The sequence below is a fragment of the Serinus canaria genome, chromosome 1A (genome assembly GCF_022539315.1).
Source record: "Serinus canaria isolate serCan28SL12 chromosome 1A, serCan2020, whole genome shotgun sequence".
Lineage (NCBI taxonomy): Eukaryota > Metazoa > Chordata > Aves > Passeriformes > Fringillidae > Serinus > Serinus canaria.
This window is the reverse complement of record NC_066314.1, coordinates 33,494,119-33,566,207: the sequence shown is the minus strand read 5'-3', so window position 1 is coordinate 33,566,207 and position 72,089 is coordinate 33,494,119. Positions and strand designations below refer to the sequence as shown.

The following is a 72,089-nucleotide window of genomic DNA, read 5'->3' as shown; positions in this document are numbered from 1 at the left end:
GAAAACCTACACTCACTGATTTAGCCATGTTTGATATCTTACACTAATACAGCGATTCAGTGTGTAATTTCATTAATTCTGTTTTTTATAGGCTTCTTGACTCAGTTGCCAGTAGGCTGGTACAGTGATGACATGTGTGACCTAAGGTGGGAATGACTCACACTGACATTTTCAGTAATGGTCCCTGCAGTGCTGGGGGTACCATCCCATTGAGCCTATTTGCTGAGCAAATGGGATTCCCAAGAGACAGCAACCTGGACTGCAGTGGCTGTGGGAATAATTAAATTACTTTTTGCAGAATTGTCAAATTTGCTAATTTACATAGTATAAATTCCAAATTTTGTGCCAGAGCTTACCTGGGAAGACTAATTTACTTTTGTTTAAGGTGGAATTTGGAGTTTCCCAGCTGGAGGTTTGTGTCACAATGTTTCATTGGAGGATGAAAATAAGAAGGGAACCTTTTTCTCACATTCCTTCATTCCAAGTTGCTTATACATTAGGGTTAGGCATTTATTATTACACTCAAATTTCTCTTGAGAGAAACAGTAAGGTAGATATATTAAAGTGAAGGCAACAAGGCTGTGAGACCATAGCCACAACAAGAAGGTTTTGGCTTGGGAGTTTGTGTTTCATCTGTCCACTTTCCTGTTAATGCAAAAGTTGCAGAAAACCAAACCAGATTCACTAATTCATGAAATTAAGTATTTCTGTTGGCTAAAAAATGTCCACTTCTTTTTGGATTCCTCAGGCAAATGGCCTGGCCTCATGTTCTCCACTTTTGGACACAGAACTTCCCAGCTAGTATTTTAGTATTTTGCTTCAGCTCTATGCTCTTCAGAAACATGAGCAGGGCATGCCATGTGAGGCTAACCAATTTTCCCATTGCAGACTCTACAGCTCTGAGAGGGGTGTTTCTGCTGCAAAAAATGTCAAGTGAAACCACAGGCTGCTCCTGAGTCTTGTGTATACAGTAGGCTGTGGGCTTAAAGCCACTCCTGGGCCAGTGCTGACTTCATATTATGAGCATAACTGCCCCAAGTAAGTGTATAACTCTTTATCCAGGAAGCTTCTACCACAAAAGTAAAGAAAATATATATATACTGGTAGGTCCAGCAGGTCTCACCAATCTGTGTAACAGATTTGTTTCATCAGCTTTTGACTGAAACATGGCACCACAGAGTTTAGAAGACCAATTTGAAGCAGACGTGTGGTCCTATAAGACTTTTATCCCAAAAGTAAAACCAGTATTTACTGATAATTTATACCAAGGCAGCAGATGTGTAGGTGAGTGAGGAATCTCTTGACCACTTTGCCATAGTGCTGGAGACTGAACAGGTTCTAAAACAGGTTCTAAAACAGCCTTGATTTTTCACAAAAATTATGTATGGCTATGATACAGTTCAATGTGTGAAGCAGCAGAAAAATGGCCTTGGGATAGAAGACATCTCTACAGCACTCAGAAGGTGAGAGGGAGGGTAAAGAGCCATGCCAGTGCACAGTGGTAGATTTTGACACAAAGGAGAAAGGAAATCTGCTGATTGACGCAGTGGGAATGGGAACCTCCTTTATGTGGCACAGAGAGAATGCTTAGATTGACATATCTTGAGCCAATATTAACAAGAAGACTGCATTGCTGAAAGCCAGAAAAAGGGTGTTGAAGCAGAACAAGAATGAAAATGAATAGACAATAAACACCTGACTGTTAATTTTTAAGATTGCAGATTAAAACAGTGTTGTGTTTGGTAGCTGTGGATTTGTATATTCTGTAGAATTTACAAGACTTGGTGACAAGTGGGGGGTGACAACTCCTAGACAGTTGACAAAAAGAGATACCTGACTTGCAGGCCTGAGGAAAGGTTGGTAGCCTGGATCCAGGAGGAAGCAAGATTCTGTTTGACACTACTGAATTGAAGCTGGTGCTGGTCATTCAGAGAAACCACAGGGACAAGTCATGAGCGTGAAGAAGACCCTCAGCCCAAACAGATACATGTAGGGCAAGAGAAGTGTCAGAAAAGTCAAGATATTGACCAAAAATGCCAGTTAACTGTTGAATGAGTTTGGGATACTATCTATGAATCTGATCAGGGAGAAGTCTGGTAAGACTGAGAACATTTACTCCAGTGGAGAACAAGAAACAAAAGACATTTTTATCATTTGGAAAGGTGGACGTTTTCAAGCCTGTGGTTTTGTATGTGGATAGGATCATCTCTTTTCAGGGTTTTTCATGATGAGCTGAGGCCAGGCTTATCAACCCTCACTGAATGTAACTGATATGGCATGAAAAAACATGAAAAGTATGACTAAAGACATATCAGATAAAGAGACTCTAAGAATGGATTAAAAGCGTCAGCTGAGGGGAATGAAAATGAAAGCTAAATCAGGAAGGATAAAGTCATTGAATTTCAGAACAGTGAAATCAGATTTCACACTTGTTAATTCCAGAGAAGGGTCAGTCTAAAACTGCACATTTAGCCCAAGGCACAAGGACCCTGCTAGATCTTGGATTGAGTTCTTCTAAATTGTAGCTCTACATGCAAACTGTAGAGCTGTTCTTTCCAATTTAACACCAAATACTAAATTATATTTAGTGGAAGTTTTTGGTGTGGTATAAAAGCATTCTGTGTTTCTTTGAGACTTGGTAAAGTGCCAAGCAAATCACTCGTGCACCAGCCTTCACAAAGTTCTTTTTGCATTTCTGTACCAAGTGCTGGAAAAGAGACCACTGAATTCTTCCTATCAACTGTTCTGTGGCCTCCAGCAGCTTTGGGGGCCAATGGAGAGCTATCTCCTCTGCTTACAGACCATCCTGCCTTCACTCCTTTAGTAGTGAAGCACCTTCTATTTCACCTGCTGAGGCCAGACCTCCCTGATGGGCTGTCGTGTACAGCATGACCTTCTGAGAGTACTCTCACCTAGTTCATGTTCCCCAATGACTTTGTCAGATGTCTCCTCCTTCCTCCCAAATCAAAATAAAAGTCTGCTCTTCAAGTTAGTTAAACACTGAGAAGTAACACCTTTTGATGAGGAAAGCAAAGAGCCTGCAGCTGAGGCACACTTTGGGGGGATCCATCACTGCCCAAACAGGTTACAGCTTTGAGCAGTTCTTGTCCATTACTATTACTGGAACAAAGCACAGTCAGGAATTTGAAAGTGCATCCAAGGATCTGCTGCTTGTGGAGTCTGATATGAGTCTGGGCTATCCATACATGCCCATATGTGCATGGATATTCAAATGATGACTTTGTGGATTTAGTCCAACAGCTATGCTATATAAGGCTCCTACCATAAAAATCTCTGTTGCGTACAGTTTCTGTGACACTGTTGAGAAGAAATCCACTTTCTTGGAAAGCTTTTTCCCCTTTGCGTGAGGAGGGCAGATGCTGTGGGAGCTGCAGTGCCAGATCTGTGTGACTAAATTAAAAATACTATGGCAACAATTAACACCATGCCTTTCCATAAACCCCTTTATGAATCTGTTCTATGTAACATACAACTATAGCAACATGCAGCCATAAATTCCTGACTTATCAGGAGTCAAGCTAGGGGAACTGTTTCTTCTATGGTTTTCCATACAGTCAGTATGCAGAAAAAGGCTATGAAGAGGGACACACTCCAGGTCATCTGGAGGGGAAAGGCTTGCAGTGCCACACATCAAGGAAGAAGTCTGCTGGGCTGTCTCACAGCCTCCTCATCCTGCCACAGCTGCTCACCATATGCTGCCCTTGATGGCAAAGAGCCCTTTGATGACTGATCTAACCCAGGCCAGGGGACACTGAGATGTTACACATAATCGCTGGGAACTTGTGGAAGATGATGGAGTCATTTGTCATTAAACAAATCCCAAATGTCCTCCCATACTAGTCATTGTGAAGAAAATTAACTCTACTTCAGCCAAAACCAGCTCTTGTGGTCACAGCCTCACACTAGCCCCAGCGAGGATGCAGAAGCCCCACCACATTCCAGGCCCCTGGCACACTTCTGGGGAGAGGGTGCCATGGTATGAGTGCAATGGCTCTACACCACTCAGCTCTGCACACCCAGCCCATCCCTCACTGCCTCAGGCTGTGTGTGGGATGTGTAAACAGATTGAAAAGGTCACGTTGGAAAGATATCTAAAACATGAGCAAGTACACCCAAGAAAAAAGTATTTTTTCTTTCTCTTCACTACTGTCAGCTTGCTCAAAGTGTTGCCAGTGCCTTTGCTGCACAAGGTTTTGCTCTCCTAGCCCACAACACAAGGCCCTTTGAAGAAAACGTGCAGTGTTCCCTCGTACCTCTGCACTACAGGAGCAATTTCCTCCAAACAAAAACAAATTGCTCAGCAGAGATGTGGGACTATATAGCACCATGTGTCTTGTTTCTATACTGACTTCTGCAATTCCACAGAAAGCTCACACATGTGATTATTCATTAATCATCACATACCACACAGTCTGGCACCAAGAACCACTCAGAATTGAATGGCAAGCCCTCAAATCTCCTTACATCAGCCAGCCTGGGCACAAACTGCATACAAGCCATCTGGATTCAGCCTTTGAGGAGGGCAAAGAGCTCAGCCTGTCTGGTGGCTGCAAGGTTCAGTAACTTCTGACTCCATCCTGGATGGGCACAACTCCTGATTATGAAAGATCAGCTTGAGGAAAGCTTGTCATATGAGGAAAAAAGTTTGTGTATGCACTCAATGGAGAACAAAAAGTTGAACACACTGAATTCTCCTCTCTTCTGGATGGTGAACACACAGACATAGGAAAGAATTTTACATAGGAATAACCATCAAATATGGATGCTACTACTTCTGATCACCTTCCTTTTTCTCTTTGAAAGGAGGAAACCCATAATTTCCATCACCAACATTATTCATTGCATGTATCTCAGTCAGAAATCTCCAGCCACAGCTGAAGACCTACAGAATAAAGTTTCAGCTAATATAATATTTAATACTTATTGATACCTTATACTACGTATTATTAATGGCACCAATCACTTCAGTTTAACTCAAATAAAGCAAACCCCATTGGCCTTGGGGACTATGCTTCACACATTAATGTGAGACTGCAAGTAAGAAATGATGATGTTCTTGTTCTTATGCACAGCTTAGAACACTACAGAGTAAAACAGACCTTTTGCAAGCTCCTTCAGAATTGACTGTTCACTAGAAACATTCCCACCCATAAGCCTGTGCAGAGTATCAAGCCCATAAGCCTGTAGAGCTTATTGTGACAGAAGACAGTGTCTGCAAATATGTTGAAAATAATTTTTTGCTGTATGATTGTTTCACACCTGTCATGAGTTGTGGTAGGACAGCAGTCAGTCCAGATACTGTTATTAAAAAAACAAACAAAAAAATAAAATAATATAATATTTCTCATTTGTCAGACTGTGTTTGCTTAGTTTCATTTTATATTTCTAGCCCACAGAAGGCTTACAGGAAATTTCAGCTGGTAAAATGTAAATTTACCGTAATTGTGTAGTAGTACCAGATGCAGCTGACCACAAGTTATGTGTTTTAGAAAAAAAAGCGTTTGCACTAACAGGGTAATAAATGACAGGAAACAAAATTGCCTGATGCTAGCACAGGTTTTTGAGCCTGTGAATCTCAGAAAAAATTGTGTACCGTAACTCCGAAGGACACCATGCATTCTGCTGAAATTCCCACAAGGAGGAAGACATATGGTAGAAAAAGTTAAAACTGCAGAGAAAAATTAAGCTTTTGTTTTGTTACCCTATACATGCCTCTCTTAGGGCTGGTGGGACTACTGGCACAGAGAGCTGAAAGTTCAACCAGGGGCATTCCTTCTTTCCGGTAGGGCAAAGAGGTGTTTTTCCGTGTGAGGCCTCATAGAAAAACCACAAGCTGAGCTCTTAGAGCTAAAAAAGCTCTATTTTCTAACTTCAGACTCAGACACCAACACTGGGTGCAAGTATTACCGAGAGCTCCTCTTTGCTCTTTGGGAGAAGCTTAGGCTTCTTGTCCCTGAAGCTGCAGATCTCATTGCTCTGCTGTGGAAACACTGCCAGTGCCAGAGCTGGCTGGTGTCCTCCTCCAAGGGGCAGAGGACAAGCAGCACTGTGAGTCATCATGATTCTGCTTTCATGAATCCCTCTTTCAGCCTTAATCACACTGCCCTTGGCCTCTCTGATGGCTCTTTGTGCTGTTTTTTCCCCTCCTCATATCATCTTCTGTGTTTAAAGCTATCTGTCTTCATACACCAAATCACCTATTACTCATCCTTAAAACTCACTAGTTTGCTTACTTCAGCAGTCTTGGCTTCAGGACCTCAACAAAAAACACTTAGGAATTTCATGATAACAATATTTATGAAGGCAAATACTATTAATTCAGTTTGCAGTGTAAAAAAGACCCCAACAAACCCACACCACACAAATACCCATCTAAGTTACTCCCAAATGAAATTGATAATAGATGTCACAAGACTGACCCAAGCAACTGCATTTGGGGACCAGCCTGTCCCTGCCCTTCCACACCCATTTTTGAAGGGAGAGGAATTTGTGTGGTTAAGTGCAACAGGAGACAACCAGGAAATTCAGTCACTGTCCTGCAGGATATAAGCCTCTTCAACTGATTTCCGAACTAATCACAGAGGGAAGGAGTGTGAAAGGTTTAATCTCAGGTTCTTGGTCAGGCAGAACACCTGATCCAACTGGATGACACCAGCAAGCATGGAGATGAGGGATTCTGGGACAAACTACTACGAAGTTTTCAGCCAAAGGCACCCACACGATGCCAGCAGCTGCCTCATGCTGCCCCACTGCAGCCTATGAAAAACTAAACTCTGAGAAAATCCCAGTATTCTGTTTTGGTTACTTGTAAAGTCCCAGCAATTCATCCCATCACCTTTGGGAAAACAGGATTTCTTAACAATCATATCCTCACCTTTCCAGGTGACATCCAATTCACCTGCTTACCAAATTTTTGAAGCATTGGAGCATTTTTCCACTGGCTTTGTGGAAAACACAGCCATGATAAGGTGAGGAACAACAGCAGGCTTGACCGTGGGGAAACATGAAGATGAATGACATGGTGGTTTTAAGGAGTTGACATCAGAGGCATCTGTGCATATGACAGAAGGGACATTAGGGCCTGCAGGAGCTCAGAACACACCAGACAAAGTGCAAGGGCAGGTGACAATTTTTTTACCTCGATAATTTTAAGTTCTTCCTCAGGAAAACATACCAAAAAATTCTATAAAGATGGGACTAACTACAGCTACCACCTGATCACAGGAGCAAGCTTTGGTGGCCAAAGGGGATGAGAAATGCTAAGGGTGACATTTTTTCCTGCTTTGAAAGTGAGCTCAACATTCCTGTCTCCTGAAGATATCTAATAGTAAATATATAAAATCCCCATAATGTAAAAGATAAAAGACTCCCCAAACCCTTTTGAGACAGCTCTTATACACATAGAGAATTGGAATGCAATTACTTTGTTTTTGACCATTTTTCAAATGAGCAACTGAGCTTATTCCTTGCTGTTTACTGGGATGTGGTAGTGCATTGCACCATGTAATATAATGTGTATACACACATAATAGTTATATTTCATTGTAGCAAAGCAGTTCAGCTGCAAATGAGGAATAATTTTTCAAGCACAGGAGGAAACTTCCTGTGTTCTTTGGCTGCTTTGGATGGGCAAGTGAACCGCAGAAGGAAAACCTCATCCAGTATCCTCAAGTAGAGTTTCAAGTTACAATACAGGAACTTGTTTGTCAAACAGAGAAAAAAAACCCCAAGACTTTGTCTCCAGTAACCTCTGTGACAGCAAGTGTATGTGCTAATTAACCACAAAAAGGCATCTACAACAGCTACTTAGGTTTGCTGAACTTTATATAAAAGTTTGATATCTCTGTTAAATGTACCAGGGACCAATCCAGTACCTCCAGATTTCAGTGAACAGCATTCCCTTTACTTCTGTAAACTTTGAATCATGGTCAGAGTGAAGATGCAACAGGGACTTTAAGATAGTAAAATGGAAAAGAAATGGACTCCTTATGTTTAAATGTAAAAGTTTTGTTATTTGTGTCACAAACATAGGATATCATAAACTCCATGCCTAGACTCAGAAATTGCTTCTCTCCACTCAAGTAAAGCATTACCTTTTTGGCCTATGTTTTATTTTCATGTTAGAGTATCATTTTGATGAGAGAAATATCTATCATAGTGAACCAAATGTAAAAAAACCTTAACAGCACAAACAGACAAATAAAGACTTCAAGTCTATTTCTCAGATTATTGCCAGTGTTTCATAATACTTTTTCAATAATTTCCCATGATGCCTCCCTTGCAGAGAAATGTGTAAAGTATGCAAACCCCACTTTTTTCAGGCGCTCAGCTCCTTCAGCCTCCTTTAAAGCCAATTTAAAACTCCTCAGCTGATTTTGCAGCATGCAAAACCACAACAAACTAATAGGAAATTGTCTAAAAGTCGTTGTGGATGACTATGGGCTCAATCAACTCTTGCATAAGTCAGGCAATTTCAACAGGAAAGGTAAGCATTTGAAGCCTACCTTTTTTTAGAGAAAGGTGTGAAGATTCTTGCAGAGAGTATAATAGGTTCATAGTTCATCCCTGAAAGAGGAAGTGTTTGCCTGCCTTATTCAGGGAACCTAAAAGTGTGGCTGATTTTACTGCCAATTCTTTCAAGGTGAACCACAATAACATTCCACAGACTTTTGACCATTCTTTACCAGATGTTAAATCTTGAGTACCTCACACATGGGATTTTCTTTAATAGACATGCTTGAGGAAATAAAAACTTCTCATTCAGATGCTGCAGTTTGATTTGCCAGGTTTCATAACATTTTACAGGAGACGGTAAGGGCTATTACCTCTGTCTTTAGCAGGAGATTTGGAAAGAGAAAAGTATAAAATAATTGGCAAAAGGCATAGAGGAAAACACAGAAGAGGTCATGAGGCTTGATGATGTTACCACCATCAAAACAAATGCTGATAGTGTTTTTATTAGCCTTCTTCAGTTTTTTCCTTCATTTACATTTCTATATTAATGAAAACCAGACTCTCTACCGGAATAGCAAAAGAAAATTAATTGCCCAGGATACAGATGTGTAATACCATTGAACAAATTTGCTTCATATTATTTTTAATAAACTCAATTTCAAATAAAGTGAAGAACCTTCCATGAAGAAAATCTATTGATTCCCATCCCCTTGCCATGGACAGGGACGTATTTCACTAGATCAGGTTGCTCAAACCTCTATCCAATCTGGTCTTAGGAACTTTCAGGGATGGAGTACCCCTGATTTGGCTGGGCAACCTGTTCCAGTGCCTCCCCACATTCATAGCAAGGAATTTTTCCCTAATAACTAATATAAGAAGTCTGCTATTTTTCAGTTTGAAGCCATTCCACCTTTTCCTGTCACTACAGCCCCTGTAACAAGCCTCTCTCCATCTTTCTTGTGGGCTCCCTTCAGGCACTGGAAGGCCACAATTAGGTCACCCCAAAACCTTCTCTTTTTCAGGCTGACCAATCCAAACTCTCTCAGCCTTCCCTCACAGGAGAGGTGCTCCATCCCCTTTATCATCTTGGTGGCCTCCTCTGGTCTCTCTCCAACAGGCTGATGTCCTTCCTGTGCTGGGGAGCCCAGAGCTGATGCAGCCCTGCAGGTGGGCTCTCACCAGAGCAGAGCAGAGGGGCACAATCCCCTCCCTGGCCCTGCTGCCCACACAGCTTTGGATGCAGCCCAGGACACCATGAGGTTAATTGAAAGAAACCCCTAAACACCAACAAAAAAACCCAAAACAATAACCCCCCCTCCCCTCCCCCTCCCCCCAGTCCAGCTTTCTTGCTCCCTCTTTAGGAGAGAAAAGGAAAGCTGGAAAAGTATCCCACCTGCTACTTTCATTTTAAGCTCTCTGGCTCCTCCAGAAGGAATATAAGTGAAGAGATGCCTTCCTGCTGCCAGGTGTAATCTATTTCCTTCTGTAAAATTCCACAAAACTCTGGGGGACATTTTTCTCATATGATTCTATACGGGGCATCTTAGGGAAGAAGAACATAGATTAAAATCTGCATTTGAACTGCTAAAGACAAGAAGAGCAGAGGCAAATTGATCTAGCAATGTGTGAAAAAGCTTTGAAGGAACAGTTTCAAAGCCATTGTGGTGTCTTGCAAGTTCAAAGCCTGGGTGTGCAGAGAGGGCCAAGCAAAGGCAGGTTGAAAATGAGTAACCATACTTTCCTTCAGAAACCCAACATTTGTGCAAAACCCAACATTTGTGGGATGAAGAATATTTCCTTCTGCAACTTCCCCATGTTGCTACTCTGTGTTTTGTCAGATGCTTTCACTTCTGTTCTAACAATAGTGGAGGAATAAGCCAGAAGCTGAATCAAGCTGAGGACACAAAAGCAGGGGCTTTGCTTTCCATGGCAATTCTTCTAGGTTGGGACTTCTTATTTCTTCTTTACTGTAAAGTAAAACCCGCTGAAAAGTGTGAAAACCTTCTGGTTTTCCTTGGGTAGAGGAGGAGCTTTCTTTGTAGAGCTGCCCAGGAGCAGAAAGAACATGCTCTTAACATGAAATGGGGTGCTTGCTTCCTGTGGTTACGTATTTCTCTTTGTTGAGAAGCCCAGCAAAGTCATTTATACCTCTGTGGCTGCACCAGGTCATGTTTGACCGAGGTGTTTCCTTGAAAACTGCTTTGTTTCAGCTTACTCATCATCTGTTTCACTGAAAACTAGCTCCTGCTTTATCATCATAATAAAATTATTCTCCATAAATTCAAAAGCGTTGGACCAAAATTGCCCCCCAGGTTAGAAGATGCAGAAATCATCTTTGCAGAATGACAGTAGTTTACTGCGAAATGCAAAACCACCTAGATAGTTCCTGCTGTTGTCTCCATCACCACCTTTATTGCCACTATTTTTAGATTACTGTCCCTGAATTCTCCTGTTTTAATAGGGACAGGATGTGCCCTGTAGGCAGCGCAGCTTGCTAACATTTTGTACAACCTTTTATCTGCAGGCCTCTTGTGTGCAAGAGGTGCAGTCTTTGCCTGAATATTCCTTTCTGACTCTGATGGTGTTATTGCACCAAGAATCAAAAATCATGTAAAGTCAGCTGAAATGAATGGCTATTTGTGCTTCCGAGTGGATATGCTGGATGTGTGAGCACTGGGTCTTCACAGGCAAGGTTGCAATAGCAAAAAGGCTCTCAGTACATTCATGATTATGTGGGGAAATACTTTTGGACTCACTCAGTTACACAGATGACTGTTTTAGTGTGGCCCTGCAGCCTTGTATATACAGTATTGCCACTCCTACAAACAGGTCACAGACTTCACAGTGAGTTTACAAAGCCTCAGGCCTTGCTTTAACTGAATTTATCTTGACATGTCTGAATCTTCATTTTCACTTGCTTATGCAATTTTATTTCTGATTGTGGGGTAACACACACCACAAGTTTTTATTTCCCTCAGTTTTCAATGACAATTGAGGTTCAACACACTTTGAGCCTCTGAATCTCAAGGCATGAACTGGGACAGTGCAGACTTGCCCATGGAAAGAAAAGATTGTGTTTGAGACCATCTGGGGAACTTGAAGAGGTGCATCCCAGAGTCTCAAGTGAACTGGCAGATTTAACACCTAAGTTGCTTTTCGCTGTATTTGAAAAGTCATGGCAGTCAGGTAAAGTCCATACTCAGTGAAAAAGGGAAACATCACATCCATGCTTTTGAGAGGGTGAAAATAGTAACCCTGGGAAATATCAGCCAGCCATCCCCACGTCCGTGCCCAGAAACATCATGGAGCAGATACTCCTGGAAGGTATGTCAAGGCATATAGGTGATAAGGAGGCAATCAAACACAGCCAAAGTGGCTTCACCAGGAGCAAACCATGTTGTCAGTGAACAAGGAAAGAGCTACTAATGCCATCTACATGGTCTTCTGTAAAGCCCTTGGCATGGTCTCACACAATATTCTTGCTGTTAAACTGGAGATATTTGGGTTTGAGGAATGAACTATTTGATGGATGAGAAATTGTTTGGACCATCACACCCAAAGAGCTGCAATCAATGGCTCAGTGTCCAAATGGAGACCAAAGATGGTCTTCCTCAGGACAGTATTTTGGGATGGTCACTGTTCAATATCTTTATTTATGACAGAAACAGTGGCATTGAGAACAGCACCAGCAAGTCTGTAGGTGACACCATGAGGAAGAAAAAGCCATTGACACCAGCATTGTATTTCTCTCTGCAACAGACTTGGGTGGATAACTTGCCACATCCCTCCCCACTCCCCAGAGTGCAACCATCAATATTAGGACCCAAGGGGCAGCAGAGGGCTGAGCCCAGCACCTAAGAAAGAGGTAATAGCCTGGATGTGTGTGTGGGGGGATTTTAAGTGCGTAGTTTCTCATTGCATCTTTTTCTCTGTAACAGAATTCTTTATTTACTTTTTCTCTCTTCTCCCATAATAATGATATCCGTGCTAACACTGATGCCCTGATTACACTGTTCAGATTTCAATTATGTTAACAATAAGTGCCGTCTTTACACGTGAAATGAATTTCCTATTTTCCCATAGCAAGTTGTCAAGCATGACGAGATCTGCTGCAGCCCAGGACTACTGCTGGAGCCTGCACTAATTCCTTTTAGCTCAGGGGAACCACTAGTCAGGGCATAGCCTAAAAGGAACATGATGGAGTGCACTAATACTGCCTATTACAGATAATGCAGTGTTGAGGAACACCCCCAGTGCAGGTCTCTCGGTGTGAAGCCGCCGTGCCAGCAGTGGGCTGAGCTCTGGGAGCAGGAGCCCGAGCTGAGACAAGAGGCTGTGAGCTACCAACACTTTGCAGAGCAAAGGGCATGGGAACCTGTGGTGCAGCCAGGGGATGGGACACTCGGAGGCACAGCAGGAGCTGAGGACCTCAGACTTTGTTTCCCTGAGACTCTGCGGGGTATAGAAGCCCAGTGGTTCCTCTGTTTGGGGCCCCTCCTATCTCAACATGTTATTTTATCATTTACTTATTGCACCTTGATTAAATTATTTTAAGGAGCTGGATGTCTGAGACTCTGCTATGGGAAACCTGTGGTCAAGCTGGTAAGGACACCTGGTGTGGCTGTGTGAGGGTAGGGGGGGAGGTGTAGCTCTTGTTCCAGCTCAGGTGGTGTGAGACTGACAGAGTGGCCTCTGGATGGTTTGACAGGGAAATTTCCTTAGCTTGGAGAATGACAAATATTTCTTAAATACTTCTATTTGATGTAGAAGTCCTTAAATCCTTTGAAAATGGTGGACTAATTTGTGGGTGAGGTATAACCTGGACATGGAAAATAAGTTTGGACTAGGAAGAAGCTAAATGGTAAACTTTCTTGGTGTTTATTGGTAGAACTAGTGGGTGGATGGAGGTTAGAAATCATGTCTGTCAGTAAGTAGTATTTAGGTAGTGAAGACACCAAACCCATGGCAAACTCAACTATGAGCTGTTGAAAGCAAGTGGCTGATGTGCTTTCCCATATGACTCAAACTCATTATTACCCATATGACTCAAATCATTATTACCTGATTCTGAATAAGAGGAAAAGGAGATTATTTGGTCGATATTTCTCCCTTTTTCACCAAAACCCCCTGCTGAGTTGCGAGCTGCTCTGTGCAGCTCTCCCCTCCCATTGATCTGTGGGGCAGGGCTAGGGGCTTTGGTAGCCACAGCCCCACACCACACAATAGGCAAACACAATTTCTGAGGAAGGAGGGAGACACCAGGGGACTGACCAGAAGCCTCCCTGGTGGGGCCCAAGCAGTGAGATGATGTGCTGGATGAGTAACCATCCCCTTATCCCCTGATCTCAGCATGGCTGACTCTGGCCTGGCTCTTTCTGGCCCAGTGCAAAGCTGACACCAGGAAAAGCCATTGGCATCCCCTTCCTTCCCCGAAAAAATCCATCCTGCCAGAGCCCAGCACTGCTTCCAGTTCTTTTATTTGCTGCTGCAGCACTGAGACCATTTGACACACACATGAAAATAAACTAAAAAGTCCTCAAAACGTCTCTGTAAAGTTAAAAATTAATCAGAACAGAAAGCCAAGCACAGGACAATAGTAACCAAATAGAAGTACTAGAAAAACACATTTCAGAGCTGCCTGTGCCACTCCCCAAAACAGAATCCAGCCCTGGTTGGCTGCAGCAGAACTGGTGACAAGGGTCTTGTCATGTTGGAGTTTGCTCCATTTGCTTAGTAGTGAGAAAACTACAAATAGTTTTATGGGCTATGGTCATCACTTATCATGAGATCTGGAGTGTCCAGCACGATGTAAATCAGCAGTTCATCAGAGGCCTTGAGCCAAGAGCATTGGAAATGGAGCTGCTTGCATTGTCTGACTGGAGGGCAGCACAACCTACAGGTATCCTTACTCTGTGTCTGTGAATGAGGGGACAGCACAGAAGCAGAGGGTGGCAGGGAAGTTGGCAGATTTCTAGTGGACATCTCACAGATCCTGTTGGAATCCCCTCTGTGTCCTGCAAATTTGCAGAAGTTGAAAAACTTCTTCAAATAATTTTAACTTGAAATTTTGAAGCACTTCTGCCAAAACTGCTTGTTTCTGTTTGTCTATTTCCAAAAAACTAATCTGGGAGAACTTTTATTCTTGAACTATGTCCTATCTTGGAAGATCTGGAAACAAGTGTACAGGAGAAATCCTGCTGCTGTCTTTTGAGCTGCAACCAGGAGAAATCTGCTTAACTGGTCTGTGAGGATGGTGCATCTGCAGTCCTGCCACCTGCAAGAGCTCTGAGAAGATGCATGTATGGCTGGCTTAGGGCTGGAAGGACCAAGAGATTGCCGAACACTTGGTGGGGAGAAAGGCTCATTAGAGCTTTTATCTACTAAAATGGAAGTCTCCTAAAGGGAGACTTTCTTGATCATTTGTAATCCACAGTTTCTTGATGTGTTTATGCCATGTGTATAGTTTTTCTAGCTCTCAGAGCAGCAGGAGTGAGGAATCATGCCACATAATGCACCCAGTACTTGGGTTCATTTGACAGAGAAGCACAAAAGGTGTCGGAAAGGTTTTTTTAACACCGACAGAGCCAGGGCTTTTTTCCCTTCTAACATTTCTTTGGAAGTGATTAAATAGTTTTTGGTGAACTAAGAAAAAATAATCACCCTGGATTGTACTCCTAGCATGAAATACCCGAGAATCTAACAGGGTTATAAACCATTAAAAAAATCTTCCACTGGGGAGAGTCCAGCCAAGTCAGCCATGCAAACATTAGATAGTATGACCTGCTCTGCCTTATGCATAGCACATATTTTGCACATGATTTTCCTGCATTTTTAAATGTAAAGAGAATTTAATCATATTACTTCACTGGGAGTTGGAACTTCATGGCAACCAATCTGTTTGCAATTCAAACTGATTTTTTACTTTAAATAAAAAGAAAATAAGGATGGAAGAGGTAGGGGGGAATTCAGGTTTAAACTATTTGTCTGAGTAATTTATAGTTTTAGGATGCTTCAGCTCTGTTGCAACATGGATAAGAAATAACTTTAATGAATAAAGGACAAATGATAAAATAAATACAAATATTACAATATAAAATATAGTACCATAACACAGGCCACAAATACTATGTTGGCTTCTCATCTTTGAGCCTTGTGATAGCCTTTTTCTGGGGAGGCAATTGGGAAAAGACTATTGTAGGTCCCCAAGTAGGATGAAAACAATCTGGAAATTGGTTACTGATATCAGAAAGTACTTATCTCTGCCTGGAGATAAATGCAGTGCAAATGATGGTCTCTCTACAGCAAGAACTATGGCTGAACATAACTGGAAACTTGAATAAATCTGGAAACATAAACTGGAAACTTGAATAAATCTTTCAGTCCAGTCAACATAACTGTTGACTGGACTGAAAGATTTATTCAAGTCAAACCCCTCCATACCTTAATAAAACCAGAGATAAGTTTCTTTCTTGGAAATCTGCAATATTGTTCTTCAGTGTAAAACTTTTCAGAAATGTTGAGGAATGTTTTCTATATCCCAACAAGCTGTAAATGAGGCTTTGTTTCTAGGGTGAGCTCCAATCATCTCCCTGACCACTATGAAATAGCTAGAGGGTATGAGCAGAAGTTGGCTTAAAAAGTCCAGGCTATTTCCTCTGCCCAGAATTTAATCTTGTTTCATTCAGGATATAAATACTAAATTTTTTTGGTCAAACGTTAAAGTTTGGTGTTTTATAGATTGCTTTAAAACCATTTTTGCATATTCTTCAGTATTTCATTCCGGTACAGGGTGAGTTTACCATCAAGAACAGTACTGCTAAAATGTTTGATGAAGCAACATGTGCACTCAGTTATCTAAAGAAATGTGGTGTTCATGCATAATACTTCCAAAATAGAAGTGCTTTACATAAACCAAAATACTGGCAATCCTGGAGCACTTTTGTCTGATTTAAAATGTGTGGCTAATTCCCCCTGGGTGAAATGCTGTTTAGAGCTGAGATTGCTGCTCAATGAAATACAGAAATTACAGCACAGTATGGAAGCAAAATGTTAGATTTGCTGTTAAGCAAATTTTATGCAACATTTTTAGCTTTAAGGTCTTGCTAACGCTCTTCTCTCTATGATATAAAACATCTTTCAGAGGTGACCTTTTGCTTCGGCAAATGCTGCCCAGCTGAAATCAACTTTCAGCTTACTAAAACCTAAATATTGATTTTCCATCCAGCCATTGAGAAAAATACATCGGGGAGTTTTTAGACATTCATCTGGACAGATACGATGAGTGGGATTCATTACATTGTGTTTTAGGAGATTAAAAGATTGCTAATGTTCAAAACCTTCTTGAAATTTCTGTCTTGAAAAGCAAGACTAAAGACTAGGGACCTCCAACCCCATCTCCTAGTGGGAGAAGAATTTCTGCACCAGATTTTGTGGGGTGTGACAGACTCAAACTAGTAGTCCTTACAACCCCTCTACTCTGCAGTGAGGTGTCTGAGGGTTCTGTGCCACCAGATCCTCTGAATTTATCCTTGTCTCTCTCCACATCCCACCCAGCACATGCAACCACCCTATGACACAAACAGCCCTGTGTAGATTGAACCAGTGAGGTAATTGGACTACATGATTGTTGTAGGTCCCTTTCTACTTTTTAACCTGTCAGCTAAGCACTCTTGCCATAAATGTGTGTGGTGTTTGTACATACATGTGCACATATTTACACACACACCTGCAGTAAGAGCCACATGCACAAACATCACAGCACACTAGGCATATTTCTAAAAGAAACTTAACACAGCCACAAAATTCCTAGCCCAGCTATTTCTGTGTTTTTTAGCAAGGCTGAGGTGACTCCATCCTACCCTTACTCTGCCTCTACCCCTGTGGCTGCCAGCTCACTCGCTGGGTAAAGATGTTAGGCCTGGCTTTCACAGTGGCACTATACCCTCAACAGGTCTCCTCTGGGTGGATGTAACTTGGAAGGAACTCAAGGAAAGCAAGCACTGGAGGGAGTAATTTTTTCCCTGCAATTTGGGGTGGTGGGTGAGTGAGCTGCATCATGACCCAGAGATGTGGAGAGGAGAAGGAGGTGGTTGTGGGGGTATAGACTGATCCCTTTGGGCCCTGTAGTGAGGAGGGAGTGGCTGCCTTCTACGTTCTCTCATAACAGGAGAAGATTGAGGTGTTTCATGTCCTGGAAGGGTGTCAAGATCTGTAATAGAAACTCATTGTCTTAAGGTTTGTCCCATTTGAATTACACCAGTTGTTAAGTGTTCCAGTCCTGTTTGACACGTTCATTAATGATCCAGACATGGGGATTGAGTGTACCTTCAGTAAATTTGTGGATGACCCTAGGTTTGGTGGGACTGTTGATCTGCTGGAGAGTAGGAAAGCTCTGCAGAGAGACCTGGACAGACCCCATCAATGGGCTGAGGATGACTCCATGAGGCTCAATAAGGCCAAGTGCTGGATCCTACCTTTGGATCACAGCAACAACCTGCAGCACTACTGGAGAGCTGTTTAACCCGAAGGGACTTGGGGGTGCTGGCTGATAGCTGGCTCAATACGAGCCAACAGTGTGCTTGGGTGGCCAAGAAGGCCAATGGCCTCTTAGCCTGGATCAGGAATAGTGTGGACAGCCAGACTAGGGCAGTGATCATTCCCCTGCACTCAACACTGCTGAGGCCACACCTCAAGGGCTGTGTTTGTTTTGGGCCACTCATTTAAAAAAGGACAATGAGGTTCTGGAGCATGTCCATCAAAGGGCAGCAATGCTTGAGAAGGGTCTGGAAAACACGTCTTGTGAGGAATGGCTGATGGAGCAAGGTTTGTTAGCCTCAGGAACAGGAGGCTCAGAGGGACCTCATTGCTGTCTACCACTCTCTGAAAGGAGGGGGGGTTGGCCTCTTCTGCCATGCCTGCAGTGGGAGGGCCAGAGGACATGGCCTTAAGCTGTGACAGGGGAGACTCAGATTAGACATCAGGAAAAATTATCACTGTTTGAGTGGTCAGGCATTGGAATAGGCTGCCCAGGAAGGCAGTGGGGTCACCACCCCTGAAGGTGTTTCAGGGGGTGTCTGGATCTGGCTGTGGGTGACGTGTAGTGTTTGCAGTGGTATTGCAGGGTGGATTGCTGGCCCTGATGATCTTAAAGGTCTCTTCCAGCCTTGACAATTCTATGATTCTACACATTCAGAAGCTCTGTACAACAAAGCCACAACTGCAGAGTTACCATCTTTACACCTCTGCAAAATATTATTCTCTTGCAACAAATAAAATTTCTATTTGAGCTTCTGAAAACCATATGAAGATTTTAAAAGAGCAGTCTAGCTAAATGCACCTAGTAGGGATTAAAAAGAAAACTAGAACAGGCACAGATACAGAAACATCCTAGTGTTTAGGTTTGTTAATAGACTGTAAGAAATGGAGAGGACAGTAAAACAAGTGGTGCATGAGTATCACTGGGAAATAATTGATTACAAACTAGAGTTTATTTAATATGACAAAAGACAGGTATTCTCATGGGGTCAGACATGTGTATGGTTCTACACCTTCCAAAACCTGCTGATTACAAGCACACCTCACCCTCCATTCTTTCAGTAGAGAGACACAGGAGAGTGTCTTTTGTGTCTGTGATTAGAATTAAACTTCCAGAAATGAGTAAGCAATACTTTTGATCTAATACCAGCATGTATTTTGTGGCAGTCTTATCTCACTTAGGAGATTCTTATCTTGAAACTGCATTTGGATTTCACCTTAAAAGATCTTTACTCTTAAGCTTTATTAGTGTTCTGCAGACTCACAGAAAAGTTTCTCATTCCACCCACATACAAAGTGGGGTTTCAAATTGCATTTGCTATGGTAGATAAGAGATTTGACATTCTTGCTTCTAGTGGCAGAATCTCTGTTTAGTAAGTGTGGGAAGGGAAAATACATCTCGAGCTAAGAAGACTCACTGGTTTGAGGGAGGGTACAGAGTTAGTCTACAGTTATAGAAGAGTGACTCTAGGGAAGGAACTCACAAAGTGTTCCAATTAGGTGATTCAGAATTAAGTGATATGTGAAGGCATTTAGAGAAAGTGATGAGTATGAGGCAGTAAACAGTGACCTTAAATTTCCAGAGAAGGTGTCTGATGGGCTTGAAAGAGTCTTGCCATTTCTTCTTGCTCATATTTGGGTAGGCCTGAGCAAAAAGAAGTAGACCTTTTATTTTTTTTGGAAAATCTCCCTGATCCTTCAAAGATTTCAGGAGGGGGATGGAAAGGGAGAAGACCTGAAGAGGGTCTTACTCTCTGGGGGAGCAAGTCTTATCACCACAAAAAAAATTCTCTGAGATCCATCATCTCATTGAATGTCTTCAAAGAGCTAATGTCTTCAAAGAGTTAATACTCAAACTTTCATAAAATTGGACCAGAACTCCATGATGGAGCCTAAATGTCAAAGCATGTTTAATTCATAAGAATTACCTCATCAAGTCACATCAGACTGGCATGAGAATGATGAGTTAGGCCTGGATGCTTTAACCACAGCTACATGCTTACAAATATTATAATACCCCTTAGGACCCCATTATTTTTTATAAGATATGTTTAGGACTTTCTGGTAAACATTGGTTTTGTTTTTTCAAAAGCACTTAAAATTGCTATAATTTCAAGTTTACTATTATATAAAGTCCAAAAAAGTCAATTATTTTGAAATGTCTGCTAAGTGAGGAATTTTCCTTCTCACTGTGTGGCAACAATTCCCATCAATAGCTCACTTTTTCCAGCACATTTTTCCTCTTCAAGTGTTAAGTGGCATGAGATTCTGGGCATACAATTGCCACTTGCTGCTTACAAACTTTTGAAAAAAAATTATTTTATGAACTCTGACTTCAAAAATCAGTGCTGAGGTATGGTAGAAAGCTCTGTAAGAACTCAGCAAACATGTTGCTTAGCATCCAGCCAATCCATTTAGTTGATCAGAGCAGTTGTGTTTTGAGAACATTATTAAATATGAGATTGCTCCGAAAAAAAATAATCAAAAAGCAGGAGAACTCTGCAGACAAGCAGGACTTGCTGCCATCCCAACAGTAGCAAGTTGTTGAGACAATGTCCACAGGTAAATGGACCAGTAATTTTTTTTAAAATGCACTGGCCAAATATTCATAAAAGGTTCCAGTGTCTGCCATAGCTGTGCCAACACATGTGCTTTTCACCCTTTCTACTACTTAGGAATGGAAATCCCTGGAGGAAAACATCTGAGTGATCGTAACAACCCTGTCAGGCAGTGGACCCAGTGTTGATCATATGCTTACCCAGTTATTCTCACTTATTTTTCCCAAACTGATGCCTTACCTGCATTTTTGGCCCTCTTGCCTACAAAGTCTGCAATGATCTGTGTTTGAAACAAGGGTCCAGTTGACTTAAAGAAGGAAATAGTGCAGCTGTTATGAAATCTGGCTTTCCTCTGGTAATCAGTGCAGAGACAGGGAGAGCTGATCAGTAGTTAACAGTAGGCAACTGGTGTTGCTGGCTCAGAAACATCCCAAAGTCCTTCCATACTCTTCCTCAGAGCCAAGACTCACTTTTCATGTCACTGCTTAGGGGGAAAGACCTCATGAAGAGACTCATGTAGCACTCCTGTTAATAAACACCCTGCTGCTGCTTACAACTTCTAATCATTGCCAGCATGGCAACAGGGGTGGAGCCATTGTTAATTAACACCTGACCCACACTGGAAATGGTCAAAAGACGCTGGGTTTTCATTTTAGGGTTGTGTCTTGTGACCAGTAATAGCTAGATCCCACAGTGGAAGTCACTTGCATACATTAGCGTGTGTTCCTAAAGGACTTCATTAACTAAAGGTGTAAGCTAAAGCTGTACATAAGCATAAATTTAAATTTGAGTTAAATAATAAAAAGATCTAAATCACCACTTTCTTTCACCAGCTGCAGTGGGTGTGAAAGGAGAATTTACCCATGAAGAATGAAACCATGCTCAAATGCTACCTACTTTATAGAGATATTCCCTTTCTTGATATGAGTGACATATAAATAACCCATTTTGGTTAAAATGCTGTATTAAACCACCTTCATTTTCTGCACTGTTACTTTTAAGGAAATACAATACACATGTTTAAGTGGCTTCATCTCTTGTATTACCTTGAGACTCAGACCACAGAAATGATTGGTTTATAGTGGTTTTTTTAAAGCAATGTAATTTCTTAGTAACCAATTTTCAAATGTTGAAGCACAACCCACATTTAATTAAACTAGGTCAAGTATTATTTTTTTAGAAACAAATAACCACACTTCACCAAACCATGTCCTGTGTAAGTACAGTATCTCTCTCTTCTATCTGTCTCAGGGTTTTATCCTCCACATGACCATATCTGAATATTTTCAGATTAAAAATATATAGCAATAGCAAACACTGGGACACCCAACATGGCATCTCTGCAACTTCAATTTTGGAAATGGGTGCCTGTGTGTGTAAAGGGGTATCAACTTTTAAAAAAATAAAATTATTGCAACCCCTTCACCTCAGCATTTTTGGGTGTTTTGTTGTTTGTTTCCTTTTTGAAAACTAATCTCTTGATGTAAGTTTTAAAATTATGTCATACCCCTTTATCTAAAGTGATACAGACATGTTTCATTAAATTTGTTCTATAAGTTTTTTATCCAAAATGCTTCTTTCATAACTTTCAGGCACTTTAGACAGAATTTCTGTGCTCTGCTGTGGAGCAGAGCAACACAGCTGTTGTGGTGGCACCTGCTCTCTAATTCAGTCTTTGAGAAAGATGTGGCTTGACCTGATTATCACTTGGAAATTAGGGCTGTGTCATTCAGGTAGCCCTCAGTGATGAGTGGGAATCAGTGAAGAGACTTTTCCCAGGGTCTCATGAGGAGCTCTAAAGCAGGGAGGACACCACAAGTCACATTTTGTGTCTTGGATCGTTGGAACTCTGGCTGAATCCAACAGCAAAATGGTCTGGTTCTCAGGCAGGAAGAAAGACAAGGTTTCATTTTGGAATTTAGACGAAAGACACCTTTTCACTACAGTTGTCACCTTGTCCCTTGCGTCAGAATCCTGGTTTTAACAGAACTTCATAAAAAATGGAAAACCACTGATGGAAGAAGTCCAAATTTAGATCATGCTCTTCATCTCATGTTTCTGTGAACAGCATGGTATCACCACTTGTTAGAGTACTTTTATGAATTAGATGACTATTCAAGCAAAAGAAGTAGGTGCTCACCTGGATGATTATTAGTAAATTTAAAAGAAAATAAAGCATTCAAAAGAACAACACACTAGCTTAACTTTTAGTCAATGTTAATTCAATCATCAACTGCCAGGCTACCAAGACTGAATGCTTAGTAATACAATTGGAGAAGTTTCCTTGCCAGAGCAATGTGGTGGCTTGACCCCAGGTGGATGCCAGTACAAAGCTATTTTGTCGTGTCCCTACTCAGCTGGATAGGGGAGAAAAGATATAACAAAAGGTTCATAAATTAGGAATCATAGAATCATCAAGGTTGGAAGAGACCTTTAAGATCATCAGGGCCAGCAATCCACCCGGCACTGCATTGTAACCCCTAAACCATCACCCAGCTCCAGATCCAGACACCCCTTGAGACACCTTCAGGTGTGGTGACTCCACCACCTTCCTGCATAGCCTGTTCTAATCCCTGACCACTCAGGAAGTGAAAACTTATTTTCTGGTATCTAATCTGAATCTCTCCTGTCACAGCTTAAGGCCATTTCCCCTGTCCTCTCACTGCAGGCACAGCCACAGCAGAAGAAACCACCCCCACCTGCTTTCAGGGAGTTGAGGTCCCTCTGAGCCTCCTGTTCTTGAGACTGAGCAAACACAGCTCCATCAGCCATTCCTCACAAGACATGTTTTCTACACCTGCCCAAAGGCTGAGACATCTATAATCACCAGTCATTTTCAGAGATGTTCCTATGGTTTCTATACAGGGAAAGGATTGTCAACTCCATGGTGCCAGGATGTTCCTGTTGGATACGGATATGACACATCTGGCTGCTCTGCCCGTGGGGGCTGGTCGGTCATTTCGATTGTGCTGCCATAGAAGAGTTTTCCAAATCCCATGGCATGGTTTGGAGACAGCCCTGCTCAATGCAGCATCAAAGTGCATGAGGCCATGATTCACCACACAAGCAGGGTTGGCCTTCCACAGCATAGATGAGCTCATGCTGAATCCACAGTGCACCTGCAATGAAATGACCATGTTCTGCCTTGTAGAGCAACCTACTGTAGGGATTCTCTAAGAGGGGAAATTTATATTCTGTTATGGATACTTAACTACTAACTGTACAGGAATCTAAGGACCTAAGAGGAGATGGGTGACTAGACAAAAAGTAGCTGCAATGAAAAAGAACAGATTTTACCCCAGAAGATTGAAACTTACATGTTCAAAGGCTGTAAAGCAAGATAAACCACTGGTCTGTCTCTCTTGACTTTCTTCTGTGTAAGAAAGGCTTTAATAGTCCTGTTTTTCCCCCTGACAAGTTTCTTACTAATCTTTATAGAGTCACTTCTCAATTTCACTCTAAAAATCTAAGCAGATTTTGCATTCTGATTCTCTCCCTCAAAGATGTTAGCTTGATATTTTGAGTATTTGTCATGATTCTTTTCACTTTACCAATGCCAAAATTGCAGTCACCATATTAATTCTTATCAACCCCTCATCTGGAAGTAAAACCACTTCCTTTCATTTTCTTAATAATTTTACATTTAGAAAATCTGAGAACTGTCATTTGATTTTCTCTCCATATTATCTCACTAGAAATTTATGCTGAAATTTCACTCTGAGGACTTGGTTGGCTTTAGTTATCTCTTCCAACAATCAGTCATCTTTCTGGTCTGAATTAAGGTCTGAATTCCTTAATTTAGATGTAAAATTTTACACTGACTGTATTAAAATGTAGCAGCCTTAATTAAACCTCCATTATTAAAACCAGCTCTATTCATGGCTGCCTGGATTATTTAGTCTAAATGCAAGCCTGGGCATAGGACTCTTTTACACCTCCTTTAGGAGAACATTCCGTGCGGACAATCACATTTTAAGTCAGTTCCCTTTCCACTCAGTGAGATTTACTAGCATATTATTGAGCTAGTTTAAAAAGTTTAAATAGAAAGTGATACTAAGTAAAAAACTTTGATTTGCCTAATAGGATCTGTTCTCCATAAACTGACAGGAATTTAACACATTCTCATTTTTAAGGCTTTATTTGTTGACTCCCTTATGGGCTTTTCAATTATTTTGCTGAGGAAAAGTTACCAACCAGTTACCTCATATGTCCATCTCTGCTTTTTTTCTTTTTTTTCAGTATTACACAATATTGACACTTTACTGCTGTCCAATTGTAATTCACTAGAGTATTACAAAATTTCTCAAAAAATGTTGTCAGTGGCACAGAGGTTTGTTCAGACAACTGCTTTTTGCTTCCATGGGTATTTATGATCTGAAAAATGCTTAATCATATTCATATAGTCAAGTGCACCATCTCTTTCTTATTGAAATATGTCAGAAATATTTGCTGAGATTTCCTTCTCTTTCTAATTTCTAAACACTACTATTCAATCAACTACATTGCCTGATTTCATATTAACACCTATCTATTTTTTGTGCTATTGATGTCTCTCTAGCTTCTCTTATTCTCTAAATTTTACTAGTTTTAGTTTTTATTGGCTGCTACCTGGTTTCCTTTCTCAGTTTGTCAAATATATATATACATATATATATAAATGCTCCTCAGAGAAACATTATTCAGTGCTGAGCCTGTAAATACCTGGAAATGTTTTGAGATATGATTTAGATGTGAATGGCATTATCAGGAATGCCACTTTTAAATCAGAGTGCAGAGTGCTTTAGCCTAGTGGAAACCATGGGGAGATTTTAGCTGGCTACACTGCAGCAGGAAGCTGACACAGGCTGCTGTTCCCCAAAAGAGGACAATGTTATCCATCAGCCAGAAGCTGGCAGCACTGCAATGTCCTGTGGCACACAGAGCTGCCTTTTAGTCTTGATGCTAAACCTCACTGTATTAGATAAAGTAAGAGAACAGCCACTGAATGGATGAATATATATGAGCTGGCCTCTGACATTTCACTTACACAACCTTCTTTAGCACAGACACTCTCTTTCTCAGGAAAGCCTTTAGATCTGCTCTTGAGTTTGCATCTCTGTTTTCCTGTGGATAAACATGCAGGGAATTGGTGTATTTATTGCAAGTCTATGGAATTTTCACGCTGGACTAAGTACATCACTTGGTACTGTACCTATCCAGTTTCACAGACAAATACAAAAAAGCTCCAAAATACAAGATGAGAGGGCTCTAATTGAATCCTGCCCAGCTTCAGGCTCTTAGGTCCCAGAGGTGCTGGCAGTGGCACTGGGTGCATGCCTTGAGATGGTGCCCTCTGTGTGAGTGTGAGAGAAGTAGTGGCAAGTTTTCACAGTAGCTCCCACCTAGAGCATTGAGTTCTTGACTATGGAAGTTTGTTGCTCCTAGGCAAATACAGGTAACTGTCTGTATCAGGGTTGTTTGACCTTTAAACAGATGCTGGCAAAGTTACTCCACAGTTTTCTGCAGTTCCTTGAAAACCTGCTCTTCTCTCCCCAAAAACACTGTATGCATTTCCTTGCACGAGAAGAGATGTGACTTCTGAGCAGGCACCACTCAGATGGCTCACAAGTCACCTGAAATATAAAGAGATAGGGTAGCACAAAAGACAATGTCTATCTCTGGGAAAATCTAACTCATGTTGCACATTTTAAACTTAGTTAGTTAAGAAAGTGCTCAAAGAGACAGAGGTGCAAAATTCATTTTGATGTAACACAATTAATTGTATTATACATCTCCATTTTTTTCTTAGTTACCATCATAGATACACCTGATGTGAGAATGGTTGTTCTGCTAGTGATATGATACATGAGCAAAATAAGTGATGGTTCACCAAGTAACATCACTGTCTGCCTGGAGGGTGACCAGTGGCTCCTGTGCCACCCAGGTTCCTTCAGTTCTAGTGTGCAACAAACTTCACAAAGCATGGCTTGATATTGCATGCCAAGACTTTTCTGACTTTTTTTCTTCAGCACTGACAGCAGAACTTTTGGAAATTTTTAAAAGAAAGGGATTAGCCTCCTGTGAAACACGGATTATTTCCTGTCTTGTTAATATGCACTGCCCTCTTGTGATAAAATATATTTTTGGTGTTCTCTCAGTGTTCTGTTCTCGTTTTCACTTTTTTGTAGTTTCCTGGTTCTTTTATTTTTCTGGTTTGGGCTCCTTCTCTAGTCCCCAGGGCTTTCTTTGAGGCTTTTTTCCTTTGGCAGAAATAATTTATCATAACATTAGAAGGAGGAAAGGAAAACAACATAAAGCTTGATCAAAATATTCTTAGCCAATATTTCACTCTTTCATTTAAATTAACTACACTCTTTAATGTAATTTAACTACACAATTAATATCTTCCCAGGATATTTTACTGAACATACAAGAATCAGACAGATATGTAGGCTGCAAATACTGTTGTGAAAAATGTAGACTGGAAAGGATGAGGAAAATACATAGCAGTTAATTGCAAAGGCAGTCTTGGAAGACAGAGGTCCAGCGTGCAGAGGTGTTCTTAATTGCATGATCACCATCCTAACAACCTGAAGAAATGGCAAGGGAGAGCTACTTAGTGCTGCAAACCTGATCTCAAAAACTAAACAGAGGAAAAGGTCACTTCCCAAAGCTAAGCAGGCAGGCAAAGCCACCTGCCTGAATACCATGTATGAAAAGCCATCATTGCCTAGGAAGGGAAGGAGGAGGCAAAACCCTTCAGAGGCAGGAGAAAAGACAGCTTGACATGCTACCCCTGGAGCTGAGGGGATGGCACAGAGGAAAGCCCAAAGAGACACCTTCCAGTTAAGTGCTGGTTGGAAAAAGGTGCCTCCTCCTGTGTTTTGGACAATGCACATCAAAGATCCATAATCCTCCTGTCCTCTGTAAGGAAACAACACACAAGGACTGTGAATGATTCCCACCTGCTTACCGTGCTGTCCTAGACACACAGGTATAAATGAATTTGTAGAATTAGCTACCAGATCAGTGAGAAATCTTCCTACACAGCTCCACAGAGGAATGGAAAAAAATAGTATGTGGTACTGTGATTAAAGACACTATGTGTGATGTGCTGAAGAGAGAAGGGACAGGCTTTGGGAGCATAGAGCTGACAGAAAACCTAAACCCTGGCCTTTTCTAATATCTGAGTGATGGACTTCACAACCATTAGGTATTTCTGGGATTCCTTTAATGCAAAAACTTCTTTTATATGAGAACTCCCCTAATCTGATTCAAGCCACAAGCTCAATTTTCATTCTGTACTGCAAATCACAAGACACCAGAACTTGCCAAAGAAAAACTGATTCTTTGCTTTACAATGGCAAAGCAGAGAATATTTTTCCTGAACTTATTTACATATGAACAAGTAACATTAACCAAAACATCTAAGAACACAGATGCCAAGGCAAGCATCACACTCAGGAAAATAATAGCTAAACTGTAACAGTAATTCTCTGAGGGGAAGTATCAGGTTATCACAAATGGAGATCCAGCTGGCTGCCATCAAGAATAAGCAAAGAATCCTGTGAAAATCTCCATGTCTCCATGCTTGGAGACAGTGTGCTTGGCTGCTTAGTTTAACCCAACTTCAAAGCGAGGTGGGTGTATCTGTCCAGCTCATGGCCTCAGATGCTAAAGGGCTCAAAATACATTGGTGAGTGTCAAGGAGTATGGAAAGAAGCAGCAACCTTATGCATTACAGTGCTGTCTATTTCTGGCATATTCAGCAACCAGTCTGCTGGGCTACAGGCTGGGAAAGGGAGCACGAACTTGTGGGAAAATGGCTGTGCACAACACTGCACTTCCACTCCAGGAGCACCTGGAGTTAGCTGACCCCACTCAGTCAGTATTTTTCTCAGCAGGTTTTCTTTTCATTGAGGCATTTTTCCTGCCTCTTTTCTACATTTCTTGGACAAGATCCTCTCAAGTTATTTGCAGGATTCACTGTTTGGAAACTCCTTATCATAAGTGCTGAGAAAAATGTGGAAGAGACCTATACAGCAAGGACTTGAGGATATCATGCCCCATAGTCTGCATATTTCCATCCCTCCTACTAGCTGTTACCTTAGGGCCTGTTCAGGACCAGAGCATTCTAACTGTGCTGGGAAATGTACTTAAGATGAGCCTGGGAGATCTGCTATGTGCTTGGCCCCTTGAACCTCTGACATTTTGGGACTTGATGTCCTTGTAGATATGATCACGGATCTAGGTTAATGACATAAGGTGGGAAGAACTAAAGAACGTAAGGGAAAGAGGCAGCCAACACCCCTTGAGCTATAAAGACCTAACAGTGAGTAAATGACAAATGTTGTGGAGTTTCACTCCAATAAAACATTCAAGAAATACTTGAACTGTGTGTGAACTTCGTACTTTTGAATCTGTAGAACTGCCCCAGAACGGTCACAAGGAAAATCTTGCTCCAGAAATTCCTGTTATTTCCGGCTATCATCAGTGTAGGTAGTCTTTCTGTGGTATTTTGGCACATCAGCAGTTTAGTGAAGTGAATGACTCCTGCTTTTGCTCCAAATACTCAGCAAAGCTGAACTGAAGAAAGATGAAAATTGCTAGTTTTCCTCCCTAATTTTCAATGCATGTTGTAAAATAAAACACTCAAACTGGTGAAAGCTCAAAATCTCATTCCTCTGAGGTTCTCTAAATGGGAGAAAAACAAGACATGAGCAAGAATTTCTCATTTAGGAAGATACACATCTGGCTGGCCACCAGCAACATCATCAGTGCAAGGAGCACAAGAAGCATCCAGACCTTTCCCAGCCTGCTCAGTGTTTGGACTGCCACTGGCTTTGTCTCACCTGCTGCCTCCCAAACTCACTGCAGGAGGGGCAGATCCTGCTGACAGCCAAATCTCTGTGCTGGACACCTGGACAGTGGGGCTGGCTTTCCCACAGACCCTGGGGTGTTCCATGTTCCCCTGCCACAGACAGTGCCCACACACAGCAAGCTGCTTCCTGTCCCCAAAGCCTGGGCATGACATGCTGTCATGGGGAGCAGAGCTTGGGAGAGGTTGGCCATGCCACCTCAGAAACTGCCCCTGGGGGTCCAGTGGAGCAGGCAGTGCTTCTATTTTAATTTCTCTGATAGCTTGTAAAACAAAGCTGCATATTTGGACAGAAATAAATTCAGGAGAAAATTCCCAGTTGGCCCCATCAGAGGCTGCTTGTGATGTGAATGCAGCCTGGAAACACAGAAGTAGGTCCAGGCATTTCCCTCAACACACCTGTTTGCAAGAGTCCTGGTAGATTTTTCAGTGCCAATATTAGCACTGCCTTGGTATTCCTACAATCAGCAAAGAGTTTGTGACTGATGAAAAGGGAAAATACCATATCCTTCTCTAGAGTGAGCTAGGAAACACTAATTTCTTCCCCATTAATTCTTGATGGCTTTGTAGGAAAGTGAGTCTCTTAAGAGCTCAGCTGAGTTCATTGTCCTGAGCAGACCTGCAGTGAGGCAGGGCTGCCTAGTGCCAAGCACAGACCTGCCCCAATTACCCTGGCAGATGTCACCTCACAAGAGGAGCTGGGCAGTGATTATGGCCCTGCAAAGGGCACAGGTGCTTTTGTGGGTCAGTTAGAAATTCACAAAGCACAGTTAAATAAGTGAGGCAGCAGGGTTGAGTAAATGAGATTCTCATGACAAAATCACCCAGTCATTTGGCAGCTCAGTGAATAAAAATAATGAAAAGTCCTCGTCCAAAAGCACAGAAAGAACATCCTGGCTTCAATTCAAGTTTTGGTTTTTCTAGTTTCCAGAAACACTCTAGCTAAAACATTTGGACAGACATCTGGTAGTTGGGGGAGCTGGTGACTCTTTGCTGCTCTTTGCTGATTTTGCTGGCGGGGCAGAAGCCCTGCAACCCTGGGCACCTGCTTGTGTGCATTGGTGCCAGCCTTGGTGCTCAGAAAGGGCAGCTCACATTCATTCCAACATCTGAACTCAGTCCTCTTCACTGAGCCATGACACATGCCTGGGGCTGTGTATGGTGGGTGGGGTGGACTGCTGGCCTCCAGGGACAGTTCCCACCTGTGTCCCAGCGTGCTGGATCTTGCTCCCCCATCAATGCTGGGTCATTTTATGGAGCTCTTCCACTCGACATTTACCTGCTGCTTTTGTGGTCTGTGCTTTCTCTTCCCTCTAGAACAAGGCAACAGATCTACCACTCATGGGAGCATCACATCTGTTCAAGTGTCCTCGTTTTCCTCCACAAACACTGTTTTCCTTCCTTGCTTTCTGTACAGCAGACACCCAGAGCAGTGGTGCCTTTGAAGAGCAGCAGGGATTGCCATTAGGCAGCTGGTGCCACTGCAGCAGTCCATGAGCAGCCCAGGTATTGCCTGAACATTAGCCTGTGGGCAGCTTCAGCCAAACGTGAAGGGAGGGGCTGGCCCTGGAATTTTGCCTGATGCAGGGCAGGCAGATCAGATGCCAGTGCCATGTCCAGGGGTCAGTTGTGCCTGTTGGGAATGCCAGTATCCTCCCAGGCTACTGTGCCATGCCGTGGGGAGTGGGTGACAGTTGGCATCCTTGTGCCGTGCAGGGTGACGTGGAGGCAGCAGTGTGGTGGTGGCTCCCCTGCCCTGCTTGCTGTCATGTGACTGGTGACTTCTCACACCACCTCAGCCCACTGCTTTCCTCCGGGCTGCACGAAATGTTGGGTTTGACCCGTACAGGCTCCCCGTGCCACCCGCTGGCACAGGGACAAAGTGCATGTCACGGGGTGAGTCACTGCATGGAGTTTCTAGCAAAACTTTCTTTGTGGTTGGGTGTATGATGAGACTAACACAGCCCTGGGTTTTTTTTTGATGGAGTCCCCTCCCTGGATTTGTGGGCAGAGGGATGCACATATTTCCCACCACACCCTCCTCTCCGGCCGCCTCTGCCCTCCCTTGTCACAGGCTCTGCGGTATTTACATTGGCCTTTCCACCAGCCCCAGGGCACAGAGAGTGAAAAATAATTCTTGAGACAGCCTTTCCTTTGCACACTGCAGTGTGCCCTCTGGAGACATATGATCTTCTCTGAAGCATTTTTCTCCTCCCATGACGAGAAGAGGCGCAGTGACGTGTGGGGTTGCTCACACCTCTCCGTCATCGTTCCATTTTTTAACATTGCATGTGTTTCCTGGGCTTGTTGGCATTTTCCTATGAGTAAGCCGTTACCACACACACCCAACATGTTTTCTGCTTGTGCCCAGAGTGGAAAGGGGCACTGAGACATAACACATAGGTACAAAGGCAGGAAGATGTGAGAGATGGTTTCTATAAGCTGTGGTGAACGAACTTGTGAACTTTGCATGCCCAAAGCAGGAGGATAAAAGTGAGAAAGCCCTGCTGGCCCCAGTTCAGTCTTACCAGTACTGCACCACACTGATGCTCCATTCCTATAAATACCTGTGTCAAATTATGAGCTGAGCTTACTCCATCAGTACCTGTTATCTTCTACTTGTTAACCACTTCAAATGTCACATGTTTTTTACACAGTAAAAAGCCATGAGCAATCTTTTTTAAAAATAGATGCCCACAGTCAATCTGGGAGCATGTGTTGAGGACACTGTACAGCTTTTAGTGTCCACTTTCACATGGACATAGTTTCCACTGTGATGACCTCTTTTCTGCTTGTTCTGATAGAAATCTGTGGACTTCAATAAGAATAAACTAGCACCATTAATAAAAAGTGATGAGCAGAGCTGTTTTATTTTCAACTATATTTACATATTTTATTGAAACCTGCAGAATTAAAAATTCTCCCCTAATATATCAGGGGAAAAAAAATGCATACCTTTCAAATACAAAGAGTAACAATCTATGAGCACCCATACCATTATTTCAAATAAGAAAAAAAAATTGCAAACAAAACCCAACAGCAACAACAAGCTGGTTAAATGAATAGATAAGTTTATGCACCAACAGGTGCTCTTACCAAGCAGTGATGATGACCCAAAGGTAGCTCAGTTGCTGTCAAGGGTTGCCATCATATGTGCAATCAGCAAGAATTTCCATGAAAAATCCAATCCAAGACCAGATTTGGCTGGCCCCAGGCACTGTCAGAGGCACACAGATTACCTGCTAAGCAAAAAACTGGCAGGTTCCAGCAGGAGCCAGTGAGCCTGGCTTTTGCAGCCTTATGCATCAGGGCAGACTGTCTCCTAAGTGGAGATCTTCCATGGTCTGTAAGTGTCAGGGTGTCTCATGGTTCTTCAGTTCTGGACAAAAACACCAATAACCACAAATCAGGATAGAAATGGGTTTCCATTAATTTCTAATTGAGTTAATGGAAACAACAAAAAATATTTTAGGGAAAGTAGTACAGGCTCCTGATGAGACTACATATGAAAGTCATCAAAGACTGCACTGCTACACCTTCATTCACATGCTGCTACAGGCTTGTTGCCCCTCAAGACTGTGGGAGGAAAAAGGAAAAGATTAGAACAGAAAATCTTAGAGGCACAAAATAATAATTTATATTCTATTCAAACTTTAATTCTGGCCAGAAAGAAGCCATCAAAGTGAGGCTTCTGTAGTGGGTTTGCAAACAATGACTATCAACCACTTCTTAGATCATGAATAAAACATGGCCTATAACTCAGATAGGTGTGTGATGAATCCTTGAGGAAACAGGATTATCTACAGTGGCTACATTTAGGTTAAGAGAGCACAAGCAAGATTTCTCTTTAGTCTTAAACTTTATTATGTTACCTCTATAAATCTCAACAACTTTCTCTGTCCAGATACACCCAATGCAAAATGCGTAATGGGAGAAATTACTTAAGCGTAAGAGTCCACCTGGAGAGCATCTTGTTTGTGGAAGTGGCCATCAGCAAAAACACAAGGCAGAGTAAAAAAACAGGGGAAGAACAGGAGTGTCTTGCACCCTTGATGTTCACAGACTTCTGTTGTGGCTGTTGCTTTTCCAGACTGAGGAAGCTTGAGGCTTCAGCTCTCCATCAGTAGAAGCTACTCCTTATCTTTGTAGAGGAAGCTTCCAGTCATTCTTTTCATTTTTCTTCCTGGTGTGAGATGACATAACCAGAGCTGCAAAAAGATTTTGAGGTACACATACACCGTGGACTTATTCGCAGGTTAAATGATGAGCTCCTTTTGTGCTCTGCACTTTCTTAACAACTCCTACCATTTAATTTGTTTTTTAACAGCTTCTGAGTGTTGACAGATATTTTTAGAGAACTTTCCACAGTGATGACAAAGCTACTTTCCTGAGCAGGAGCACGGAAGGCTGTCATCTCATACATCTTTTTTGTCCTAAGCATGTTGTTCAGTGCTTATCAGCCTTTTTTATTGCTTATCAGCTTTTTCATTTATTGCCCTGTCACTCAACACCACAAAGTAGTTTTGCAAGACTCCAAAGTCAGCTTCAGGTTTAAGTGTCCTGAATAATTTAGTGTCATCTGCAATTTTTATCACCCACTCCCCCCTCTGTCCAGATCAGTTCACATTTCAGAAATGATGTAGTAAATACCTGTAGGCTCCCACAGATAGGACTATTTCCCAATGGTCTTCTCATTAGGAAAAAAACCCACTCTACCTCCTGTCCCCGGTTTCTGAAGTTCTAGGAGACCAATATTTTAGCCCTGGGTCTGGGTTTTGAGGGCAGTGTCTGCCTTTATTGCACAGCATGACCCAGCTCATAGGGGTTCCTGCTGGCACGGTGGAATAGCTAACTTTGATGTTTCAGGCAGCTCAAAAGGCCCAGGTTCTGTTTGAATTGGGCACAGTGAGGATGACTGCAGACACATGCCTTCAAAAAGCCAGGCTGCCTGCTGCACAGCTGCCCCAAGGCTGGAAGCTCCCTCTCTCCATCACGGACGCACGTGCCCGTGTTGGTGTGAGCAGGGTGCAGAGTCACTGACTGGATTTCATACAGAGGTCTTGAGCGCTGGAAAAATACCTGACCCAAAGTGTCAGGCTGCTTGTTCAGCAGCAGATTTGCCTGAGTCAGCACAGCAGGCTTGAGTCTTTCGTGCACAGCCAAGCAGTTTCTCCTGGTTTCAAATCAATTCTGCTCACCTTCAATAGGAACTGGTGATTTCTATCATTTGTTCTCAGGGCCATTGAGAAGTTGCAGGCTTTTTTTTTTTTCCTTTTCTTCTGTATGATTCAGTGTTAGTCTGTTTCTCAGGAAGATGGCTGTAAAAATGAAGACTTGCATTTTGAGTTAGTAGCACTTCTGTTTGCCTTTCATTTTGTAAAAAACAGACTTTCTTTGCAAAACATGGGGAAAAACTGTATAAAAAAACAGGAAGTGCCTTCAGACTGCTCACCAAAGCATCACCAGGCAGCGAGGTCCCAAGGATGAGACCTTTTCTATCCATTCAAGGCCTTTCCTAACACTGTATGTCCAATCTGGTTTTGGTAATCTGGCCAGTTGTGGATTTAGTGCCCTGTTAGCACACTGGGGCAGAGCACAGCACATCCTGCTGGGGTGTGTCCTGCTGGTGGTCCACAGGTGACTGCAAGGTCTCCATGCAGGCAGGGAGCTGAGGACACAAGAGTGTGCTGCTAATTCAAGGCTGTGAGAGCTTTGTGGACACATTTAGTCTGGGCTGGATGGGAGGCAGCCCTTCCATGGCATTCTGGAAATAAAGCAGGGTGCTCTTGCACGGGGCTGGACAATGGTTAGTGCTGGGTGGTAACTCTGGGCTCACTGCAGTTTACCCCCTCTCTCAGTGTGTGCCCAGATGTCTTGTCTGTAATGATGCCCTTTGGGCCTCATTTGGTGAGGTGTTTTCACCTCCTCTGACTTCAGGGCTGAGCACCTCTGGAAAAACAAATCATGCATAATATTTATTATTATTACAGATGATGTAAAATGTGCTTTTACTTCATCATGTGGAAAACTTCACTCATTTTCTTCACCTTTTTTCATTGACTTGTCCTGACCACCATGCCCTGAGAGAAGAATTTGTGTGCCCCTGGGAGTACACAGACAGCTCTTGCTCCACACAGCTCCACAGGGAGAGCATCTCATAGAGCACAAGTCTGCTACACTGCTTTTACTTCCTTTAGGAGAAAAAAAATACTGCTGCTGGAGACCCCCTTTATCTTTTGTTTAATACTTTCCTTTTGACAAAGGAATTGGGAATGATATATGCAGCCACTGGCAGATAAGTTAAAGCATGAGCTGAAACATTAGCTGAGATGAGGTTCCACTGATAGGCAACTGAAAATAAGCATCCTGACAGATGGTGCCAATTGATTCAACTGCAGCTGCGGTGCTTAACAGGGTAGAAAATGCAAGTAAAAATCTAATGGGAGGCCTGCCCTAGTTAAATCAGCCTCTTATTTAACTTACCAGTAGTAATCTCTGTTAATAAATTCCAATTAAACCAACTGTGGAAAGAATTATGTTTTGTTAAGCTTTCCAAGCAAAGCTGTGGACCTTAAAAAAATTAAGCATGTATATATAAAAACAAGTGCACGTACATATACATATGCACCTAGAATGTATATACTGATATGTAATAGATATCAGTATGTTGTATATTTAACATACATATAGCATCTACCGTGAATATCTTATACTGCCATTATTGTATTATCAATATGCAGTGGTGTATAGAGATAGATTTCATTTATGTTGATTTAAATGTACATAAAAGTCTATAAAAATTCAAGAGAAAGAAACATTTCTATTTCAAACCACGTGGATGGAAAGAACAGAGGGGATGGTGGAGGAAGGGAGAAAAGGTGGGAAGAGGCTAGAGAGAGCTGAGGTGAAAGCCTGGCATAATCCTTGCAGCTTCTCTTCAGCCTCTGGAAACACTAACACAAAGCTGTTTTCCTCTCTGTGCTTCCCTGCTGACGTCCTCTTTCTGTTGAAGTGTGAGTTCAGATCTTTCTGATCAGATTCACGGTGCCTGTTGGAGGTTTCCAATGCTTCATGTGCTGCAGCAGTCCCTCCAATCTCAGACACTGCCCCTCCAAGCTGCTATTCTGTCCTGCTCACAACTGTGCTGTGATGCATCCTTGAAGGATGTGGATGGATCATGGTCAGGAGGTGCTGTGAAAGTGAGTTATCTTCAGTGTGATGCCACAAAGGGACAGGGTTTTATCCCCTTGTGCCACAGTGCCAGTGCTGGGTCTCCACTGCCCTCCTGGGCACAAGCCCAGAGGGGACAGAGCCATGGGCTCTTCAGCAGCCACTGTGTCTCCATCATGCAGTCCAAGGCACAGAGACCTCCAACAGCACAGGACTCCATCACTTTGCTTTACACTGGGATGCATCTTGCCTTGATGATCCCACTACAGACCATCTTATGGCAGTTTCATGTAGGTTAGCAAGTTCACACGTGGAGCCATTTGAAAGCCTGATTCATGCATCCACAATTCATTCGAGAATGTTCTTTGCTGGAAGGTTATTTGTTAGCAGTTCTCTAAAATTAGCCCAACTTGGCCAGCCACTAATTCATGCTTAATATCAAGCTCCTAGATTAGAGGAACTAGGAATATTTTTTCTTTCAGGCAGCTTTGCCCCTCTACACACACAGCAATTTTTCTATTTGAGCCTGTGATCATGCAAGAAAGATTTCTGATTTCCTGTGAAAGTCATATTAATAGAGTAAGATGGGGGGAAAACCACCTTCTTTCCATGCCATTGGCTTAATCTAGCAAGATTCATAAAAGAACAGAGCACAGAGAAGAAAACCCACATGTGATTGCTCTGGCTTATGGCATTTCCATAGGAGTGCTGCAAGAGGTGATCTGAAAAGCTCCATGAGTTTCTGCATGGAGCACACTGGTCTCCCATGAACAGCAATCCAGTGCCTCTGCTATGGGTTTTCAGGGGCAAAGCTCCCCAGACACATAGTGTCAGGAAGCTGCAGTGGAGGTCTAGGGCAAAAATGATTGTTGTTATTAATTGACTGATTTCTATGGCACCCAAAGGGAATCTAATCTTTGTGTGTCCAGCAGCACTCCCAAGCAGGTGTGTTCAGAGGATGAGCCATCACCTCCAGCATAGCACAGAGTTTGCTTTAATCTACACCCACCATTGCTATCACTTAAAGAAGGAACCTATTTTAAAAGAATAAAAGATAGAAATTTCCATCTGCCTCACTTTGCAGTGTGCTTTTGCCTTTAGAAATTCATCACCTGCTGGACAGTCACTTCCCTCTGTGGTGAGAGCACATGGGGTACTGATGAGGTGCCATGACCTAAGGGTTAGTCTAGAGAATGTGACCACAGGGTCATAGGATTTCACAGTACTCAAGAACATGGAGGCCTTTTCCTCCTAATCTTTCTACTTAGTTACAGATTACCACAAATACCACAAAAATCACCAATAGGCCTATGATTAATAAAGAAAATGTGAATGAATATATATATATTTATATATGTCTCAAGCTATTATGTATTACTAGCATCAATCAATTACAGTCTCAATCAATGGTATCAATCAATGATGGCATGAATTAGTAGTGTAGTACAATCAATAACAAGCACAACCAAGTAGTGCTGTATTCTTACCCATTACCACAACTAGACACTAGAAAACAATGAGTATATATACTAATATATATAACATCAGTAGGAGGGAAATTAGATTTCAGAAGGAAATCTCAAAAGAGGAAGGACAAATCAATCAGAGGTGGGGATTACACACCCAGATATCCCCAAAAGAGGGGATAACAGACTGAACTGAAAGCATAATAGAGATGCTCACTTCCTGGGGTCAGCCAGGGGTCAGCAAGACTTCTGTGGGGACAGCCCAAGATCCTGTAGAAAGTTTGTGTGGGGTTCTACCAGAAAGCTCGAAGTGACACAGGACCTCAGTTTGGGGTAAAATAAACACATTTTTTAAATAACATAAGGACCTAAGAGGGCACGGGACATCCTACTTCACGCAGTCAAGAAATGCTGTTAATGTCTGATTTCACCTGTAACAGCCAATACATTAAGATATTTTCTGCTCTTTCAGAGCAATTTTTATTTTCCCAGACTGTTTTCCACTGTGTTTTCCCAGACTGTTTTTATCAGGTGATGAGTTGGTTTTTCATTTTTTCTGCTTATTTACAATATTTCAGGGTCTCTTCAGTTTCTGGGCACCCTGGCTGCACTTTTCAAAGATGCTTCTACCTTACAAGCCCCATCTTTAGAGGGCATCCCATTCTTCAGCAGTGCCAGGCTGGCTGTCCTTTCTCTGTCAGTACTTTTCTCAGATAATTTCTTCTCTTCAGTAATTTCCCCCTTCTAACCAGGCCACCTTTATGATGATCACATTACAGGGCTGGACTGGCAGAAGACTGAAATGCTTACCAGGCTGTGAGGTACCTACCCAGCGAGCTGGATGTGGGATAAGAAATACCCTGAGCCATTTCACACCAGCAGCACTACTGGTGAAGCCTGGTGGCCAGCATCACTTCCCTGAGCTCCTCTGTAGTGGGTTCCTCTTCTCTTCCAAGCTTCAAAAAGGTCCTGCCCTCCCTTCAAATAAAATCCACCATGAGTGCTAAAATTACTATGAGAACAAAAATGAGAAACTGCCCAATGGGATAGATGTAAGCTTTGTTTCCCTAGGAAAGTGAACTTAGGAATAGGGCAGGAGCTATGCCTGATGTGCTTAATGGTGGGGAACAGCCTTTAATTTTAAAATTGCAATGATGTCAAAAATACAGCACTCTGTAATTGAGGCTTCCCTAAATTTCAACATGCCACATCAGCATTTTGTTCTGTGTTTTTTTCTCATGACTGTAATTGCTCCTGGTGGAATGTAGTGAGTTCTGTGTGCTGCAAGAAACCAAAAGAGAGAACTTGGGGCTTTGGGCAAAGAGTTTTACCCTCCATTCCTGGGTCCATTGCAGGCTGTTACTTATCCTCTCTGTGTCCTCTCTGTGCTTCTCTGAGCTCAAAATTGTCACCAGACCTGATGCTTAGTGCAAATAAACCACATTTCTCCATAAGAGATTTGTGTAAGGACCAGGACAGGCTCTATGTACACTGCCTGAATGGGGAGCATGGGAATGTGTTGTTTTCTCAGCTCACCAGCAAACGCAGCCAGGCTTTGTGTGAGAATATCATAACTGGCTTTTGGATACAGATTAGGAGGAAAATAGCTCCTTTAAAAAAAGGGGACATCAGGAATGAAGAGTTGGGACATCCTAAGCAAAATGCACCCAAGTGACCCTTAGGCAATGCAAGCTGTACACATCTCTGATCTGAGAAGCTGAAGATTAGCCTACAGAGATGGTCAGCTTATGTTTAGTCAAGAAATAATGGCGATGATAAATAATTTTTTGTCATTAATTCTATGAAAAATCTTCTCTGTCTGCAGACTGGCACATCTGAAACAATCATGGTGCTTACCTCAAGCAGCCAGAGGAAGTGAGCTGGGTTTTCTTGTCCTTGTCTTTACCCCAGGCCATTTCACACCTCCTCAAACACGTCTGCCCAGAGCTGCTGAGGGTGAGAAAGAGGCCACCGCTCACACAGGGCAGACTGCAGGAGCACTCACTGGCCCAGGTTTGGGTAAAGTCCATGGTAAATGCAAGCACCTGAAAATTGCCTGTGGGAATTTATGGGGAGAAACCCACACTTTACATGTGAACAGGATGAACTGGACATGGAAGTCCATGAGTCTGAACCCCTAAGGCACTCAGGCTGCTCTTCTCACGGTCACCCCAGTGCCGCAGTGGCACAGGGCAGGGGGCCATGAAGTCGGAGTTTGAAGAATGCTCAGCAATTTATTTGAGATTTCTCCCCGTGGCTGGCTCTGTTTAGTGTGCACAGGGGCAAATTTGCCTTCATTCAGGCAAATTTTGGGGATTGCATGTGCTGGGGAAGAGCTGATTTATAGTAACTGGACATGGTAGCTCTCAAAGGAAAACATATCTCTCCTCTGAGTATGTGCTATGGATTTCTGTAAATTAAAAAGCAGCACCTGTCTTGAAGACCACCCAGTCTCCTACAACCAGCACTGAGGAAAACTGCATCCAACAGAGCCCATCTCCACACTGGTACCCCTGAGGTTTTAAAGTACTGTTTTATGTTTTGGACTGTTCAGGCTTGGGCTGTCAGATGTGAAGCCCTTATCAAAATTTTATGGTGCTCTTGGTAGGGATTTTAAAAGGGTGATACACAGAAAATCTTAGAAATACTTAGACAATGACTTGAAGTGATTTTTATGGGGTTTCCAGTTCCTAAAAATATTTTGTACAGTTTTGATATAAATTACTTGGGGGGATTTACTCTGACAACTTCCAGTGAGATTTATTCTCTGCAAAGGGCAGACCAAAAAATTTCCCACAAAAGCATTATTTTTGAAGATAAACTGGAACCTTACTTAAATAAAATCTTCCCAAAAATACATCTTTTCTTTGAACATTGCTGTTTTTCCTTGAAACAGTGATGCTAGAAAGCCCCCAAATTTTCAGCAGTTTTTGGTGAGGAAGAGTCGTTACCAGCTGCTAAAAAAAACAAATAGCTTTTAAACATTTTGAGTGGAGTTTTCATCAAAAGGCAATGTTTCCTATAGAAAATTCTAATTAAAGTGATGTTCATTTTTTGTTATACACATCAGCAGAATCTCTCTTTTTCCTATATGTCACAGTCTCTATATTCCCCAGCTGGGAGACTGTGTTAGAAAACCCCAGCCAGCACTTTGCAGGCACCCAGCCTTTGCACGGGATTATTCAAGGTGAAGCCTGGCCCAGGCCTGACAGTTTGTGGTTTTCGTGTGATTTAGCAGCCTCCCAAAATGACACCTGCGACTTCAACAATCTACTTCATCTCCTTGAAGGCTTTTCTGCTAAATGGAGTTTTTATCAGGGTTATCCAACCCCTCTGGTCAACTCCAAGCCAAGGACTTCAGCCCTGGTACACTCAATAGCCAGGCATCTCTACTTGTGCCATCTCTGCTTCAGTCACTTAATAAAATTAGGAATAATCAATTAATGCATACAAACAACCACAGAAATGAACCTCTGCAAATATACAGCACACCATTTCCTTTCATTCCTTTATTATAGTTCATTGTGATTTGCATGCATTTTGTCTCCATATATTAATTTGATATTACTGTCATGTGTTGCTCATATTTAACAACAATGCATCCATTGCCAGGTAGCTGTGTCCAGCTCAGGAGACTTCCAAATTGCTGCCATAAATTAACAGTATGATAAAATGTACTTTGCAGCTTACAAGGGGGAGATATTTCCCCAGGCATTTGTTGGCATGAGTCCTGTTTCTCATGGAAAAGCACAGTATACAGGAAATAATGAAGAAATGAGGATTCAATTAATATTGAATTTTTAAAAATGCCACTGCTAATGTTAATACAAACAGCATCATTAAGGTCTGGTAGGATCAAAAGGAGAGCTGCCTCCTGGAAACACTCCCAACCCCAGGACTGTTATGGAGTTAATAGTCAATAATAGAATCTATTCATGCTCCTAGATTAGTCTGTCAAAGACAATTAATCAAAATACAATAAGCTTAGAAATGTATACACATTTAATGCAACAATTGTATCACTGAAATTTCACAGCAGTTTTCTTCTTGTATTTTGCTGAAGTTACAGTTTGAGACCTGGGACATAAGGCCTGGGACAGGAAAATTTATGAAGTGTGAAATGCTCCTTGAAGGAAAAAGCCAGAAATCCTCTTTTGTATGAACTTAAAACCACATACAACCATTCAGTACAAATACTGATACTTGCAGGGGCTGCATTTATTTGTACACTTTTTATCCTTTGGAATGTGTTTGACAAATGCAGTAAACACGCAGGGGTGTCTTCTGCCATCATTCAAATGTGTGTCATCTCATTGACTTTATTGGCACTGTATCAATATCATTGAGGGCAGAGTTTCCACCATTCAGGAATCTCATTTTTGAAGATAATTGGAAGCATCTCTGAATAGAAGAAAAGTGTTTTTTTCACTATGATCTTTTTTTGGTACAAAAGTATTACTTCATAGTCGATAGCTGGTTTTGCTATTGCTTCCTTTCTTATGCAAAGCAAATTTATAGGCACTTTTTATGAAAAGGTGCCACAATGGAGTCAATTTTATAGAAAGAAATAATAAATATTTCTTTCAGTGCTGACTCAGAGATTGTATCACCCCATTGGTAGTTAACTTACACAGATTTGATAAAGAGAGTTTTACCTCACCCTCTCTTGTAGGATCAGGTGAATGTAAATCAATTCTTTGATCACATTTACTCCTAATCATGCTTGATTTATTTAACTGGAAAAGACCCCAAAGGCAGGAGCCAGGCTGTGGCATGGTGCAGCACGGCTGTGCCTCCCTCCCTGGTTTGCAGTTCCATCCTCCTCAGGGTCCCTGCATGGTGGCAGTGCCAGACGTGTGGCTTGGAGCTGGAAGCAAGTGCTGCTTCGTGTCCCACAGGCAGCTCCATTTCCTGGCATTGCCTCCTCCACCTTGTGCTGCTCTCAAACCATGATCTTCTGTGGGGGACACCTTGAAAGCCTGAAATTTACTTTTTGATTTTGAAGTGAAAATGAATGTTTAAATGTCAGGAACGCCTTTGGACTGAAAATCATAGATTCTGGCTCTCTGTGGCAGAGAAGTTGGACTATGAACATAAATGGGCCATGTGCCAGTTTCTGCACTGACGCACATGCCAATAAATTATATGACTGGAGCATGCTTTTGCAGATGATTTTACATTTAGTTATAGTCCCAGAAGCTCATGTTCATTGTCTGAGGGCTTTGGGACATAAAGAGAGGACTATAATATAGGGTTTGATCCTGCCAAATTTTCAAGTATGCCTTCTCCTTTTCAAAGGTGCTGCCTTTCCACAGGCTTAACATTTTTTGGTGCTGGTTCTCTGGTGACAGGAAGTCTTACTGCCTCTGAATACCTGTCACTGCCATGCAAAGCCATTGGCCACGCAGTTAAATCCCCCCTCTGCCTTTGCTTACCCCGCAGGGAAGCACAATGGGAGACGCTTGGAGACAGTACAAAATTGTAGTTGAGGCATTTGTTTCTCATTATATTTGCCCTTCCCAGGAACACAAGTGGCAGCTTGCCACGAATTAGGTCTGCTCAATAATTCAGCCCCCGAGTAATCAGAAGACAGCAGTCAGAGCTATGATGGATCTCGGCCGGATGGCACATGTCACTGTTGGGTCTCCCCAGTCTATCACCAGCCACTGTGACCATCAGTCACCCTATTCTACTTACCTGCCTACCTCCACTGACAAGCTTGCACTAAACTGATGGGTAATTTGCTGTCAGCAGGTCCTCCATGACCTGGGCTCTGCAGAGATGTGCCATTCAGCTCTTCTTAGGCAAGAGCTGACCAAAGGCAAGATAGGAGTGTTGGGCGAAACTTTCTCAGTTACAGAAAACACAACTTCCTCGTAAGCTGAGAAACTTGGCCAAAACTTAACAAAGTTCTGTTGTTTTGATAATAGATAAAGCTGTTGTATTCTCTGAAAACGTCACTGGGTTTGTAAGAGTCAGACTTAGTCTCTGGTGGACTTCAAAATCCGTATCACCCAAGTCACAGTACTTCCTAAGTCAGGATTCCTACTTTGGGAAAAGACATTTGTCAGATCATGAAACTAAATGTAACTGGCTTAAGAATTATACAAGTTTTTGTTGTCTTAAGCCTCCAACTTTTGTTGTGCATGGTTTCTCATTTTATTTCTTTAGGAAGAGAGACTACAGCCTACAAAGTTAATGAGGGAAGAGGCACAGTCAAGTGTACCCTCAAACTCTTTTAAAATGAGCTTGGTGGTGGTGGTGGGATGACTTTGAGTGCTAAGGGTGCCAGGCTCTGGTGCCTGGATGTTCAATACCCACCTCCCACCAGTGGCACTTTCTTCCTAGGATCAGCAAGGTCCCCATGAGTTTGCTTGCTAGCAACTTGTGTGCTACAGTGGATACATTCTGACTCCCAAGCCTGGTGTATCTCATACTCAAATATCCTGAAGAGATTAGTTTGGATTGTCTGCCCAAAACCACCACGGGGAAACTGCTAGACAAAGGTCAGTTTTAGACATTTCCAAAACCAAAGGATGACCATGTTAAGCCACTCTGAGACACCCAGACCTGTTTCAAGAACCTATATTGATGTTGTCTGTGGTAATTTCTTCAGTGCATGCTTTTATTTTAATCTCTCATAGGCTTTATGGAATGGAAGTTGAGCAGGTGTCCTAAGAAGACTCACACATTTGGCTGTTAATTGGACTAGCTGGAAATAGGAATTCTATCTTGTAAAATATTTTGAGACATTAACAGTTATTTTAGTCACACTGATGATCAAAAGGCTGTTGAAATTTTTCAGAAAAAAATCAGGGAAAAGAGAGAAAGTGTTTATTAAGGCAGTGATGCCTCACCTGGCAAGGGGAATCAAACTCAAGTTTGATTTTCAGTTTCAAACTCAGTTTGATTGCTCAGTCTTGTGCATCAAGATTATCAGTCTCATTATCAGTCTCTTTCTCCATCTAATCAGAAATATAACTCTGAACCCCAAGATGTTACTAAAAAAAGTTAGTAAAGCTACTGTTATATTTCCTTGAGTAGTTTTGGTTTCAATGAAACATCATTTTTTGGTGCAAAACATTTAATTGAAAGGTTCCCATCCAGCTCCTGTGTTTATAGCCTCTTCAAGCCTTACAGGCTTCTGGGCAGTCAATTGGATGAAAACGATGCTAGCAATTATTTTATTTTGTCTTTGATTTTATTCAAGTAATAATATATTTTATATATTTGGTCTCATTCTGAACAACAAGCCATAGCTTGGTTGTTTATATAGGTTTTTTTAAAAAAAATCTTCCTTCATCTGGACTGTTAGGGAGCAAAAATCTACTTTGCTTTCCTTTTTTTGCATTTTAAATCAATGAAAACAAAACTAAACAGGAAATACTCTGAGAAGCACTGTGATGTAAGAAAATAGAAGAAGGTGCTGTTAATGCAGGGTAATTATGTGTGACAGTGGAGGAGGAATTCCTGCCTATTTTGCTTCATGTATAGAGTACAGGTGCCAGGTGCCGTGACTCACATGGGTGCAACACCTGCCTGGATGTTTTGGTGTGCCACCAGGCACTGCCTGGCTCAGCAGCACACAGGGAGGAGTGACACTGCCCCACAGCTTCCCCTTCCCAGTGCTCACCTCCTGCACTGGCACAGTGGGATACTGGTACCAGCGTGGGCTGTGGGTGCTGAGACTTCCTCACTTCAGCCATCTGCAGGGACTTGGGCTGGCTGGCACTGCTGGCTCATGAGCCACAGCACTCTTATTGCCTGAGAAACCACAGGAGGAGCTGGCAGCACATCCTTGGAAACATGTTTGCATGTGGCTTTTAATAAGTTTGTCAGGAAAAAAGGAGGTGTCTTGGTGAGGCTGCATGGTGGCTGGAAAAAACCTGGAGATTTGATGGATGTCCATTGATCCATCACTTTTATAAATGTGCTAAAAAGATTTGACTCAAACTCACCAATCCCATTCATGTTTACACCCACTCCCTGGTGCTAGAGTTTTACCCAGCATTTAGGTGAAATCTTTCAGGAATGCAATTATTCAACATCTTCCTTACTCTAGACTGACCATCTCCTCATATACTTGACCTTATATTTTTCTTCTAAAATATTCTGACTGTAACACCTTTTTCTAATATTTCATTGAATGAAACAATGTGACTAAGTAGAAGAATTATAGACCAAGAATTATACCTTTCTTCTGACAAGCCCTGAGCAGATCCTCCTACTGTAGTTTCTTCTTTGTCTTGGGAAATTCCCCTTTGGGGGGAGTTCTGGGTGTAGACATTTTCAGAAAATGCTGTCAGCACAACTCCTGAAGAGCTGCAGGAGGAAGGGAGGGCGCCGGGGGAGTGTGGTAGGGGCCCAAGCAGTTTTGGTAAAACAGTCAAAGCATAGAGCTGCAGTATCAGCAGTGAGATGATTGTCAACTACAGGAGAAATGTTTCCATTTCCTACCACAGGTCACAACACTTAATAGCATCATCAATATGAACACCACTAAAGACCAAATCAGCCCAACATGCAATGCTAGTCTGGGGTCATCTACAACAAACCCCACTCACCTGGGCCAGCAGGAAGGCCCAGAACTCAGTGGGCAAGATTCTTGAACAGAACAAAAGAGGAGAACTTCCCTACTGAGCAGAAAGGATGCAGGAACAAAAATGCTGAGCTGCAGGCTGAGAGCAGTGCTGTGGGGGATGTCTCTCTCACCACACACCAGAATGAGGAGGTGCAGCAAAGCCTTCTTGTGAAGACTGGCTGTGTTACCTGCCACACAGGTGCCTTATGGCAGGTTCAGCTCAGACTGGAGTACCTACACTGAACTGTTTGCTCAGAGATGTCAGCACCTGAGCTCAAAGGGTGATGCAGTTGCCTCCACGGAGACTTCTCATGTTGCTTGAGATGCTAGAGGAAATCTGAGACACCTGCAAGGAGGTGGCAGATGCAACACAGGACCTCCCAGTACAGCACATTGAGACCTGAAATAACACCCTGAAGCACCCAGTTTGGCACTCAGCAACTGGGCCATGTCCAAGGTTATTTAACTTCCCAATACAGTCAAGGGATTCTAGGAAATAATTTGGTTTGCCAAGAACCAGACTCTTAATGTCATGGCCAGGCTGACTGTACTGATAAGATTTCCATTATGGGGACCACAGATACCCAGCTGACATGAAGATGACTAAATGTAGATATTCTAGTCTTCCAGTCCTCAATCAAGAAAATAAAAATAAAAAATCAGTGCATGTCAAAAGCACACTGCCACCTCAAGCCAGGGTCTTGCTAGTAGCCTGCTCCACAGCAGCAAGGCCAAAAATGTCCTGACATTAATCACAGTTACTGTTGACTCCATTGTGCCTCAACAGGTTGCTACCAGGGTATTTAAAAGTCAAATCAAAGGATAATCAAGGAAAATTACCTTTCTGCAAACAACAGACCTGAGCTGGTCTTCTTGGATGGGCTGAACTAGTCTTTTTTCAGTACGCCCCAAGCACTGCATGAGGAGTTGGATAAAAGAGATCAATTTTGAGTGGCTGTAGACCTCCTCCAGCAGGACCAGGTTCCAGTGAGCCATCTGAGTGTGTCACAAAGGGGCTGGGTACTGCTCCTAATCCACTTCTTGTGCTGATTGAAGAAGCACCTGGTTAATGACCTGGGACCCTATCCATGCCTTGTTGGCCCAAGTACATCTCGCTCCAGATGTGTTTTGTGCACACCAACCCTATCACTATGGTATTTTCTGAAGGATTATTCCCTCCTCTTAGCCTAGGGCTTCTGAATATAATGACTTCCTTCCCCCTTAGAAACTAGATTGTATCCTACTGATACCCTCATTTTTGCTCGGCTACTTCTCACCTTTTCTGCTCTACATGCTTGCCCAGGAGCTGCAGTCTGAAGCAGCACAGTGTTTTTAAAAAGAGTCTCTGTTTCAGAAGTAGAATAGAGGATGGAGTACAAGCTGTTCCAGGAAGCACAGGCTTGGTTTGAGTCTGCAATGGCAAAAGCTAGTGCCCTGTGAAGTAATAAAAGAGTATTTTAAAGAAATTCATCTTGGCAGGGCTGTAAGCTGATTTATGAAGGCAGGTGTCAAGTGACTGTGAAACTGCTGGAGCCATGGCAAAGCATATTTTATTGTTACTTTTGTGTTTTTGTATCTTTTTCTAAAAATCCCCAAACCAGTCTAAGCAGAAGTATTGTGCTAATAGGGAGTTTAAATGGATTTGAGGGAGTTCAGGATTTCTGTGTAATTCCCAGGCGTGACAAGCCAGAAACCTTGCCAGTTTTATATACTGACTCTGAAAGCCAGTATAAAGTTCAGCAAACACTGAATGTGCTCAGCAAAGGAGATGAAAAATCCATTGTTAAGCAGTTGCTGCACCTGCTGCATTGATATGATTTTCTTATAATCTTATGTTGGCTGGCCCTGTGACTTATGCACATGAAGAGGGGTCATAGTGCCTCTTTCTAAGTGTTTGCATGGGGTGATGGAGGTTTCTGTGATTCAGGCAGTGAAAACTGACTGTGTTACATTTCCAAATGATGTCTGAGCCCCCTTTGCCAAGGCTCAAACAATTCTGCAAAGAGTAGGGCAGCACAGTAACCAGTCTTAATGTCAGCAATGCCCCCTTGTTTATTTATCCTAGGTAGAGGCTGTTTACAACATTTTATGCTACTCTAACACACATGCTTCCCTATAGGGGCTCTGCATGTGTTGGGCATAAATATGATCTCTCACCACAGATTCTGCATTCCATGGCTGTGTTGTTTACAGCCACATCTGTGCCCTTCTCTGGCCAGGCCAGATGTGTGAGCCAGTTGCAGACAAGTGAAGCTGCTGTTAGTGCACGCTGGGGATGTTCCCTGTGAGGCTGTGCCATGCCAAGGCGGGCAGCCAGTCCTGTGCTGGCAGCAGAGATGCTCTGGCTGGGCTTGTATGTAACCTTGGGTAGAAAGGAATCTGGTCATGCGTGCTATCCTTCATTTACAGATCCCAGTTTCGAATTCCCCATGAACCAGCATGAGAAAAATCAAATCTAAGGTGCATTTTGAGAATGGGGAGCCCTTGGAGGGGAGCTCTGTAAGCAGCTGACAGTCACCTGCCTTTGTTCTGCTCCCATGGAGTGCAGAGAGGTCTGCCAGGAAACACTGCCCAGTGCAGCTCAGCCTGCCTGCTGGCTGAGGGGGAATGAAGGGAGGGGATGTGGGGTGAGCTGAGCTGACTTGCTGCAGGAGGACATTTCTGGCCTTGCTGCCATCCTGCTGTGCAGTTACAGGCTCTACCCACCACCGTGTTGGGAAGTAAAACTGGCAACCTGTGACTTTGCAGGAGTCACAAGTTCTTAAAGAGGGCTGTTAGCAGAACACATCCTGCCATTCCACCGGTCCTTCCAAAAACACATCTGTAAGACAAGGCTATCAGCTATATAAACTGCTGGACTACTTGCAGAATAAAAAAGCTCTACTTTTTCTTCAGCTCAAGCATAAGCTTTTCCTGCAACTTCTCCCTGCCCTACGAACCATCAGACACTCTGCCTTTTTTCATCAGGTCTGCAGCCTGCTTTTTAGAGCTATAAGATCAGCATCACTGGCATGAATATTCAGAAATAAACTAGGCAGGTGTTTGGGTTATGACAATCTCAGCTGCAAAATTTCTGGCCCTGTGGCAGTGGAATGATCCCAATCCTCAAATCCTCACTGTATTCTGATTGCAGCATTAAATGTGCTCCTTTTTATTTATGCAATGGAGTCTTTTTCAAAGGAACGACTCCATAATAAATAATAAATATATAAATTTAAATATTGCGTGCATGCCTGAAAACCATAGCACAGAGCACTGAGAGGAAATATTCTGGGTTGGAAAATCTTTTGCTGCACAAGTCAGCTATCCAGATAATGGATCCTTAGAAGTATGTAGGACAAATAGCTCTATGAACCATCTGGGACTCACTCAGCAGTGGGAAAAAGACTGTTAGGCTTGCAAGATCAGCACGCAAGAGTGATTGCTGATCAGTCACTGCTGTTTTGCAGAGAAAACAAAGGCTTTAGCATTTAAGCTATTAATAGTTTTTACCTAGTCCAAGTGTTGCAAGATGCATTAATTTCCCCAGACCATAAATTCAGAATTTGTTCGACAGTTTTGTAGATTGTGCTTTTATAATAGGCCTAATTTTCATTCACGTGGTCCCATGTTTTTCATGTGCCAGCATTAAGTTCTGTGAAGTGCCTGGCTGAGCCACATCTGGTTTGAAAACTAACCACATATAAAACACAGCAAAACTCCTTTTCAGATCATAATTTCCTGACTCAACTCATCCCACAGCTAAAGGGACACTGCTGCAGGAACAAAAGGGCACAAGGGGCTGGCATCAGGTTTTTTGGTGTCAGCATCCACTAAGCCATTTTATGCTGATTGAGGGAGCTTAATCTAGTTGGGCTGGGTGCTTTTCTTCAATTTCATATTACAGTGGAATGAAAGAATAATTAAAAAAACCCAGTTATTATTTTAATCAATTACCAATGTGTTATTTCAGTATAAATCTAGTTTGTGATTGCTTCTAACAGGGAAAAAAAGCCTAACACTCCCAGAGAAAAAACAAAGATGACAAAGAACAATAAAATAGTTAATGATTTCACAATCAGGTAGGTGAGATTTTGTACATTTCCCCCATAAGGTTGAAATTTTGAATTATATACTGATATATTTAACAATGGCTAACTAGATGTCTCAAGGCACAGCTCCTTGCAGAGCCTCTTGTGTCCCATGCTAATTTGGCTCAATCTGAGAATCAGACCAAAGCCATTAATGTTTGGAAACACTTGAAAAAACTTGCCTCTGGTAAACTGGGAATGGAATTCAGCTCCAGATGAAGGAACCTGCTTGTGGGTGTATGTAGGAGTCTGTCTGAGCACTGTGTGTTCAGGCTGTGTTCCCACTGAGCAGAGATGGATGGTTTGGTTGCAGGTAGGAGTTATCATCTGGAATACACAGGGTGCAGTGACCTCCCAACAAGACCAGTGGCTCTGACAGAGGATCTTCAGGATCAGTGCCCTCTACCATGAAGGGGCTGGGGTTTATACAGCAGAACTAGAAACCTCTGCTCATATATCTAAATCCTTCCACTAGCACCAAGTCAGCCTGGTTCAGCCGGCTGCCCACCAGAAGCAGGTTCAGCTGCCCATACACAAGTACCCTGTGCTATTCAAGGCACTTTCTAGCACCCAGGACACTGCAGGAGGTTGGCAGATGTGGCACAGGACTTCTAGGAGACCTCTCTCTATCCCCGGGGTAGCAATGTGATGGTCAGTGGGATTTCACATGGTGCTGAATGTCTGTTTTGAGGCAGTGAAGGCAGCTCCCAGAACTGGCTTTCCCTCCATTCTGTGATGAGAACACTGCCATGCTAGATTGGATTTTGGCATTCAGCTCAAATTCAAGGGCTTCTGGCAATCCTTCTGTGCTGTAAGGTGCTTCTTGATGCCAGCCAGGGCATCACAATCAATTTGCTAGGAAATGGGGATGTTAATGACATGGTAATGATCAGCATATAAATTGGTTGCTGTTTTGTCTGGGTTCAAAATACCAGGCCTTGCTAGGCTCTGATCCTGCTGTCCTGCATGCCAATGTAATGCCTGGGCTTGAGAGGGATCATTAGATTGAGCAATGAGGTTCAATGAGGGAGGTCACAGGACTGACCTCCTAGCAGCCTCCTGGCTGGCAGGGCCCAGTCCTTGAGCCAAACCTCCCTCTTCCTGCAGAGGTCAGCATCTGTCCCCTGTGACACACTGCTTTAGCTTGAATGATGCTCCTTCCAAAAGTATTTCAACAGCTGGAAAAGCTGACCATCTGCCCACGAAAACTGTCCTTCTGGAAGAAGTAAAGATGGACCAGAAGCAGTGTGAGTGCTCTGCTCACTGTAGAGTTGTGCTTTCCAAATGGTTGAGCCTGTTAATAGCCATTTTCATTTTAGATTCATTTTAGTGGTTCCCACCAAGGCCTACTTATGTAAGACACTGAAACATAGAGAAAATCTTACTGATGTCAAATTTACAATTGCAAATGAACAGCACTAATGCAGTGGTGAAAATGCTGTGCAGTGTGCAGTGTGCAGTGTAGTCCACTGTGCTCTGAACTGCTTTCTCTGAGGAAGGACACAAAAACTCAGATCACCTTTGGCAGGAGATGTAATTAGAAGTGCATGGTATTGAAAAAAGGTAGAGTGGATAGTTAGCAGAAGGACACCTTTTGCAGGGAAGGCTAATGATTAGCTCACAAATTATTCAAAGCATGTGTAAGTCAATCATGAACCAAAAAAGTAAGATGAAAGCACCAAGGAGAGAAATTTGCTGAGCAGAACTGATGAGCATGTGGGAGTAAGATGTGCTTACAAGCCTAGGAAATTTCTAACAAAGTAAAGCCCAACACTATAGAAATTTAGTTAGCACAGTCTTTTGATGCTTTCTGCCCTTTGCAAAGTGCCTTAAAAACCAATCATGGGATATTCACTTCCCCTTAATATAGAAGAGAAGTGTTTTTTCAGACCCTCTGTTCACAGAGTTGAAGCAGAAGGAAAGGGAAAGCATGATACTGGTGCACAACACAGGAGTAGGGAGAGTAACCAGGAGGTCCTGGGCAGAGATACTCAGTGTAGGAACAGGATACTTAAACAAAACCAGTCAGCAGTAAGGCCACAAGGGAGCACTTAGACACCAACCTCACATGGCAGCAGAGGAACTGGAAAACCTATAACCACCCCAGACACAGCTCCAAAGGAGAACTGGCAGCGTTGAAAGCAAGCCCAGTTATTGTGAGCCACAGTGACAAAGGCCATTTATTTGGGTGTATCATTTTTTACATGACATGGGGGGCTCCAGCCAAGATCAGGGGATTGGACTGCCACAGTGTCAACCACAACATGAGCTACATCTTTCCTTTCTTCATTGACTTTTAATTGGTTTTTTGGGGGGGTAGCAGAATTAACAATGATTCCAATACTGAAAATAAATCCTGAATAATTCAGTCTTCCTGTTTTTTATTTCTCATTCAACACACAAACATTCCTTTTCTCCAAAATTAGGGACTTTAGAATCCAGAGCAATTTTTTTCCTTGAAATTTTTTTATATATATATTTGGAACTTTCTTTTCTTTTTTTCTTTTTTTTTTTTTTTTTTTTTTTGCTGTACTAGTCCTGGTCTGTAGAAGACATGCATGCACAGTTTGCTTAGCAGGGTCCAGACGAATTATTTTATTCTAGGGGAAAAAGAGTAAGCTCAGTATATCAGATAGAGAAAATGACCTTCATACCAAATGCTGTAGGAATCAGAGCTCAACTGATTTGAGATGAGTTTATGAACACACTTTTCCCAGCTGCTCCAGTCTGATGGCTGCAGACTGACCTCTGCTTTGCACTTGTTCTTGTAGCATTGAAGCTGATGGGTAATACAACACATTACAGAGGATGCTGTGAATCCAGGTTTCTAAATTCTCTCATGGCAGTGGGACACTGTCACTGTCACATTTACTGAACCATAAAGAGTAGGGAGACAGGTGTCAGCCCAGGTACTCTTTGATGGAAAGCAGTGCTTGAGCAATGCTGGGGAACACAAAGACCTGGCTGTGGTGGTTTTTTTTGGTACAGCCTGGCACACACCCAGACTTCATCATGCCCACTTGGACTTTCATTAAAAGCCCTGCTTTGGTTTTAATATTTTTCTGCATTTGAAATTCTTGTTTTTCCTTTGCTGTTAGAAGGAAGATGCAGCCAGCACCAATGGCACCTGACCAGTTGAGGAAGTTCAGAGCCACTGAAACACAGGCAGGACAGCCTGAAGTTCCCCCCTCAGGGTGTGCTTCCTCTCTCCTGGGGAGGGAGAGGTTTATCTTGCCACCAGGACGTCTTGTCCTGCCACCAGCTCCAGTAAGCTCAGCAGTAAAGCTGAGATGCTCTTGGTAAGAATTGAACTGTGCTGAGCTGGGAATGATTGTTTCTCTGGTGGAGCTTGAAAGGGAAGAAGAGGGATTTATATCTGATATTGCTTTGGACTGATACAGTTAACCTCCAGAACTGGCTCGATGCTTCTTGCTCGTACTCACTATTTGTGCTATGTGAGGAGCTGCATAGTAACTCTCCTTTCCCTCCTGTGACTGTAACAAACATTTATTGGAAGAGAATAACAAATGGTGAATGATTTCATTTCAGGCATGAATTCTTAGATGAATGATCACTCCTGCTAAAATTAGTAACGCTCACAAGGGCAAAGCAAAAGTGTAGGGATTGTCCAGACAGTTTCCAATAAGAAATAAAATGAATTGGAATAGCTAAACTTTGCACTTTTATTGGTTAAAAATTTATATTAGGTAATATTTTTTATGTCATGCAACATTACTATCCTAAAATGATTTATGTACTAAGTGATATATATTTCTCTCCTTTTTACAGAAATGATTTATGGCTTGTATAGCAACAGCAGTACTATTCCAGATATTAAAACGTGGGACTCAGCCCATATGTGCTTTTAATTTGGAATTAATAAATAACATTTATTGCATCTAAGATAGCAGAATTACATTGTTTTGAAATAATCATCACATTATATCAGTCTGGTAGTTCCTGGAGGCAATTCTTTGCTCCAGGCTGGCTCTGTTATGCATGCTCCCATTATTTTCAGTGGAGTGGCAGCTAAAGAATACCAGGCAGCATGTCCCAAGACCACATGAGGGTCATAAGAGCACTAAAGTGGTTAAGTATTCATTTATAGCCTCCTTAGAATGTAAGTATTCCCAGACCAGACATATAACATTTTTAGCAGGATGGTGTATTCCTCTCCACAGATTATTCTCTTCGCTTTTAAATAGCTTAGACTGCATTTTCAGACAGGATCAAATTATCCTGTAAAATTGTAAGGATGTGAATGCACTTACATCCACCTCTTTGAACACCCTGAGAAACACACATCCACACATTTTTTCTCGTGCAAGTGGGATGATGTTTGCAAATGAGATCCAAATCAGCATTGAGTGGGTCTGCTCTCTCCTTGTCAAAGAGGGACCCAAGGTACCCAAGGTTGCTGCTGTGTTAGGTACCTGAACCAACTGCCTGGAGATATCAGCAGTTTAGTCTTCAAATTACATAGAAAATAACTTACACATAGAGTGCTGTGAGTCTGGATTCTTGAATTCAGAAACCTGGATTCACAGCATCCTGTGTAATGTGTTGTGTTACCCATTAGTTTGCAGAACAAGCACTTAGGTGGAGCACCTTTGTAGGCTGCTGTGCAGAGGAGATAGGAGAGCTAGCTGTGGCTTTTATTAATCAGGAATTTTCCTCCTAGATGTGTGACCCCTGTGGAATACAGCATGTTCATCCAGGGGGTGTACAATTGCTGGGGGAAAATTCCTTGGCACCCACTGCCAATTAAAGGAAAAAAGGCTGTCCTGGATTTGGAAATATATATGTGTGGAGATCATCCTGCTGGAGCACCAAGGAACCAAAGCTGCAGCATGTGCAACCCAATTCCTCTTGGCAATGGGCCTGACAGATTTTTGTAGCTTGAGAAGACCATGCATTCAGATATGATATTTTAAGAGCCAGTCTTTCCTCAGAACTGTGCTGGCATTAACCTCTTGCCTACAGACAACTCACCCAATCCCAATCTTGTAGCTGAATTTAGAGCAGTGGCTTGCTCACTCTGACATACTTGTCTCTATATTAACACTAGGAACCTGCCTGCATAAAAATATGCCAGCTTCTGTGTGACAGCCCATTGAATTAAAGTGACCCACAAAAGATACCTTACCAATGAAGATCTGGTCAAAGTGGATAAGAGAGAGGCAGACCTCTTTGCTTCAGCTGAACTTTCCAGCCTCTGCTATGATCTGATAGAGCTAGCTCTTCCTTAGAGCATGCCTATCTCTTTAAATCCCAAATTTCAAAGATGAAATCCAGCAGGAGTTCTTTGGGGTCAGGTTCCAGGCATAAGCTATGGAGGCTTTTTTGCAAACTCTTGTGCAGCTTGACCAAAACCCTTTGCTTGTGTGGTCCTGCCTGCAGCTACAGAGCTCTTCACTCCCATGGGCAAAAGCTGGTAGAGTTCCCAGGTCTTGTAGGGCTGGAAGGGATTCCTGACACCCCATGGGTTCAGCTGTGCACTAAGCTCCTCTGCAGAGGAAACATTGCTGGCCTAGGCCAAATGGAAGTGGGGCAGTAAAGTCTGTGGCTGAGTGGGAGAAAAGGATGATAAAGGTAAAAGCAGTAATGCAAAAAGCTGTGGTTACTTTGGCTAAAGGTGTGTTTTGTCTGACACCAGTGGTACCTTTTCTCAGGATTAGACACTGTGTAAAGGATCAGCCTAGATAAAATGGAAACATCCTGACTTGCATGTCAAAAAGGAGGCTCTTTGGGAAAAACATCAAGGCCATATTCTGGTGGCAAACCCTCTTCTGGTCTTCTTGCATGGTCTCTAAACTACCATTTCACTTAATGTCTTCATCTGTCCATTTTATATTTGATAGGATATAGTGAAGAGCAGAGACAGGCAGAAGATAAATTGCGAAGGCTGAACAAGACACCTCTCCTTCTGGTGCCCAGTTTCCTCAGATAACTCTGCTGAATAATTTGCTCAGGATTTTTTCAAAGCAACATAGACTACCCAAAATAAATTAGACCTCATAAGCCCTTTTACCCTTTGTATCTCTGCAAAGCTTTCACATGTTACTCATTTGATTTTTCTGCTTTCAGTTTCAGTGTAATTTATAATCACAAGGAATATACAAATGGGTTCACAGTGGTCAGCATGGTAATTAAAGGCTAGTGAGATCTGCACTTCACTTTGCTGTGCTACTGTGTGCTAAGAACTTCCAGTTAAGAGGCAGAGCACACAACATCTCCTGTGTCATCTAAGGTAGAAGAGTGAGCTTAAACTCAGAAAATTCCATCTGACTGTGGCAGAGTGTACACTCACAATGGTATTTTTATAGCAGGGATGCCTAAAATTTTCATGAAAGCTTTACTTCCAAATTGCCTCTCCACATGGAAAAGTTGCTAGGGAGATAAACAGCCTATAGTTTGGGATTTTTAAAATTTCCTTTTGAAGCTGGAAAATATTCAGGCACCTCTTCTTGTTCCCCCAAGAAGAAATGTGAGTAACATGTCTTCTTCTTGAGTTTAATTTTGAGCACAGAGCAATTGCCACAGGATGTCAATGTTAAAAGTACTTCAATGAAATCAAAGAAGGAAGTTCATCAAGGTCACAATAAACTCAACAAGACTGGCTGAAGCTACTGGTGACAGCTGGTCACGGGGGAGTGAGACTTATATGACAGAGGAAATTACACTAGATGAAGAAAACACACCTGAGAGGCCTTTTGATTAAATCTCATGTGTACTCAATAGGGATTTTTTGAATTATCTGGTCCTGAAAGCTCAGCCTGTTTCAAACCATTAATGTGAGTTTCTTATAATTTTGTATCAAAACTATGAGAGTTTCTTTATCAGTATACAAAATCACTAATCGATTACTTGCTTCACAGAAACTGAAAACATGTTTTGAGAAAAGATGGCTTCGTCTTTCATTTTTCTGGGGTTCATACTTTTCCTTAAAACATTAAATACCTTGCAAATAATGTGAGCTTGCTGATAATTTTCTCTTTTCCTCCGTATAACAAAAAGGATTGCTACATAATTTATCTTTGCTTTTCACTCCTGTTTCTCTTAGAGCCTCCTTCCCAGATGGATTGAAGAGCATGAATTTTGGCCCAGCATCACTTCAAACCTTTCCTGAAATTACCTGTTCTGTGGAGTGTTCTGAACTCAACTTCATGACCAACACTGTTTCCTCTTTTCCATTTATTGTTTTACTTAGGTCTGACCAATGTTGTTTATGTTTATATTTTCACAGGGTTTAGTGCACAAAACATAGTGCCCCTAATGCATTGTAAGTCTGTAAGCTGTGTTTTCCCTTCTACCTCTATGTTGAAGGTATATAAACAAGCACACACTTGCACGTGCATATACAAGGGCAAAATAATAATCAACATTAATTATGGCTGTAGTGAAGCAAACTTCTCAAAGCTGGCCACTGTATTTTTTTTTCCCTAATAAAATATTAAAAAGCTTAATTTTGAAGAAGAGGGATCATATTTTAAACTTTGCCTTCTAGAACTGACTCAATAAAATTTTTATAAGCTGTAGGTTTTTTAGGAGAACAAACTCCAAAGATGGGTGTGAATTGCATTTGTGTTTTTGCTGGGTCTGTTTTATCTGCCAAGTGCTGGTGTCCAGCATTCACCTTCTATTTTGCTTTTATCTGCACTTTGTGCTCATTATCAAAATACACCTTAAGGTCTTCCCAATTTTCTTTAAAGCCCCATCCCTTGGGTGTACCTGCCGAGCCCTCCTCACCCTCTAATTTAGCTGTTTAAACTGGTGTTCAGCTTGAAATGCAAGTAAATAAATTCTGGGCACTGCTCCTATTTGGCATTGGAAAAGACCCATAGGGCAAACACACTGGTGCCACAAGCTGGGGTTTGCACAGGAGCAGCTGCAGCAAGCTGGGGGTGCCCTGGGAAGAGACACTTTCTTGGTGGCAGTGCCACCTCTGCCCATCGGCCACCGATGGACTGCAAGGACAGCAGCAAGGCTGTTACCAGAGCAGTTTGTGCCTTTTGGGGCTCATCTCCCAGGGGCTCATCCACAGCAGGCTGAGGTGTAGGGCCCCCAGCCATGAGCACAAGCAGGATCTCCCTGCAAGGCTCCCCTCTGCCCTGTGGACATCCCCACTGCCAGGGAAAAATGCCTTCGTAGCCCTTCCTGAGGAGCTGTGCAGCCAGGGTCACACATGGGCACACTTCAGAGCCCCAAAACTTGGCATCTCAGGGAGTCCTGGGACATTACCTCTGCCATGGAGTAACTGTGGATAATTTGCAAAGTTCTCCTGGAAGAGAAAGTCTTAAAAATTGTCTGTTCAATATAAGGGAGTGTCTCAGAAAAGCTTGAAATTATATCGAATTGAAGTATTCCTTCTGAAAAGCACACACACATATATGCCTTTTAACCTTCTAATGAAATTTTTATATGTTAAATGACTTGGAGATGGTTTATTAATGTGCAAAGACTTAAAAAAAATAATTACAGATGATTCTTGGTTAGTTCTGAGTGGAATATTTTATTTCATTTTATATATGAAATATTTCATGCATATTATACCTGAACAACATTTTAAAGAAAGAATGCAAATAAGCCATTCTTATTTGTTAGTCAAATTTTCACAGAATTTTCATGTTGTCTCTATGTATTGGAAAACAAGATGCTATGTAAAGCAGGTTGTTTTATTCCATGTAAAACAGCAGCTGATTATAATAATTTTTAAATAACTGAAGTCAGCAGTAAATTATTCAGATATTTAGACTTAGTTATTACATTATAATAGAATATTGAATTATGCAGTAGTAATCCTGATCTCAAAAAATAATATATAAATAGCAATACAAAGTCTTTTATTTGGCTGGATTATGAGAAGCCAAACCAACATACAGATAGTTTGAACTTAAATTTCTTTTTTTTTCTTTAAATATATATTTTTTTAATTTAAAAACCAAATGCTTTCATGGAATATCTTTGAAGATTGGTATGATTTTGTGAATAAAACAATAAACAATGTTTTTGTCAAAAGGGCTTTTTCCCAGAGAGCAGCAATATTGGCAGAACCAGTCAGTCAGGTTTCCCCTGAGGTGCCCAGGAGGGCTGGAGCACCACCAGGCTCAGCTGGTGGTCCTGGCCAGTGGAAGGTGCAGGAAGCAGTCCCATTACTCTTCATGCTCCATGACAACCCACACATGCCTCTCAGTGCACAGAAATGCCCCCTGAGGCAGGACCTTCTTTTGTAAAGATGCTTACAGGCAATGGGTGGAGAGTCCAGAACCTGTCAGAATATCATAGGATGGGGAGAGAAGTGGAGGGGTGAACAGATATTTGTGGGTTTCAACTACAATAAAAGTAAGACATAATATAGAGATATTAAAAGTTGACATGGGTCAGTCATCCCCTCCTGCCAGAGAGACAAAATGGAGTCATTTACCAGAGTGTGCACCAAAGTCATGGAATTTATTTCAGATGGGCACGTCTCTACCTGTGCTGAGTGCCTGGTGCTGACACTGCACCACCCCACACCACGGTGCCCAGTGACCCACTGTGGGCTTGTACTGGCCAGGCAGATGCACACCATGGAGCTCATGAACCATGGGCCCTACTTGACATTCATCTTCAGAAAAGGTGCAAGGAGTGGAGTAGTCCAAAGCCAAGAGTGAGGTTTGTGAGATCCATGTTCCTTAGCTGTGTGGTTTTGCTGCCGTGGCTGTGCTTGTGCTCCTCGCTGTTGAAAGCCCCAACGTTTGCCAAACTTTAGACAGCTCCCATGGCAAACACTGACAGTGTGCTTTGGCTCCAGCCCTGCTGGCACACTCAAAGCCCTCCTTCCAAAACAGACCCTAGAGATGGCAGGCACAAGCTGGAGATAGCCACAGGTTATTTTTAATACAAGGATCAGATGAGCCTGAGTTCAATGCGAGGTGAGGTGAGAGCATCCTCCTCCCATCCTCGGCCTTGTGTGAACTGCAGCTCAGCAAAGGCCAACCCCAGGAACATGACTGACAGGGTGCTCCAGTGACTGATACTTACAGATGCATCTTCCTTCCCAGTATGAACAGCTTTTAAAGTGTTTTTGCTAGCTGTGAGAACACAGGCACTGAGCACACTGGGTTAGAGAACTCTGCTGAGCAGCACAATATCAGCACAGGATTTATTTCACATTTCTGTCTCCAATACACTCACACTGTACATTGTTAATACTCCTTTCCACACACATTTGTGCTTATGAGTAGCTAAAAGCTCTTCCTAACTTCTACCATTCTAAAATTATTAGTTTTCATTAATAATTCAGTTCTTTGGAAAAAAAAAAAGTGTATTGTCCTCACCTCTTATTTCTTGAAATTACAGGACCACAGAACTAATATTCTGGACTTGTTGTATTTCTAACTTGGTAGACACTGAGAAAGTGAAGTCTGTAGATCTCATTTTGATGGCAGAACTTTTTATAATTCTGAACAACAGTGAAATAACAGCCTGGCAATGTCATTTCAATACAGTCATTTAATCTTAGGTCACCATTCATTTACTCTGCAGCATCCACAGTATAAAAGTAGTGTCAGAGAAGATGTGATATATGGTCCTCACCTCGATGAGCTGTGCAATGGTTGTCCATCACAAGTGGAAAGCCTGTCCTCAGGCCTATATGAGATACTATATGATGCCTATATGAGTTTGGACAGCTCTCCTCCTGGACATCCTCCCAGACATCTCTCCCAGAAGTGCTGACCCCACAGTGAGGAGCAGGGCAGCAGCATCTGCAGGTCTCCTGGCTCCCCTGGCTCCTACCTCCCAACAGCACTGGGAGAAGGGGGCAGCAGAGAGAGATAATATAACTGGACCCTAGAAATAAAACCATTTTGATAGCACTGGTAGCTAATAGTGATCAGGAGAGGAACATATATTTAGCAGGCAGAATATCAGGAGTCCACTCAAGGCAGCCAACACTTCCAGTCTCATGGACATTTGTAGCCAGGCTGTAATTTTCTTTTTCATTGCAGTCAGTGGTAAAAGAGAATACAAAACACAAATATTCCTCTGCAAGTGATGTGCTCAATTGTCATTGGAATAAGAATAATGTGCAACCTGTGGCCATTCATGAATGCAGGTGTCTAATTAACCCCGGTGATTAACTGCCTTGCTTTGACACCTAGGCTGCTCTTCTTTGCTGCAGTCATCCAGCACAACATGTAAAATTTTTAAGGTCTGCTTAGAAATGCTCTCTTTTTGCTACAATCAAAAGAGGAAGGATGCTTTCTGACACTTTGCCAAGCAAAAGAGTTTTCAGAGACTTTCATCTGCAGCACTGGAAATGCCAGACCTCTCCATTCCCCTCCCAGCTGCATTAACTGTCCATTTCTTCTCAATTAGGGAGAAGGAATCAGTTGGCATTGTCTGTTCCCTGTGCAGTGGACTGAGAAATATCACATTATTTATTCTGTACAAGCTGAATGAGGCTGGAAAGATTCATTTCTTCTCAGTCTGCTTTGACAATGTAATTTGTTATGTGGCATTTAATTCTACAAGCCAGAATTAAGCTAGGAAAATGCAGTTATCAGAAACTGTCTGCAAGAGAGTTTGGTGCCTGAGAAAGACTGGGTGCCCTGGAGCCCCGTGGGGCCTGTCCTGGCCCTATGCACAGCACCAGTGAGTGGGTGAACCAGCAAGCCTGGGACAGCAGGGTGTGAGCTGCACCCCTTTGTTTTGTGAGTGGACATGCCTTACCCCTGTATGATGATTTTATGGGTCTTTCTGTAGTTGTTGCCACTTGTGGCACCAGTGATCAGAGATCTGAGTGGTGCAGACACGTCCATACCAAGTGTGCACTGAAGTCAATGACAGCCTGTACCTCCATTGGTCCAAAGCAATCCATCAATGGGTGAAGCAATACACAAAATATCTGGAGACCTGGCTAATGTTTCAGGCCTTGCCTTCAGGCAGGCTCATTTTCATACTTGTCAGCTTGTCCCTATCTTCTGCATCATCTGTAGTAGGTCTGGGGCAGGATGATCCCTAGGAAGGGTCTGTACAGCACCTGGAGCACTCTTCTCCTCTCCCCAGTCTGTAGTGCTAGTGTTCGTCCTTCCACCACGAATAATGAAAGTAGTGCTTTATATATTTTAGGTGCAGGAGAGGAGAAAACTTGGTCAATTTTTTTCTCTGACTTTGCTTGCCCAATCTATTTTTAAGGTATAGAATTGATGCAGAAAAGTCAAGTTCATAACAGGGAACTGCCCTTTACATAACCTTACTTTAATAATTTCCTAATTCCTTCATGTTTTACAGGAACATATTGAACAAAACCATTTTCTCTGTTGTTCTTTCTCTATACTTGGGTTTCCTGTTTGCTAGTGCAGTTGGAGTTAATCCATGCTAAATGCTTTGGGCCAAATTTTGTGTGGATTTACATGGCAAAACACAAGTCACTTTCAAATGCTGCAGCATACACTTCACCATCTCCCTTAAAATTTGCTCAATTTAGGTAATATTACTAGGTATACTCCAAGAGATTGACTGTAGTTGCTAGGATCAGACACAGCTCAAGCCAGCACCAAACTCTGCATACTGCTTTTCCATTTCCTTTGTGTTTTTCCATACAGAAATATCTTCTTACTGAAAAGAAGAACCTGTGCAGGATGCTGGTACATCACCTGGACATTCCTGAAGGCCCCAATCATCTCACCTCTGCATAAAACATTGCTGACATGCTCATCTGGTTTTGCACTTCTTATAGAACTGCCTCCTCCTTTTCCAGACCATTTCTCCCATTTTTCATGCTCTTATTAAAGTCCAAGCCTTGCCTTCAAATTGCTTGCAGCTCCTTCTGGCTCTGCACCAGCTACCTATTTGTAACCTTCACCTTTTTGCAGCCTCTTAAACACTTGGAAAATACTGATGTGCCCTGGACCATGGACAGACCTCTGGGCCCTTATGTGATCTCCTTTTCTGGATTGACATGAAACATTTGCCAATTATTTCTTGAGAGCGGATTTTCAAAAATTCGAGCAGCAACCTTCCCGTTTCTCCAAGAACATGTTACTATAGTCTGCTTTTAAAAATGCCAGGATCAAACCCCCTACTGCATTCATGCTATCAGACATCTTTTGCTTTTGTCCTTTTCATCAGGCTTTTGATACTGTCTGGGAAAAAACACAGTCACTTGGGTTGTTTAATTCTTGAAAAATTTGTTGCAGCTTCTTTGCGCCTATAGGTAGATTGTTTCTCCTTTTGCTCTAGAAGGTAAATCTAGAGCAAAAGGAGAAACTACACTAATCTGGTAATCTACAGTTTGTGCAGATTTTCTTTTCCCTTTAAGTGTATAGAATAATTTTTCTGCTTTCCAATTTCAGCAACCAATTCTGTTCACCGCAATTTTTCAACAACAACATTTATTCCTCTGAAACCACCCTGTGTTTTACTGTGTCAGGTTTGACAGAAAGTGGTGTGAGAAATTCCTGCCTCCTACCACCACTGCTCCCAATGCCTTCCTTATCTCTCTCCATCCTGTCTCTTTATCTCTTTTCTTAGTCCTGCAGTCACCCCTTGCCCCTGATCCCCATCTGTGTAAGTAAAATTGTACTGTGATTTTGTCAGCTGGAAAATAATGTTCTCCCTCTTCATCTTTGAAGGATTATGTCAACCCAAGGTACATCATCAGTCCAGTTGGTAGATCATTCCCAAGGGAAGGCTGTACAGGGGGCAGAGGTGAGGATGAGTATGCAAGACTGGGCATCTTCAAAGCTGTGCTAAGGGGCTGTGGAAATGCAGCCTCTTCTAAGCACTCTGAGGGCCTGGAGGCGAACATTGTCTGGACAACACAGTCTCAAATAAGCTAATTACACTAATCTTTAAAAATCCAAGTTCTTCTTCTTTTGTCTGATGGTTTTATTTCTCCTCAAATCATGATTAGTGAAGACTGCTGGATATTTTAATTATTTGCTTCATTCTTGGTCCATTCTACTGCAGGCTATCTGCTTGTTGGGTGATGAACCCAATTTTCTCCTAACTGCCCTCTCACCACCAGACAGCTTACAGACTGTTTTGTTATTAACTTCTATTTCTCTGGCAAGCTGATTTTTGGGATTTGATTCTTCTTCTTGTTCCTTGTCTTAATGCTACTTAACTTGACTGAGTTTCTCATTTCTTGGCAGCTTCTCTGCCAAATATCCCCAGGGAAACTCTGAAGGGGACCCAGGAAAAGTAGCGGACCACATTCTCTAGAAAAGAATTCAACAGATTAGGATCAGAGTGTTGTCCTGGTTCTCCTGGACAAATGAACTGGGTGTACCCCTCTGCTGAACTGCTGAAGGACTGCAAAGGAACCCAAATCAACCAGTGAACCTATCTCCAAGTTTGCAACCCTACCTGTAATTAGAGCTAAAAGAATTTTTAATAGGAAGAGTGGGCTGTCTTTTAGATGAGAAGTAGGATTTGGTGCTGGAAGGGAAGCATGTCAAGGAGAGAAAGGAGCTGTTGCTTTTTACAGTCCTTGTCCCCTGTCCAGATGAGAACCTGGATTTCTACCAAAGGTTGGCAGCTGGGAGGACAAGCACTGGGCCACTACAGCCTATCTGTGAGGCCATTAAAAAACAACTGTGTGGGAAAAGATAAACCTGTAATGCTGCCAGGCTAAGTGAGACCTGTGGCATGATGAATTTCCTGACCACTTATTTATAAATTATTTTAAAGGTGCCGGTGACGTGACAGCTTTGCTCTGTTTTCTGGTGTAGTGAGCCATTACTGATGAGAATATGAATAACCAGCTTTTATCTTTCTTACCCTTCCTTTCTTTCTTTCTAGAACCAGTGAAAATGAACTGAAGCTCCTGTGACATCGAGGTGTCGTGCTAGTGCCTCTTTGGCGCACAGTGCTGCGGTGTGAGCTGGTGCCAAAGGTGCTGCCTCAGCTGACAGCAGCTGCAGCTGTGCGCTCTCCAGGGTCGGGGATGGCAGGAGCCAGCGTGCTGCAGGGAGCCACGGCCAGCACAGATGGCAGGGAGCCATAACCCTGCCAGGTACACACTGCTTCCAGCAGCCATGCTGGAGTGTCTCACGTACCAGAAGCAGAAGAGCCTGGCCTGGCTTGTTTGCTGAGGTGCACAGCCACATTGAGTGCCCCCACTGCACTGCATTGTGCCTGCGCTGATAACTCTCCCCAAAACTGATGTGCAGAACACAGCAATAACCAGCTTGGAACACACAGAGCCAAGGCAGAGTGACAACAGATTTGCTATCCCTTCCAGACCTCAGCTGACTCCATGCAGAATCAGAGCACAGTGGAATTACTGTGCAGAGATACATCCACTGGCACTGCGAAGAGCTGCTTTAAGTCAGCTGAGTGTAACCATCTGGGCTAACGTGCCTCCAGATAAGTCAAATACCAAATTGATCAAAAGCTGAAAATTGATATCCACACTGCTGGATCTATATCCAGTGTAGCTAGCTCATCCATAGTAGATTGTAGTCTCATTTCTGAGAAATCTGAATTAACTGGACCTTAAAAAAGCCAAAAACCCAGCAAAAGAAAACATTCTCCAAGGTATTTGGTCTTGGGAAAAGCACAAATACTAGTTTGTTCATTTGAGCTGCATTTTGCTTGCAAGATAATCTCTTGCTCCTTAAGTCAGAACTCAATTTTAAAAAGGGGATGAATAATGCATATTTTACATTGATGGAACATATTCCAATGGGAATCTCAAAATATTTTGCAAACACTGAAGGATAAATCTTTCCAATAGACCTCAGAAGGAGATAATTATAAAATCATAGGTATTTTATAGATGGCAAACCAGTGGGACCAGGTTTGTTTTAGGACCCACAGGACAATCTGCACAATGCTGAAAATGCACACAAGGCTCCTCAGATTTCTAGAATTTTCTGCCTTGCTTCAGGCTGACACACTGCTTCTCTGACATATTTACATTGCCATATAATACTTGTTTTTTCCAGATGATAAAGAGCTCATTCTCATTTAAACAAACTGCTTTTCCTATAAATCAGGAAGCAGGCAGCATTTCCTCCAGCTGTCATTCAGCAATTACACCATTTGGAAATGGTACCCAGTGATTTGTGATAGTGTAGTCCCTTTGGAGTACAAAAGTAGCTCCAGAGTCAGGCTTGATTAGAAATGCCCAGTTGACTGCCAGGGACACATTTCAAACAGGCTTATGCTGGATTGCTGCTAGAGTTGTGCACATGAATTGCACAGTCAAACATACAAATGACCCAATCTGCATTTACAAAACTGAACTGTGCAGCTCCAAACCCATTTTTTGTCCTAAAGGGTGCTACATGTCAAGTACATAACCAGAAAAACAGCTCCTCATGTGCCCTCAGAACAGTGAGCAATATTAATGTGTGGAACTCATCTGTATCTGCAGACTGTCAGCTCTAAACTCAGGGCATTATTGTACCAGGAGCACACCTCAAACGTTTTGAAACTTACAGACATCAAGTGTTTTGCATACCCACAACATAATCTCATTCAGAGGACAAAACTAGTGTTTAAAACCTGTACCAGGGCACCTCAAAGTCTCTCCACTGGCTTGAAATCAGACTTTGAACTACAGAGCTTTTTTTCCTCCCTTGTTTAGTATGAGATAAAGACCAACCAGACTAAGGAAGTGACAAGAGAAGACTCTCCTTGTGTTATCATTCAAAATCTTATTTTGAATGATACAAAAATGTTACACAGCCATTTTCTTCTTAGAGGGAGAAAACTGAGAGGTATTTTTAAGACTGAAATCAAAATTGTTGCACATGTGAGCAGCTGAGAAATGAAGCAGATTCCTTGTCAGACAACTGGCCTGGGGACACTGAACCTGATGAGTGTGTTTTCTCTCCTGAGTTGAACTCTGCTTTCCCAGGTGTTCTCCAGCAGAAAATCACACCAGGTGCCTTCCAAAAATCTGTGTGCAGCTGATGTAAAACCCTTTGGCCAGACACCAAAGAGCACAGCTTGCTGAAAATAAACCGATTATAAGCTGCTGCTCTATCCTGGCAAGCAGATACACGAGATACCTCTCTGCAGAGCTATAAAATTGATTGGACGTGTTTGGAAAGCTGAGGCAAGAGGACAGTAAACTTCACCAAAATCTCCCTGAAAGAACATGAGGGAAAGATGGATATAGAAATAGTAATACAAAAAAATGCAATTTAGAAATAAGGGTTTATTCATTTTACTTGGGCAGACATTACCTTTCTACCTCCATCAGAGGGATCAGTGTGACTGTGGAACACAGGAGGAAGGATTGCTGGATGTCTGGGTCACATGTGAAGTGTGGTTCTGTGCTGTCCAGCAGTGATGCTGAGCCAAGGACCTGAGCAGACTGTGCCAGTACCAAAGCTCATCCTGATGCCCAGTGTGAGCCCTTGTGCACAGGAAAGCAGCTGATTTCAAATAACTGCACGGCAGTGCACAGATAGCCACAGGCCCTTTGGCTGTGGCACAGCTGCTGCTGCCTGCTCTCAGACGACCAGGAAGAGCTGTGTTCCCAGGGTCCCAATAGCTATTTTGTTGTAACATGGAATGCCTTTAAAAACAGGGCAGCTCTGCAGGTCCTATGGCAAACTCAGTGGGGAAAAAAATAAGGAAGGATTTTGTTCCATGTCATACGATAAGCAGTGCAATACATTACCACTAATAATAATGTCTGGATCACATTGAATTATTGCCTTATGCCTGGCTCTAATTTCCATTTCAAGTTTTCATTTATTTTTCACTTCACTAAGTCTACCAAATTAATATGGCATCAGACACATCCATTAGAAAACTAATTCTGACTCTGAGGGGAAGTGTGACAGGACTTTTGGGAGGGGCAGGTTGAATCTCCTTAACCTTGGTCTACAGGTATGTCAGTACCCTGTCAACTTTACTTTCAACAGCATTATATGCCTCATGAGCATCACTCTTGGAAATTGCCCCAGCTATCACACTGCCTACTCACACTCACTCATTTAGAGTAATTTCTTTGGAGAGCTGACTTCTGAGTTGGCAGATATTTCAAAGGGCTGCTTTGATTCAGCCCTCCCTCTTCAAAACTGTGTTATTTTTGTTTAATCATTCCAGGAGGTAGGAGGCAGAGGCAGGTTTTGCCCCTTAAAGGGTGTGTTGCATGTTTGATAGAGCAACAAGGGCCCTGGGTTGAGTTATTCCAGGGCAAGTCAGGTTAATCAAAAGAGAATTTTCCACTGTGGAGGTGAAAGAGGTATTTGTAATCCATTAGGATTCTAGTTATGATTACTAGATGAAACAAGTAATCTCTTCTGACAGAGCTTCAAACACCGTGCCGGGCAGCCTTAGTCTTGGTAAAGCTGGATGTATGTCTTCACATGCAAATAAACTTTGTTTCTCTTTTGATGAAGCTCCTCATATTTTCATCTCAAATCCCTTTTCAGAGGTGCAATTATGCAGAGCCTTGTTTACCAAGTTCCTTACCTGACACAAGCAACAGCCTTGCCAAGAGTGTTCTCCCTCTTCATCAGGAGGATTTGGTCATTCCCTGCTGAGCCACAGTGAGTTTTCCAGGGGCTTTTCGTGGAAGGTAGCTCTGGTCCAACCCCAAGGGCAGGTCTGTTGAAAACGTGTGTTATGTACATGAAAGTCACTCCTCTTTGAGGAATCCAGCCCAACCCAGCTTCCTCTCAGGCTGCAATTTGGCGATGAACAAAAGTGAAGCTCAGACTTCTCTGCCCCACAGTGAGCAGCTCAGGACCATATACGGCTTCCAGTCCTGCTCAGGCTTGAAACTTGGACCTGGATGCATCATCTGCTCGTGTCCTGAAACCATAATAGATAAACATCTTCCTGATACGGCATAGCAGAGGCACTGCTGCATCAGGGGGGCCTTGAAACCTCGCAGACTGCAAAAGGGACAGTGCATTTACTCAGATTTCATGGACAGAAGTGTCAGCCCTTTTGCCCATTCCACCTACAAACATGTCTCAAATTGAACCTGCCACTGGATGGAGAGGTATCGCAGCTGCAGGACTGATCCCTCACATCTCTCCTTGCAAACAAGAGATGTTATTCTGCTTTTTTTCCCTACTGCTAAACTTTACAGCCCAGTTAAAGAGATCACCTTCTGAGAACCCTTGCACTTGGACTAAAGTGAGCACAGATGAAATAAAGACAGGAATTTTGTTTCTATGGCAAGTGATTTTTTTGTTCTGGCTTGCTTTTTATCATCCAATTCCTAGTTGACATTTTCATTCCCTGTCTTTCCTTTTCCATGTGTTTCTCCTCACTCTTCCTTATCACTTTGGTAGCAGTCCCTTTCTATCGATTTTCAGGTTAAATTTCTCTCCTTAAATACAAACACAAGGAACCATTGATTCCTCCTGGTCTTGATACTACTTGAAGGGTAGACTGGAGCTGCTGCTTGTTCCTCAGGGTTTCAGCTTCCCTCTGCTTTGCTTGAGCAGGATGTTGGTGAGGAAGAGAAGAACCAGCAGCAGCTGATGGTACTGCTGTGGTCACAGCACACAGCTGAAGCTATGCTGAAGTAGGGTCAATGTGGGAACACTTTTTGGCATGTGCTTCAAGGTGTTTCTAGTTGTCATGTTCAATTAATCTAGCTTTATTTATTCTTATTGCTCATTTTGCCTACAATATATTCTGATAAACTAATGAAATGATGGGGCAGACAAAATTACATCCCTAAATTAAACACAGATGATCTTCCCACATACACTCACACAAAGTCACTTCCCCACCTTGCCCAGGTCTTGCTGAATATGGGCAGTAGCAATCCAAGGGAAAAGAGACCAGCAGACCTCTAACAAGGAAAACCTCTTTCTCCTTTGCCCTGGGGAGGGAACTGTAGAGCCACAGAATACTGCTCACTGCACAGCACACTGCTTTCCACCAGAGACTTGGTGGTAGCAGTGAGCAAAGGGTTCAGGTACCAAGCACTTGGCTGGTATTCAGAGCTAGAAAAAGCTCTTTTCCCTGTAACTCTGCCCCAATGCCTAGCCCTCCAGTGAGAGCAAAGTTCCACAGGTACACTGGGATGTGTCAGCACTTGGTAAGGGAGATGTAGAGGAACAATGCTGGCTCAGACACACTCTGCTTCAGGGCACATGGAGCCAAATGGGAGCATGGGAGGGGACTGCAGAGCCCAGCCTGTCCTAGGGCTTCACCCCTGCCTGCCTGCCCTGGCTGTTCCTGTACACTCCTAAAGGAGCTCCAAGAACAGGATGCTGGTGGTGCTTGGTTATTTAACCCTTAGCATGGCACTTGAGATGCCAGAGCCACAGACCACTGGTGGAGCCCACAGGTGTGTGCTTTGGTGACAGCTGCTCTCCTGCCAGCCCAGCACCCCTGTGCCAGCCCAGACACCTCTGCCCCTCTCAGGGGGCAGGCAGCAGGGCACAGCAGTGCAGCCTGCCATCAGCACTTGGGTGCAGCTGAAACCTTTCTTCTTTCAGTTGACACACCTCACACCTCCAGAAATCTATTTGCCAGCTGGCATAGACTGTTCTTACAGCTTCAAAACCTCACACTGCCACTGCTCTTTGTCAGGTCCCTCCAAACAAAAAAAAAACTAAAAAAATCTCCAAAAAATCAGCCAACAACAGCCACAACAAAAAGAAGCAAAAACCTCAAAATAAAACCCCCAAAACCCAAACCAAAAGGCATTACCCAAAATTCTAATTCATGACTGAACAGAGTTTCAACCAAAGTTAATGAATTTTATTGTGAAACTTGAAATTAGATGACTTTCTCATGGATTCATTAAAAAATATCTGTACAGCACCAATTATTTGTAGTTGTTCTATAAAGCACATCTTTATACTTTGGATTTCTCTGCTGCTGAGTGAAGGGTATGTGAAATAAAAATATACTATTAAGTCTAGCTTCTTAAAAGTCTTAGAAATTTAGCTACTCATTATGGATTTTTGGACAAATAGGATTAGAAAGAACAACCACAGCAAAAGAGGCAGCTGGCAGCTGCCTGGGGTGGAGCTGCAAAGCTGGGAGGAGCCTTAATGAAAGTCAGGGTGAAGAGTGAAGGGCCAGACTTTACCAGGAGAAGACATGGGAAGATGAAACTACAGCATGGTGCTGCACAGTAGCCTTTGACCAGAGAAAAGCCAAAACTCTTCTGCATCTAGCACAGAAGACAGGCTGGAAGATTTTCTTTCTGCACTTCTAATGAAATCAGTGATTATTTCATTCAGTTGAAAGAAAAGAGACAGCAGGATAAAGAGTGTAAATGAAATGTTACCCTGCAGAACCTCAGCAGCTTCATTATTCATGGCTTTATACCCTGCTTTCCGTGGAAAACATAGCCAGTGGCTCAATTTTTATTGAAACAACTCTTTAAATGGAGGTCAGCACGGAAAGAGAAACCCCCTGATGGAACCAGAAGCATTTTAGATGACAGCA

General features: G+C 42.6%; 1 long non-coding RNA gene across 1 annotated transcript; it reads left to right on the top strand.

Moving 5' to 3' along the window:
• The first annotated feature begins 14,208 nt into the window (after nucleotides 1-14,208).
• Nucleotides 14,209-58,177, top strand: LOC127059138 (uncharacterized). The gene is made up of 4 exons (XR_007776609.1): nucleotides 14,209-14,374; nucleotides 38,840-39,026; nucleotides 39,886-40,091; nucleotides 57,775-58,177. It is a non-coding gene; the product is annotated as an uncharacterized LOC127059138 (long non-coding RNA).
• Nucleotides 58,178-72,089: the final 13,912 nt, after the last annotated feature.